General features: G+C 37.6%; 2 protein-coding genes and 1 long non-coding RNA gene across 5 annotated transcripts; 2 read left to right on the top strand and 1 right to left on the bottom strand.

Annotated features, from left to right (window-relative positions):
- Positions 1 to 18,244: 18,244 nt before the first annotated feature.
- On the bottom strand, positions 18,245 to 21,601 carry LOC133802317 (uncharacterized). The gene is made up of 3 exons (XR_009877241.1): positions 21,265 to 21,601; positions 21,104 to 21,182; positions 18,245 to 18,498 (listed from the first exon to the last, which is right to left on the bottom strand). It is a non-coding gene; the product is annotated as an uncharacterized LOC133802317 (long non-coding RNA).
- Positions 21,602 to 40,547: 18,946 nt separating this feature from the next.
- On the top strand, positions 40,548 to 51,407 carry LOC133802316 (probable LRR receptor-like serine/threonine-protein kinase At1g56140). Of its 3 annotated transcripts, XM_062240612.1 has the most exons (25): positions 40,548 to 40,744; positions 43,073 to 43,094; positions 43,213 to 43,399; positions 44,211 to 44,282; positions 44,412 to 44,483; positions 44,999 to 45,070; positions 45,662 to 45,733; positions 45,972 to 46,043; positions 46,156 to 46,227; positions 46,319 to 46,390; positions 46,488 to 46,559; positions 46,658 to 46,729; positions 46,811 to 46,879; positions 47,018 to 47,083; positions 47,445 to 47,507; positions 47,629 to 47,673; positions 47,757 to 47,818; positions 48,144 to 48,526; positions 48,638 to 48,833; positions 48,908 to 49,060; positions 49,155 to 49,274; positions 49,404 to 49,613; positions 50,011 to 50,242; positions 50,537 to 50,687; positions 50,910 to 51,407. In XM_062240612.1, the coding sequence occupies exons 1-25, from the start codon at positions 40,640 to 40,642 to the stop codon at positions 51,204 to 51,206; spliced, it is 3,009 nt and encodes a 1,002-aa protein (XP_062096596.1). In that variant the 5' UTR covers positions 40,548 to 40,639; the 3' UTR covers positions 51,207 to 51,407. The 3 variants fall into 3 exon arrangements, with proteins under 3 accessions (XP_062096596.1, XP_062096597.1, XP_062096598.1); XM_062240613.1 differs by lacking the exon at positions 43,073 to 43,094; XM_062240614.1 differs by lacking the exons at positions 40,548 to 40,744; positions 43,073 to 43,094; positions 43,213 to 43,399 and having other exon boundaries at positions 44,416 to 44,483.
- Positions 51,408 to 55,147: 3,740 nt separating this feature from the next.
- On the top strand, positions 55,148 to 57,873 carry LOC133799658 (uncharacterized). The gene is made up of 2 exons (XM_062237657.1): positions 55,148 to 56,028; positions 56,544 to 57,873. The coding sequence occupies exons 1-2, from the start codon at positions 55,148 to 55,150 to the stop codon at positions 57,850 to 57,852; spliced, it is 2,190 nt and encodes a 729-aa protein (XP_062093641.1). The 3' UTR covers positions 57,853 to 57,873.
- The last annotated feature ends 6,904 nt before the right edge of the window (positions 57,874 to 64,777 follow it).

Raw genomic sequence — 64,777 nt, 5'->3', positions numbered from 1 at the left:
CCCAGCCCAAGCTTAGCTTTAACTTCCATGAGGGAGAGTGAGAGTGAGAGAGAAAACGTGAGGGGATGGGAGAGAGAAAGAGTTGAATCTTTTTCCTTCTTTCTTTCCTAGATTATTCTCCACTCTTCTCTGTTTTGTCCTAACAAAAGGCTGAGCATATCGTTTATTAACAAAAAGACCATTTTACCCCTCCCAACAAAACTAACCTTTAACTTAATATAGGGGTATAATAGTCATTTGTTCCCAATTTCCACTAATTCCTCGAGTGTTTCTAATATTTACCACTTAAACCCCGTCATCCAATTAATCACCAAATAATTTACCCAATGTCTAATAACCCCCGATATATTTTCTAAATTCCTTAAAATACCCCTAGGCTCCCTCGAGTAGGGTATTAATTCCCATCGTGACTATTTCGCCAATCCGCTCACTAGGACCGTCTCGAGCCATATGCTGCAAATATATCCACATAATAATGTGGTCTCAACAATTTATCACATATAATTACCCTGAACGGGCCAAAATTACAAATATGCCCTTCTACGCTAAACAGGGCTCACATGCATATTTAACACTCTTAAACATGCATTTAATAACATCCATATAATCATATAATTAGGCATGCCACATAATCATGCATTTTATCATTAATTCACATAAAATACCAATTATGTCATCCCGACACACTAATCAAGGCCCTTAAGTCTTATTAGCAATTTTGGATCGTTACAACTATCCCCTCCTTATAACAATTTGGTCCTCAAAATTTATTCGAACACACCAAGTAATAAATCTCATACCTCGGACCATAATTTTAGAGCCCAACTCTTTATCTTTTATCTTTCAATAACACTCTTGCTATAGTGAAAAATCTTGCTTCATAAGGTCATCTTATGACTATGATTTCATTAACCCTTCCTTGCACAATAACTCTACTGAAACCCCAGGGTTTGCTTATCTCATCAACGATCATTTTTCTGTCTTGTCATTGATACCTATAATACTCATAAGCCATCACCCATACCAGGGTAAGGATAATTTGTAGGCCCTCGACTTAAACCTTTGTACGATCTCAAAACTCTTATTAAATCGGGAGCTGAAACTCCCCTTTGTACGATCTCATACTCTTTCTTGTCTGCAATACTTGGAGAAATATAAATCTCTCATCCTGGAGCTTCGTATTCCAAAGTTTACAACTTGTGAACTCTTATATCCTTTCAAATAGGTAGATACTTCTGCCTTAAGAATTCCAACAACTTCATTGGTTTTCCCCCTGAACCAATACTAAACCATAGTACCTACTGCCTTTCATTTCTTCACTTAGAACCAGTACCACTCTTGCTTTCTATCTCACCATATCTTATGCCGTGTCACCTTAGCTGTAATCCAGTATCCACCACTGTGACTATTTCATCAAGGGACTATACTTTCCTTAATATCCCAATCACTTGCACATTCAATGCATAATTCTTTAGATCAACCATTAATTCTTCAGATTACCATTCTATCTGTAGACAGCTACTAATTTTTAGGTTCCAACCTTATTCCCACCGTTCTCTAACTTCTTTCTAGAACTTGGAAAAATTAAAGGGTCTCAACCTGGCATTATCAATTACCATGCCATGTCACCTGTTCACACGAACCAATATATGTCCACGAACCCGGCATTATCAGTCTATAACTGGGCGCATCTCAGCCTTTGATGTACTGCTTACAGTTTCATGTCTTAACAAAAATAAGGTCCTTTGTGTTACCCGTCCATATCCATCCACTACATGCAGTTCCCTATATCATAGAGTGCTAACCAATCCTCATTATGTCTTTTGAAAATCTGATACAAAATTGTCCATTCAGTCTAACTTTAAGTTTTTCTGTCATTCTAATCTCTGGTGTAGCTGCCTTCGAAAATACCTATGTAGCAGATGACATGTTCACAGGTCTCATTGTACATCTTATCCCTCAGGTGTTCTTTAGTAACTTCTTTGTGGCTTCTGCTTGAACTTCTTCATACTTGATCCCTTCTCTTCCTGTAGCATGACCTTGAATACCCTTGAAGAAACGAAGTTGATACCTTCTGGAACCTTACCTATGACATTGCTGCTTCAGTCTTAGTATCATCAGTGTAGTAGTTGTTCGCATTTTGCTTCTAATTGGGAATTAGATCAACACATCTCTAACGAACCTGAATGTGCCTCATCCCTATTGTTCATGTACTCTCTGGTTGTTGAACTTACCTGTGTTGCTGAAGCTTAAGTCAGTTAAGAACCTTTACTAATAATCCATCACACCCCACTGGGTACAAGTAATAATTTCTGAAATGTCTCTTTCCTTGATCCTCAGTGATAGACCCAAAATGGGTATGTTTTAAATATTTATAACTCGCAAGCGCACGAATCATATCTGAAGTATAATGTTCATGTAAGCACAAGGTCGAACCCATAGGAGTTGTCTAAAATAAAAAAGAAAACTATTTTAAATCAAAATTAATAAATTCTAACCTAGCTCCAAATATTGATGAGAATTTGTGACAAGAAAATAAAATAAGAGACAATAAAAAAGAAGTTAAAGAAAATATATAAAAATAAATTAATAGTAGAAATCACGATGGTAAAAGAATATTATTAATGTATTAGAATCCACAAAATATAAGTTCAATAATATTTATAAGTACATTGATTCCCAAGTTTCATTAATAGTAGAAGTTAATCAACTATCACTTATTCAAATTAGATATTCTATTTAAGCACAAATTATCATGGGATTGTAGGATTTATCTTCACTTTTAAAATTATAATTTCAAAATATTTAATGTAAATCAATAAAATGAAATAACTAATAAATTAATGAATATTATTTATAAGGCAAAACATAATATTTTTGTTCTAAGCATTTGATGTGCACAATTTAATGACACACATTAATAAAAGAATATTATGATTTTGCACTAATGAAGAACAAAGTGTAAATATGTTCTAACAATAAAAAATACAAGATATTTAAGATGAAAGAAAATATTTGAAGAAGAAAATCCATAAACTTTATTGCACAAAATGAGAAATAAACATACAACACAAATACTATCTAGTTACATATTGTTTCATCATCACCTTAATAATATTAAAAAGATTAGAAACTCATAACTAGCATATAAATTACAAACCAAAAGTTACAAACATAAATAGGAAAATTTGAAGGAGGAACCCCCAAATTTTTCCTCTAAAAACTCATAGAAAAAAAATATGAAGAGAATGGAGTGGTCTTGAAAATGTAGAAATTTTGTAGTGTAAAACCTCCCCCTAAAATAAGCACCCTCTTATTAACAGCAAAAAAAAAGTGTTTAAAATAATCAATTTCAATTAATTAAATTGATTAAATTAAATTTGAACTGAAGAATAATATGACATATATGGGTAAATTTTAGCTGTAATGATGATTTTGTGGTGAAAAATGTGAGAAAGTGGGGTAAAAAAAATGACATTTTTGAACAAAGGGACAAGAGGACATTGTTGGGCTCAAGAAAATTGGAGACATGCATGGGTTTTGGTGGCAATTTGGCAGCTGGGCCGAGTGGGCCAAAGGGGCTGCATGAGGGAGGCGTGGGCCTGGTGCTGAAGGCTGGAGTGGCTGGCTGAAGGAGAGCTTTGGCTAGGCCTTGTGGCAGGCAGGCCCGAAGGTGGCTGATGGGCTTAAACTTTCTCAAAAATGCCAATTTGCTTCACTTCTTTCCCAACTTTACTTCTTTTCCTTTCCTAACTTTTCAAAGCCCCAAAAAAATACAACATATTCCCTACAAAATAAAAATAAATTAAATCACAATCAAATATTTTCAATTATAAATAAATCATATTAATTATTTGAAAATACTTAATTAAAACTTAATTTAATTTAACATTAAAGATCAACAAAAGTGCATTTTTTTTACTTCTAACTAAACTCAATAATTCAAATAATTAAACTAAAACAAAATAACTATAAAAACACACAAAAAAAAATCAAAATAAACCCAATAAATTTAAAATTACTTAAAAACTTAACAAATCAATTAAAAACTCAAGAACTAAGCAACAATTAACATATAAAATATGGTAAAATAACTCTGTTTTATAGAGTTATCACTCAACTGGTAATAACCAGATCGAAGATCAATTCCTGGAGGCATTGTCCTGTCTTGTAACCGAGTATTTGAACTCTTCATCCTTAACAGGTGATGACACGAATCCCACGATACGATGCTCCGTCGAATCCATCCCTAAGTAAAAAACTTCTTCAACTGAACCAGTAATTCTTTCTGCCAAACCAATACCATTCTTCATAATGTCCCTGATATTGAATCTATCCATAATCCAATCCTGAAGTGTACCCAACCACTCCTTACATACCCATCTGAATCCCTACTGACCAACTCAGTTTCCATTCAGTTCAACTAATATACTTCAAGTGATGTCCCATACAATCCATGGTTATCTTTTAACAAATTAGCTCCCACTCCGACTCATAACAAGGCTCTCATATGACAAGCTCAATTACTTTCACTATGAACTTCTTTATTAGTTGTGTTCCAACTCTTCTCTTAGAAGTTTCTAGTTCATCCCCAACAAGCACCAATATCTCAAGCCCATCGTACCCTAACCTTGAGGCATATACTCCATATCTGAATCTCTTCTGGGAGATACGCAACAACAAACTCTTCCAACTCGTTGTATAACCAAGAATGAGGATTATCAAGACAACTGGTCACCTCCGAGGAGCTAGCCTCGGGCTTCGAATGTAACAAGACATTCCAGTCTCCCATTCTCTAATCCTGGGCAATCCGCCCTAACATATCAAATCATTGCATGTAGAAATCGTGCCGTTACCTGGCGTCTCCTGCTTCTGATGCATGATAAATAACTTCACCAGATCTCATCACTGTCCTGACGTCTATCTTGTAGACTAGACCCTATCCTGTCAAAACCAGGAGCCATAGAACTGTCTAGGGTTCTTCTGTTCCGATTACCAAGAATCTGTTCTTACTAAATTCCATAAATGTGAATACTATCATTTGCATCTCTTGCCCTACGACATTCACGCTCCATACCTCATTCCGTATATCTTAAATAACATGGCCCTCCCTACTGCCCAAGTACAGATGAAGATCTCATCACTGGAGCGGCCATGATGCTCTGGACCATCCCAAAGTTTAATCCTTAAATGAGTCATCATTTTCAGCTACATCCGCTTGTATCAACTTCCCAAGCGGATTGACCAACCCACCAACTTATTAACATATTTTGTTGTTGTCTTACCATTCTAAATCCAGTTCATAAACTCATTAGTCTCCGTAGCTTCAACTATTTCATAGTAATCTCTTTTATCAAATCACTATCTGAGTTCCTCCTAACCCATCATGCCAACATTTCGGGTCTGAGTACCACTTCCGGGCATCCTTCTGCCACAACTACTTAGCGCAACCATTCCGTCACGACCTATTATCTTTGTGTAATAAAGAATGGGATTAGTTATGCCCATCCACTAATCAATTCATAGGCAAATCCAAACCTTTCTCAAAACTAGAGGATAATGCTTCTAAAGCCTTCCGTACAGTAATTATTTTCTGTCTATATCTTCAAGTTAAACCAACACTAGTAATCCTTCTGTCAAGATATACAAAGCAGCTCTTTCCCCAGAAAAGCTCGCTGTTTCACCCATCTAGTCTCCTCTATCATACCTCACAGCTTACTCACATACCAGCGAACGTCTGCTACAAATTTCAGGGGCAGAAGGAGGATTCCAACCCTGGCTATCATCTGCATCCCTCACAATAACAATATCGTTCTCGGCCTTCACCGTTCCCGACTCTTGCCGATCATTTACATATTTGCATACATAGCATAATTAATCAAACACTTAAACATGTTTTAACATAATCAATGGGCTATGCCCTACATATAATCATATAGGGTCGTGCCCTGCAACACAACTATGGGGTCTCGCCCTGCTCTATGGGTACAACGGTTTTCTTACCTGTGTCCTGAGCTTCTTGAGCACCGAAATCTCGAGCACGGTCCTCTAACCCGAGCCTCGCTGAAAACCTAGTCACAACACATACATAGCACTCTCATTACTAACCAGTTTATAATAATCTCCCGGAACCAATCCCATGCTCTCGGGACCTCCCGTTTCCCCCCACAAGGTAGCAGAAGCATCCCTCGAGCCCCCTGAGCCAAGACCCCAAAAAAACATTTTCCCCTGCCCAGAAATTGGCCTAGTGCCACAGTACAACCCTGTAGGGGCCGCGACGCCCAGAATGATGCCCTCCACTTGATTCAGCATTGCGTCGCGACGCGGAAGAACAGGGTCGCGACGCTCATACGCAAACCCAGAAAACTGGGTTTTTCCCCCAACATTTTCCCGAGCCAAAACTCTTCCAAATCAATCCCAAGATACTCCCAAGTCCCAAATCAACTTAAAACCCCAAATAGACAGTATAGTAACCCAGAAACAACAACAACTAGCTTAGATACACATTCAAATCCATAATTCACCAAAATGGTTTAAAACTTCATAAAACTTAAACCATAACAAAGCATAACCTCAAAAATGCATGAAACTCTCACCTCAAAATGGAGATTCGACCTTGAGCTGCTTTCCCTATCCAAACCCAAGCTCAATTCCACTAATCCCATTCTGAACTTCACTCCAATAATCCACAAGACAACACACAACTCAACTCTCAAACCATAACATTCTTAGCTGAATTCTACAAAGTAATTACTCAGATTTCCTTACCTCAATATGCAGAACAATCCTCTAGCTTTTCCTTGGCTTGATTCCCCTCTTGATCCCACAAAACTCCAAAGATTTCCCCTCCTTCCTTCCTGGTTTCTAATTCTCTCTAGAGCTCCCAAAGCACAACTCTTGCATAAGCCAAAATGTGAGAACGTTCTAAACTTTTCCCTCAGCCAAGGCTTATCTACCACCTAAGCCAAATGACCCAATTCCCCTCCTTTCTAACTTAGATTCTAGCTAATCCTCAAGGGCATCCTAGACTTTTCCTTAATCTCTTGCAAGAATACCACTTTCCACTTAAAACAACTATCCTCAAGAGTTACTTATAGTTACCCAAGTTACCAAAGTGCCACTAACCATTTCTCAATAATTCTCATACTCAAGTTATAATATTCCCAAAATACCCCTAGGCTCCTCCCGAGCCAGGTATTTAACCCCGTTGTGACTATTAGCAAAACAACTCCCTAGGACCGTCTCGAAACGTGCATCACAATTATATCACCACTCACACGTGGTATCAATCACAACATATACAAGTATTACATTTATGCCCTCAATGGGCTAAAATTACAAATATGCCCCTAACAACCAAATGGGGCCCACATGCATATTTAATTCACCTAAACATGCGTTTCTAATCACATATTCATTAAATTCACATATTAATTCAATATAACAATTATTGCCCTCCAGGCACGCTAATCAAGGCCCCAAGCCTTATTAGAAAATTTGGGTCGCTACAACTGATAAGTCTATCTCTATGTAGATGACTGATAAGTCTATCTCTGAGGTCCCATACCCTCCTAGCCATGTGACGTGTAGGTCATCTTAGCCTTTTGGCTCTGGCTCTAAATAACTAGCCTTTAGACTAGACAAGCGCTTTTAGTTTTTATCGAACTTAAGGTCGGTCAAGCATTTCATGCTTATGATGATAATGCTTATGTCGATTAGATCTAATATTTCCAGCTTGCGTTAAACATGCTAATACTGTTCTTGACTCATAAGCCAATACCATACGACCAGTGCTCAGTACTACTGATGGACCCAAAACGGTATGTTTTAAATATTTATAAATCGCAAGCGCACGAATCGTATATATAGAATAGTGATCGTGTAAGCAAGGATGTCGAACCCAAAGGAGTTGTCTAAAATCGAAAAGAAAACTATTTTAAACCAAAATTAATAAATTCTAACCTAGCTCCAAATATTGAAGAGATTTTTGAATAATGAAAATAAAATAAAAGACAATATATATTACTAAATTAATAATTGTAAACAAGATGGTAAAATAAGATTGTTAAGGATTAGAATCCACAAAATATAAGTTCAATAATATTTATAAGTATATTGATTCCCAAGTTTTAGTGATAGTTAAAATAATTCAAGCTATCATTTTCCAAATAGATTTATAATTTTAAGCACAAATTACTTCTAAAAAGATAGGATTTTTCTTCACTTTTCAAAATTATAATTTCAAAGCATTTAGTGTAAATCAATCTAATGAAATAACAAATAAATCAATGAACATTATTTATAAGGAAAAATATAATATTTTTGTTCTAAGCATGGATGCGTACAATTTAATGACACATCTTACACAAAGAATATTATGTTTTAGCACTAATGAATAACAAAGTGTAAATATATGCTAACAATCCAAAATACATGATATTTAAGATGAAAAAAGATATTTAAATAATAAAATTCCATAAACTTTGTTGCACAAAATGGGAAATCAACATAAAAAATAAACACTATCTAGTTACATATTATTTCATCATCACCTTAATAATCTTAAAAAGATTAGAAACTCATAACTAGAATAACAAATACAAACTAAAAATTACAAACAAAAATAGGAAAATTTGGAGGATGAACCCCCAAATTTTTCCTCTAAAAATACATAGAAAATAACCAAAAAGAAGAAAAAGATGAAGATAATTGAGAGGTTTTGAAATGTAGAAAATTTGTGTAGTGGTAACCTCCTTCTAAAAAATGGACCCCAAACTCCCTTATTTATAGCCAAAAAATGGGAATTAAAATAATCAATTTAAAATAATTAAATTGATTAAATTAATTTAATTAATTATAATATGGCAAATAGAGGTAAATTATAGGGTGTAATAATAATGTTTTGGAGTAAAATATGTAGAAAATGTGGTAAAAATGTGGTATTTTTAGACAAAGAGACAAAGTTGAAATTGTTGGGCTCCATGAGAGAAAAGGCTGCTGGGCGTGGGTATGGTTGATGTTGAAGCTGGCAGGTGGCATTTGGAGAAATGGCAGGGGAGTGGGCGTTGGCCTTGGGTGCGTTGGCTGAGTGAGGGGTGAAGGGAACGGATGGGCAGGAGGAGGCACGGGCCTGGAGTTTGGGAAGGAGGCAGGTGGGCCCACTGTTGGGCAGGAGGCAGCTTCTGGGCCGAACTTCTGGCGAGCCCACTGAGGCTGAAATGCCATAATTCAGCAATTTCTTTCAAAATTACACATTTCTCTTCTTTGCTCTTATTAATTTTCAAGCACCAACAATAGACCAATTTCCTACAAAATAAATATAAATAAATCATAATACAATATTTTCAACCATAAAATAAATCAATTTAATTCTTTGAAAATATTAATTATAATTTAATTTATATTTAACATTTAAGTTTAATAATACAACAATTTTTTACCACTAACTTAACAATAATAATTCAAATAATTAACTACAACATTTTACAACAACATAACTATAAAAACACACAAAAATATAGAAAATCAAAATAAACCCAATAAATTCAAAATTACTTAAAAACTTAATAAATTACTTAAAAACTCAAGAATTAAGCAACAATTAGCACATAAAAAGTGGTAAAATAACTCTATTTTGTAGAGTTATCAACTACTGCCGAACTTGACTAATAAGTCACAGCTTCACAATTAATACTAACACCATTGTCGATTCTGACTAATAAGTTAGTACCATTCACAAATAAGAAAATTGCCAAGCATTTGATATGCATTCCAGATATACAAATAGAGAACTCAACATGCTACATCAAAAACCATGCATGTCACATACTGGGTGCAGTTTTCTTACCTCTGGTTCGAGCGAGAAATAATAAATAAACGACCCTTCAGAATGATTGATCCTTTGATCCCTCAGCGGTCACCTAGTCATAACCAAATATGGAACTCCATCAATAAAATCAACAATAAAAGGTTCTTGACCTAAACCTCACTTCCAGGACCTCGAATCGTACTCAAATGGTTAGTAGATTCAATCCCGAGCCTTAGGAATTGAAACCTCGAGCCAAAAACCCTCAAGAGTGCCCAAAATAGGACCCTAGAAAAAAAAGCGTAGCGCTGCCCCCCTAGCGCCTAGGCGCTACAACCAGAAATGCTTAGCCCTGGACAGCGCTGTAGCGCCCTCCCTTGGGCGCTGTAGCGCTAGAACCAGGCTAAAACAACCCTGGTTTTTCCTCCTTCGAGTTCTCCAATTCCAAGCTTCAAAACTTGATTCCAAACCTCTAGGAAACTCACAAATGAACCCAAATACCCAACATACATGTCCTAGGCATCAAAACCTAATCAATCTTTGTCAAAAACTCCATTGAATTCTCACTATCCAAATCATAAATCCCAACTGAAGATCAAGTGAAAAATAGAGCAAGAAACCAGAGATTTCATGGATAAAACCTTACCTCAAACTCAAGATGGAGCCCTCTTCAGTGGTAGAACACAACCGTAGACCCTCAAGGCTTGGTTCCCTAGCTTGAATCTTCAATTGGGGCTTCAAAAATTCAAAGGAAAAAGAAGAAGGAAATGATCAGGAGAAGGAAGAAAGAATGCTCTATTTTTGGTTTCTGTTTTCTACAGCCTTCTATGGTTGATATAATCCCTTGATCAAATGACCATATTGCCCCTAGGTTAAGTAAAGTCCTTTAAAATCTAGCAAGGGCAAAATCATCATTTCCCGTCTATCTCGTTAATCATAATTAACGTCCTCTAATTTTCGTTATTCCCAATATTCTCATATGCTAATAAATCATATCTCATTACCCTTTAATTCTCGGTAATGTACTAATCCTTAAATTGCCTCGAGACTCACCCCGAGCCCCGAAATTAACATCGTTATGACCAAACTGCTAACTTGCATTCAGAGATCATCTCATGGTGAATGACTCGCTCGAACAAATCCACATTATAATGTGGTCTTATTCATAATTCACCAACATGCAAGAAAATATACAAATTTGCCCTCAATAGGCCAAATTACCAAAATGTCCTTATAATGAAAAGTGGACCCATATGCATGAATTTAAACATCATATAATAATATAATTCACATAATCATGCATATAATAATTTAATAACATAATAAATCAATTATGGCCCTCTCAGCCTCCTAATCAAGGTCCTAAACCTTATTAGGAAATTTGGGTCATTACATTACCCTTGCCTTTACTTGCACCACATAGCACCCGTGAGCCGAGGCCCAGTAAGAAAACCATAACATCATAGCATAATAAATATCAATAACCAAAAAATTCATAAAGCATAACCAGATATTCAGCAGTTCATAACATTCACATAATCAGTGATAACTATTGACCAATCAACAATCTATTATCCAGGTATTCAGCATATCATATTCATCAAATTAACAACAATAGAGATATCATACAATAACTAGGGTTGATGCCCATAAGGTGCACCCTCTGTTTAACCCACTGTCTTCGGCTCACTTAGGCCGAGCCTAGTGTTCAACCCACTGACTCTGGCTCGCTTAGGCCAAGCTCAGTGATTATTTAATTAACCTCAGCTACTAGTGGCCGAGTCGCGTCCTATGCGCCAATATTAATTCCAGCACTCTTAGGCCATTTATCTCATGCTCACATGGCATAATACCATCATACACACATTGCATACAAGTATAGGGAACTCTTAGTCCCAACATAGCCACATGACTGGGTGCAGTTTTCTTACCTTTGATTCCGAGCGGAGAAGGTGAACTGGTTCCGAGCACGATCCCTAGCCTCGAGCCTTGACGACAAACCTAGTCACAAGAGTCATTGATATCTATCAACTTCCAATTAGAAATAAAATACCTAGGGAACAATACTAGCCTCCGGGACCTCAATTTCTACTAAACCGGGTAGTAGAAATTGTCCTGAGCCCCTAGGTTCGAACCCCCGAGCCATAACAATACTTAGAACACCTCTAAGCTCAAAACTCCCAGACGGGTCGTGACTTGGCTCAGCAAGTCGCGACTTGCCCCAAGTTAGAGAACAACCTCCCAAGCCAAGGGGGGGGGGGGGGGGTCGCAACTTGACCAAGCAAGTTACAGTGCGCTCCCAAGTCAAAGAGCTCCCACTAACAGAAGGGCCACATGCGCCGCGGCGCCCCCAGGCTGGGTCATGGCGTGCCTTGCGAACCCAGAGAGAACCTGGGTTTTCACCTCCTTCCCCCAGCCAAGAACATTCAACTTAGCCCAGAATTTTCCCCCATTTATCCCTTCAATTCAACACCAATCAAGTCACGAATTAAGACCTATATTCACCTATTTCTTTTATCTAATACTCTCAATAACTAACACATAAACTATACCTCAATTCAGACATAATAATCAAGCAAAACCCACTGAAATTCCTACCCAATACCCAGTCCAATACTACACCTTTGCTTACCTCCACCTTCATACTTAAACTCAGCTACAAAACACAGAAATTAAAGCCAGATTCTTACCTCAATTTCCCAGCTCAATTCCTTCAAGTCCCAACTTAATTCTTCCTCAAATTCCTCCAAGTTCCCCAGCCCAAGCTTAGCTTTAACTTCCATGAGGGAGAGTGAGTGTGAGAGAGAAAACGTGAGGGGATGGGAGAGAGAAAGAGCTGAATCTTTTTCCTTCTTTCTTTCCTAGATTATTCTCCACTCTTCTCTGTTTTTTCCTAACAAAAGGCTGAGCATATCATTTATTAACAAAAAGACCACTTTACTTCTCCCAACAAAACTAACCTTTAACTTAATATAGGGGCATAATAGTAATTTGTTCCCAATTTCTACTAATTCCTCGAGTGTTTCTAATATTTACCACTTAAATCCTGTCATCCAATTAATCACCCAATGTAATAACCCCCGATATATTTTCTAAATTCCCGAAAATACCCCAGGCTCCCCCAAGCCGGGTATTAATTCACGTCGTGACTATTTCGCCAATCCACTCACCAGGACCGTCTCGAGCCATATGCTGCAAATATATCCACATAACAATGTGGTCTTAACAATTTATCACATATAATTACATTTATGCCCTCAACGGGCCAAAATTACAAATATGCCCTTCCAAGCTAAACATGGCTCACATGCATATTTAACACTCCTAAACATGCATTTAATCACATACATATAATCATATAATCAAGCATGCCACATAATCATGCATTTTATCATTAATCCACATAAATACCAATTATGCCATCCCGATACACTAATCAAGGCCTTAAGCGTTATTAGCAATTTTGGGTTGTTACACCTTCTACCTATATGGACCTAGGGGTGGTGCCGCCTCTCATGAGAATTGGGAGTATTCTCAAGAACGTCCATGAATGGAAAGTGCACATGGCCATTAACAGTGCAAAGCGAGACATAGAGGTCTCAAGTGAACATCGCAAAGGTGTGTGTGTTATCACCGATTTGTCGTCATGAAAAGATGGTTCAATGCCTAGTGCAACCTAATTTTCGACAAATTTTGTGATAATTACACTATAGTAAAGTTCAAGTTGAAAAACACTTTGCTTTATGCACTAATGCAATGACTCCTGTAAGAGAGAGTTCTTATTTAATCAAGTGGGGGATATGTTATATTTCAAAATATAATGATTGATTAAATAAGTGTTACAATAGATAACTATTTAATCTTGTGGGGGAATGTTATATTATTTTATAATATAATGTAAAATTATATTATATTATAATATAATGTTTTAGATTAAATAAATGTGACAAAGAGTGTCACATATTGTAACATATAATAGAGAGTAACAATATTTAGATATATGAGATATATCCAAATAATGTAACATATTTGGTGTTACAAATTTGTAACTTCCAAATATTACCCTTTATTGTGTAAATTGTTGTTACACAATATTTAGATGAATTTCATAAAGCCATATGTGATATGACTGTTAGAGATATGATTTTAACCACAATAATGTGTTTTGGGAGTTACAAAATCATTTGGGAGGGTTTGAAACCGTTTGGAAAAACAACACATTTTTTGTGCTGAATTTGGTCAGTGGCCGCGGCCTGTGGGTCAGAGACCAGTGGCCGCGGCCACAGGCCAAAACTGACCAAATTTTCAGTTTTTTCAATCTTTGTTGAACGGCTCAAAAAACCCAAATAACTCCCAAATCCCTTTTTAATTCCATATTAATCCAATTAAACATTGGTAACAGCCATGGGGGTTGGTGGAATTTGAAATTCAAAGGGTGTCTCTAAACTCTATAAATAGGAGCCTATAGCTCACTTGTAAGACAACAATTTTTCTATCCATTAGAGCACTTGGCTAGAAACACCTTGAGGCTTGATAATTCCAGAAAGCTTTTCCAATATCTGAGAGAGATCCCTTAGTGCTTGAGTTAGGGGGAAATAAGCTTTTGGACAAAGGTTTTAAACCTTGTTCAAGTTGGTGATCCCCAACCCTCTTCACTTAGGTTGTGTAAGTGAGAGTTTACTTGTGTTTCTGTTATTCTTTTTATTCTATTGTTTTTATTCTTATTCTCTTGTTCTATTTACTTGTATATTTTGTTTAAGAGTTGTAATCTTTTTTTTTGGTCCAAACACTTTATTTTACTTGTAACATTTTGCTTAGAGTTGTATTCTCACCATTCTTTTCTTCTTCATTATCTTCTTCATTTCCTTTGTTTATTAGTATTTTTCAGTTATAGAGTTGTAACTCCTTTTAATCAATCATTATTTATTTGTAATATATTGCATAGAGTTGTAATATTATTATCAATTTCCATTGAGGCAAAATAATTTTTCCTAACATGCATGTGGGTCCACATTTTATTATAAGGGCATTTTGGTAATTTGGCCTGTTGATGGCATATTTGTATATTTGCATGCATGTTGGTGATTATTGATGAGGCCACATTATAATGTGGATTTGTTCGAGCTATTCGGCATGAGACGATCTTTGAGTACTAGTTAGCAGTTTGGTCATAATGGGGTCAATTTCGGGGCTCGAGGTGAGTCTCGTGGTAATTTGGTAATTAGAACATTACTGGAAATTAAAGGGTAATGGGATATGATTTATTAGCATTTGATAATATTGGGAATAACAGGAATTGGAGAGCGTTAATTATAATTAACGAGATAGAGGAGAAATGACGGTTTTACCCTTGGTAGCCTTTAGAGAGATTTAAATGATCTAGGGGCAATATTGTCTTTTTACCTAAGGGACATATGTGAACTAAGATGGATGTAGACTCTTAACCAAAACAGAGTGTCTTCATCTTCTTTTCCCGTACATCATTTATTCTCCTTTTCTCTTTGGATTTTTAAGCTTCATTTGAGGAATCAAGCTAGGGAAGTGAGTCTTGAGGGCTTAAGGTTGTGTTCCACCATTGAAGAGGGTTCTATACTGAGCTTGAGGTAAGTTTCTAGCCATTAAAACTCTGGTTTTATACTCTGTTTTCATTTGGTTTTCAGCTTGATTTCTAGATTGGATAGTTGAGAACTGATGGGAGTTTTTGGCTATGATTGATTGAGTTATGATGCCTAGGACTTGTAGAGTGGATATTTGGGTTCATTTGGGAGTTTGGGATCAAATTTTTAAGGTTGAAAGTGGTGAAATCGAAGGAGGGAAAAACCAGGGCAGTTCTGCCTGGTCCTAGCGCTACAGCGCCCAAAGGAGGTCGCTACAGCGCTAGCCAGGGCAAAACTTCCCCGATTGTAATGCTGAGGCGCTAGGGGGGCAGCGCTGTAGCACTACCCTGTTCTTCATGAATCCTATTTTGAGCACTTTTTGGCTCGGGGTTTCAATTCCTAAGGCTCGGGATCAAATCTACTCACCGTTTGGGTACGATTCAGGGTCTCGGGAGTGAGGTTAGGTCAAGAACCTTTTATTGCTCATTTTCATTGATGGAAGTTATATTTGGTTGTGACTAGGTGACCGCTAAGGAATCAAAGGATCGATCGTTCTCAAGGGTCGTTCTTTTATTAATTCTTGCTCGAACCAGGGGTAAGAAAAATGCACCCCATATGTGACATGCATGGTTATTAATGAGGCATGTTGAGTGTTTAAATGTGGACATTGATTGCATATTAAATGCTTAGCAATTTTGCTTATCTGTGAATGGCACTGACTCATTAGTCAGAATCGATAATAGTGTCAGTATTAACTGTGAAGCTGTGACTCATTAGTCAAGTTCGACAGTAGTACTGAGCACTGGTCGTATGGTATTGAATTATGAGTCAAGAACGGTATTAGCATGTTTAATGCAAGCCGAAAATATTAGATCTAATCGAAATAAGCATTGAATGACTCATCATGAGCATTAGTGCCCGACCGACCTCAAGTTCGATGAAAATGAAAATGCTTGTCTAGTCTAATGGCTAGTTACTTAAAGTCAGGGCCAGAAGGCCCAGGTGACTGCATGTCACATGGCTAAGGGTGCGGAGCCCAAGTTAGTGGCTCACTTAGCAGCCACTCATCTGATTCAAGTTTGTGACTCCATAGTCACTCATCTGGTTTAAGATCGTGACTTACTCATCAATCACACATTTGATTAGGGCTTGTTGACGCGGTTCTTCGCCAACAGGTAATTAAGAGAAGAAGAGAAAGGGATTAGTGCTAAAATGTCAAACCGAAACAGGTATATGACCTTAGAAAAGGAAAGAGGTGACTCAAGACACGTTTTTTAAGTGGTTCAAAGGTTAAAATCCTTCTACTCCACTAGTCAATATTATTGGTGTATACTGGGTATTTGATTACAGAGTATTTCTTACAAGAGATCATCCAACCCTTATTAATTCCTAGGGTCTCCATATTTATAGGAGAAGGCAACTGGGAGTTGGTAAGAAGGTCATCCCGTGACCTTCTTACCTATCATATCAACTCTGTGACATTCATGATTAATTCTTAAACCTGACACATAAGTATGGTCAAATCAATAGGTAAGGAGATAATGGGCCGCACGGCCCAACCCAGTCGTGGGTGTCCGAGAGGTCAAGGGGATATCAGACACGTGATGTCTGATATGTGCACGTTTACCTTGCGTGCGTTGACTTTACAAAAGGGTCATAGCTTCCATATCCAGCCCGTACTGGGAGCTGGAGACTCGACTCGACCTTCGGCCTACAGAGCCTGGGCTCAGTCCTTTAGCAGCTCGAGGTGAACACCTTGGGTTAGCTCAAGATAAGGAGGTACGATCTTACGAAGGAAGCTCCGGTCTGGGGATGTCCACAAGATAATCATGATTAGGTCGCAGCTCAGCCCGCTAATCAGCCCGTGGGAAAATCAGGGCGTACATCTGCCCCCCAAGCCCCTGCTCGTGGTATATGATGACGACCAAGGCCACAGTATGGACTTTTAGGATTCTCCATGAACTCTTCACATTCCACATCTCACGCAGGCGCCTGATACATGGAACATCATGGTTGGTGACGGTACGTCTTACGAGAACCGCATTTAATGGCCTAGCCTATGCCCAGCCGTCGTTCCGTATTTCGAGTGGAGGGCCTCGGATCCCACATCAGGGCCATCCAACGGCCCTCTACACGTGACCTTTCACGTATATAAAAGGGGTGGCCACCCTACGCATGGGCCACCCATTCATTTGAAATTTCTCAGAACTTATTTCCTTCTTCTCTCTTCATCTCAGAAGAAAAAGAAACCCTCTTCTCCACGACCGCCATTCTCAGTTGTTCAAGAAGCTCAGGCGTAAGAACTCCTTCAAAGCTTTGGAAACAAACATTCCGACAAAGCCCCCACCCAGGCGATACCTTCATCCACCTCCCAGCCAAACACCGTAAGTCTCCTGACCATGTGTGTTTTGAAAATATTTTTCACTGTAGCTTAGGTAAATGTTTTACTATAGCCACATGCAAGGGTTCACTGGTTTTTGAGGGTATGAAGGGCGAAAGACTTTTAGGTTAGGGTAGTTTTGCTGTAGGAAAACGTTTGGGAGTACGGTTTATAGGATGTATTTTCTGGGGAAAATTTCTGGGTAGGAATTTTGGTATTTTAGTTCAAAGATATCCAGGATTTAGGTGCAAAATCGGGTAGCTTAGGGGACACGCATCACAGGCGGTTTTGCCTTCCTTGCCAAATGAAACTTTCCCTCCAAGGCAAATTCTACCCTGGCCCTCCTGACACACGAATTCCGAGTAATCTGGGATCTGTTGGGAGCACAGACGCGTGTTCATAGAACCGCGTGGTCTCACTCTCCACGGGCTGGGCTTGTAACGACCCGGATTTTCAAGACTCGATAATGCGGAAATATAAATGTTTTCATTTAACAAAATGTCTCAAAAACCCATAGAAAAAAAACTTTTTAAAAAGTCGTATGGCCATACTTAACATTTAGTTACAAACATGTTTTATAAAGATTAGAGTGAGCCTAGTTTAGGAAAATTACACAACATTTCCAAAAATAAAAAGGCTTCCCAAAAGGTCGGTCCACATGTACATTTGCAAGGAAGACTCCAGCGCTCACTGCTCTGCCTTGCCCTTGCCCTTACCTACAACATGAAACAACTAGGTAAGCGAAAACGCTTAGTAAGATCAACTTTCAAACAAAGCATGTAGAGAATTAGGGTTCCGGACCCATCCGGACCTTACACAATAAATTTCAAGAAGGCTAAAGCGTCCTGGCAAACTTATGGTCATGCCTGATAACCAAGGATAAATTAATTCACATCTAGATAAAAAATCCTGCACTCAGAAAATCCCAGAACAAGCAGATATATTATATCGCAACTAATTCTTACCAACAATTATATCCCTGCACTCAGAAAATCCCAGAGCAAGCAGATATATTATATCACAACTATAATTCGAGACCAACGCTCGACAATTTCCAACAATTCAGACGTAACGCGCCCTCCAACATAATTGCTAATCTGTAAAAGAGAACCGAGTCTCCACACTAAGATCTAGCCAATAAATATTCTCATCAAGGGTAACTATCGTGTTACCTAGGGCATCACTACTTATCCAAGAGTGTAATCCAATTTACACGGTTTTACGGAGACATCTATGTTAATCAGTGGTGCTGGTGAGCAGTTGCCTCTAGGGTGTTCAGCCTCACTCAATCTTGGCAACCCCTAGTATCTCTAGGCCCTCTCACTGAATGGCCAATATTCACGGCTGCTATCCGGGAATAACTTATCAGAGCACTTGCTCGGATTCTAACCGTCCAATGATTAAGTAAGCATGAGGGCCCCTAGGTCCCATTTATCTTGGCGCCCCTAGGTTTAACCAGCTTATCCTCATCTCATGGCCACTCGTCGCGGTAATGAACCGGACATAAATAAAATCAAGCAGTGTGACGGGGATCAACCGTCTAGGATATGACGGACTTCTACCGTTCATATTTTCTAATCAGCACTCACTAGACTAACGTCTCTAAGCAACTTTCTATGACAGCCTATATATGTGCATGTATCCCTATACTAACATACAAGACAATAATCATTTCACGTTGCAGCCATACAATATAAGTTGACTTACTTGGAGTCCTTAGCGCTCAGCAAGTTTTCACCCTCCAACGTTCAGTCCAGTTACGCTTAGCCAATACTGTAGTTATCCATACAGTATACTCGGATTAATTATGGCACTAATAATTCATTATTATTATTTTGGGCAGTTTGGTCATTTTAATAAAAGTCATTTGTAAGGATTTACAATCCTTATTTGGTTTTAAACCTATTAAGGAAAGTTATACAAAATATTCGAGACTAAACCCTAAGTCTCGGGGAGACCTATCCTAAGGTCTCGATACCTAGGCTCGGGTATCACAATGGTATTTCCCCACAACCCGCTAAAAATCTTATTCTTTCAAGGTATCGCTATTAACCCTCACTTTCGACTAGTCGGTTAAAATATGTAAGATTTTAGCCGGTATTATATCCAGAAAATACAAATAAATTCCTTAATTATTTTTAAAGAAAATAAACTCTTTAAATTTTCCTTTTATTTTTCTTAAGGTTTTAATATCTAAAAACCGTTTTAAGAAAATTGCCTAATTTGTCTTAATTAGGAAAACCATTATAAATTTCTCATCTTGACTAATTAATTTTCCAAAAGCAATTAATCAATTTTTACTTACTAGAAAAATAATTCATTTAATTATTTTCTCAAAATATAGGGTTTTAAACCCTCTTTTAATTTATTAACTATTAATAAATTAAATCTCTTATTTTTAGAAAGAATAAAAACTCTTTAATAAAAATAATTCATTTAAACTCAAAGGGTTAATTTTAGTGAAAATATGATTTCAAGACTTACCATTTTATATCTTGAAATAAACAAAATTTTACTTTTTACCGTATGTTCCAAAATCTCATTTTTACACTAAGTGTGAAAAACCTATTTTTCACATTTTTAACTACATACTTCGTTAGTTCATAACTTGAAATTTACTTACCCAATTGTTACCAAAATTTCCCAATTCCATTTTTGTTATGCCATTTAGGTCTTTGAAAAATCTTAGGTCAAAATGAGCATTTTTGATTGGTGAAATCATTTTCCAACAATGAGGTAAAAATGACCTTATTTTCAAGTCCTTATTTTTTCCAAACTTTGACAGTTAATAACTTTCAAACCGTTCAATATTTTCTTACCAAATTTTACAGTGGAATAATAGGTTATGCCAGTAATATGTCCACAAAATTTTAGAAAAAACTGGGTTCATTTTCCCTATACAGTGGCTGTCCAAACTTGGTTCCGAAAATAAGAATACGAAAAAACAGTTTTTTACCTAAACTTTGAAATAGCATAACTTACTCATTTCTAAACATTTTTTTGTGTTTCAAAAGCTCAATTTTATGTACTCAATCTCAAAAACATCACAGTACAATTTAATTTTACAAAAACAATATACAGTGGCTGCTTGACCCCTTGGAAGTCACAGCTCAAAACATGTTTTGTTTTAGGGTATCCTACAAAACCCTTGGGGGTTTTGGTTCCCATTTTCAAAAATCAATACACATGCATCATAAAAATTATTAAACAACTACCATAACCTTATTACATCATCAACAAGAAACTCTAAGCATTAGATATACAAAATAATGCTTAAAACTAAAAACCCTACAACAAAATCATCAAAAGTAAACTTTTTACCTCTTTGGTGTTCTTGCTTAAGGTTTGGACCTTCCTATAAGCTTTGACTCCTTCAAAACCTTTCAAAAACCCTAACAAACTTCCCCCAACAGCATAGTCAATTAGCTATTTGAAACTCTATGCTTAAAACTTTACAAAAGCCTAGATTAGTGAAAGTTTACCTTAGGGAAAATACTTCCTAGACCAAGACTTAGCCTCAAAGTTTCCTTGGTGTTCTTGGGCTTGAAAAATGGAGAGAACACTTTGAGAGGTCTTCAAAAAAGATGATAGTGAATGAGAGATGGAGAGTGATCGGTTCTTAGTGTGGGAATTGCTCACAATACTCTTCAAAATATCACAAGGTACTTGAGTGCTTTTCTACCCACTTGCCCACTTGACCTCTTAATTAAATGGCATTTAAATTTTATAAAATTTGGGTTCACACCCCTCTAAAACACCACATGGCCGGCCACTCTTTGCTACATATATGATCATTTCATTTTTTTCAAATTTTTTTTTTATTAAGGTTATTAATGTTTCATAAGAAGAAAAGTCCAAATTGGCTTTTGACACATTTTTCACTCTTATAAAGTTTTAATCACCAAACTTAACATTAATTAATTAAATTAAATGTCTCTCACATTTAATTTAATTAATCACATAATAAAATTTAACCTAAGGTCCATTCATGGAATAAAATTCCCCATTTCGGTAAAATTAGGCATTTAACACAAAATGCCCTAAAATTTCCATTTTCTTTTAGGTTTATTATTTTTGACCAAACTTTAACTTTTATGAATGTATTTTATGCCCAAAATATAATTTCCATGATTTTTCATTTTATTTTTCGAGATTTTTACCCGATCAGGGTTTTTGTGTCGGTCCAGGACCGAAAGTCTTATCTTGACTTTTAAAATCACAAAATTCATATTTTGGCTAGCAATAACTCATGGAATACTTACAAACAAAATATAATATTATTTAAAATAATATTCTTAACCCGGGGGAAAAATCCCGACCCGAGTCGTTTAAAGGTACCCGAAATGCAGGACGTTACAGGGCTTACCTCAGCTCGTGCAAAGAACACTCCTTTTGATTCTTCCTTATGCTTAGGTTGCCTTTTCTAAATTCTTTTCTTTTGTTCGCTAGGCGACCAGATGGCACCAAAGAGGAATGCCCCACAGAAGACCGTCGACAGCTCGGCCTCTCAACAAGATAAAGGAAAAGCGGTGATGCCTGACTCCCCGATCCCCCGCTTTGGGCCAGCAGTGGAGAAGGAGCTCGAGGTGGCTCCTGATGAATTTTTTGAGGCGGAGAGGATCATCTCCAAGATCACCGACCAGACGAAGATCAATAAGATATTCATCTCCCACAACATCGGGTTGGGGAGAGCATCAGTGGTGGCCCGACCTCCTGCCGAGGGCGAGCGGAGCTGCGCGCTGCTCGAAGATTCGTTCGCGGCCTGGAGCGGCGAGCATTTCAAGGTGGGGGCCTTCCTCCCACTGGATCAGTACTTTGCTGACTTCCTCAATTACGTGGGGTTGGATCCATTTCAGCTCCCCCCCAACTCCTACCGCTTGCTGGCGGGGTTAAAATACTTGTTACAGAAGCATGAGTGGGAGGTCCCCACTCCTGCGGACATTTTATATTTTTTCTGCCTAAAAGCCAGCCCGGATCAGTGGGGGCGAGGCGACGGGTTTTATTACTTAACTCGGTTTCCCAACACGGCTGCGGTCATCGAGCTGCCCAGCCACCCCAATGACTTCAAGGATCAGTTCTTTATGTCAACGGGGTTCCGGAGCTGCGAACACCACTACTTCAATCGCCCTCGTAAGTTTTCTCCGACTTTATCTCGTACGTTAAGTATCATACAGTTCCTCATGTATCCCTTTCTGACTTAGATTAATCCTGCAGCCATCTTCGCGAGGACAGAGAAATCTGTGACCCTCGGGGCCCAATACGAGACACTGGCGGGCTTGCCCCCCAGTGAGAAAGATTATCGCATGCTCGTGACAGATGAGACGATGGTTGCCTGCAAGCTGGTTTTCTCAAATCAGACCTTGAACCTAAAAAGGCCTCGGGGGCCTCTCCCAGCTCGCGACACCAGACCCATCACCGTGGAGGAGGTCGCGGAGGATGAAGATGAGGAGGACGAGTACAGTGAAGTTCCACTCGTGAGGAATAGGAAGTGGGCTTTGGAGGTCGTCCCGGGGACGGGCGAGGAGAGGACCCAGTCCGGAGCAGCCGCGGGTCCTTTTGGCCAAGGTAACCCTTACATGTTTAAGAGTCTAGATAGGGCCACAGCAGACCCTCGGCTGGCTAGGTTCAATCCTAGGCAGCTCGTCCATCGTCACCGAAGTGATCCGGACCTGAACACAACCCTGCTCCATTGTGTTGATCGGCTTGTGCTGGACCACCAAGATGCCGGCCTAGGGGTACCGTAGTAGTAGATAACACCCTAGCCTTTAGGTCGCTCTTATTCGAGGAGTATGGGACCAACCTTCGTACATGGCCATCACTCCGGAGGGGGGTCGTAGCTCCGGGGCTTAGGCAATATGTAGAGGAATCTAGCCCTGAGTCACACTCGGACCCAGAACTTGCGCCAGCTTGGGAAGTAATCGTCTTAGATTCTTCTTCTAGCTCGGGGGGTAGGACTCCCTTTAGTATACATATACTTGACTTTCTCTACCCCTTTGTTTTTGTTTTTGTATGGTTTCTAACTCGTACTAACCATGTTTTTGTTTCGACAGAAGAGATGTCTCAGCCCGAGGAAAGCCTGCGAGGTGCGGTCTTCGGGGGGAACCCCTCAGCTGGGCCAAGAATGAAAAGGCTCCGGACGTCCAAGCACGCCGCTGGGACCCCCACCAAGTCTTCTGCAAAGGAGAAAGAGCAAGCCCCAGCTGCCCAGGTCGCGGGAGCGATTCTTCCCGCTGCAGGGGGAAGCGACATGCCTCCACCCCCTCCGCGAGCTCCGGCTGCCACCCGGGACGCAGGAACGGAGCTCGGGACTTCGGCGATTGTACCCTCTAACGTACGCATCCCAGTCAATCCCCAGGACCTAGGGAAGATCCCCGAGGCCTTCCGAGGAACGGTGTATGAGTCGGCGAACTACGCCGTCAGCCACATATACAAGTTCACCGAGAAGGAGCTCCGGGCCATCGAGACAATGAGCCCGGTGGGCGTGCTGGAGTCTTCACTGGGCATGGCCATGACGGTAAGTTAACTAAATTTTTTGTGGTTTTTATCATTACACTTTGCTCTGCTTTTCTAAGGCAATTGCCTTTTTACCTTTGCAGAGCGCCATTGCCCTTCACCGGAGCATCGCCAGGACCAAAACTCAGCTCGAAGACATGAGGAGCGAGCACCAGACTACTCTGCAGGTGGCTAAGGATGCCTTGGCGGCCTCGCAGGTTGAGTTGGAAAAAACCCGCCTGAAGGTCCAAGAGCTCAAGACCTCCCTCGCCACCTCGCGGACAGACCTAGATGCCGCGAAGACTGAGATCCAGGCCGCCCAGGCTGCCCTAGAGGCCGAGCGGACAACTTCGGAACAGTCCATGGAGGATCTGTTCTATCATTGCTGGGTCTACAATCTGGACGCTGACTTCTCCTTCATGTCAGCGAGCCTCTGGGAGCGCCTGCTGGTGAAGTTCCAAGCTCGCCTTGATAAAGAGGCGCCCTCTGAGACTGGGGAAGGCTCGGGCGCAGTTGAGCATGGCGAGACGGCGACCTCCAAGGGGCCATCTGGCGGAGCTTAGGGCGTTTCTTCTCTTGTGCCCCTCACTATTTTTAATACTGTATTTTATTTTTTTATGTAACCCTTGCATGAGGTGCTCCCACCTCGAGACAATTTGATTCAATGCTTTCAATTGATCCTTTTTCTTGCCTTTACGCGTTTTGGTTACAATTTCTTGAAAAACTTAGTTCACGCTAATCTTTATCCATATCTCGAGCTCTTTAGGAAGAACAACGATCAATAGATTTAAATCAACTTCTAAGTTTTATGACCCGGTTAGGACCAGGAACTTAATTTGAAAACTTAGTTCGTGTTAACTTTTATTCGTATCTCGAGTTCTTTAGGAAGAACAACGATCAATAGATTTAAATCAACTTCTAAGTTTTATGACCCGGTTAGGACCAGGAACTTAATTTGAAAACTTAGTTCGTGTTAACTTTTATCCATATCTCGAGCTCTTTAGGAAGAACAACGATCAATAGATTTAAATCAACTTCTAAGTTTCATGACCCGGTTAGGACCAGGAACTTAATTTGAAAACTTAGTTCGTGTTAACTTTTATCCATATCTCGAGCTCTTTTGGAAGAACAACGATCAATAGATTTAAATCAACTTCTAAGTTTCATGACCTGGTTAGGACCAGGAACTTAATTTGAAAACTTAGTTCGTGTTAACTTTTATCCATATCTCGAGCTCTTTAGGAAGAACAACGATCAATAGATTTAAATCAACTTCTAAGTTTCATGACCCGGTTAGGACCAAGAACTTAATTTGAAAACTTAGTTCGTGTTAACTTTTATCCATATCTCGAGCTCTTTAGGAAGAACAACGATCAATAGATTTAAATCAACTTCTAAGTTTTATGACCCGGTTAGGACCGGGAACTTAATTTGAAAACTTAGTTCGTGTTAACTTTTATCCATATCTCGAGCTCTTTAGGAAGAACAACGATCAATAGATTTAAATCAACTTCTAAGTTTCATGACCCGGTTAGGACCAGGAACTTAATTTGAAAACTTAGTTCGTGTTAACTTTTATCCATATCTCGAGCTCTTTAGGAAGAACAACGATCAATAGATTTAAATCAACTTCTAAGTTTCATGACCCGGTTAGGACCAGGAACTTAATTTGAAAACTTAGTTCGTGTTAACTTTTATCCATATCTCGAGCTCTTTAGGAAGAACAACGATCAATAGATTTAAATCAACTTCTAAGTTTTATGACCCGGTTATATCCAGGATACGACTTAGTTAGCGTTAATTCTTATCAATATCTCGTGTTTTTTTAAGAAAAACAACGGTCAATCGATATGAATCAACTTCTAAGTCATTAAGGAGACCTGGTTATATCCAGGTACCATATGCCCCCCCCCCCCCAAGTAACTGGGAAAGGGTCTTTCGTGGTTACTTTAGATCACACTTGAAAACATGTACAAAAAAAAAAAAAAACTGATTCTCATTGCTTATTACATGAAAAATGCCCTTCCAGGCCTTACAAGTGAATCATTGATAATATTTCTTTAGATGGATGGCGTTCCAAGTCCGCGGGACTGCCCCTCCATCAAGTCAAGCTAACTTATAAGTTCCCTCCTTAATGACCTCGATGACTTGATATGGTCCTTCCTAGTTTGGTCCCAAGACTCCATCTTTGGGGTCCTTACTGGCTAAGAAGACTCTCCTTAGGACCAGGTCGCCAACGCTGAAGGCGCGCTTTTTGACTTTGGAGTTGAAATAGCGAGTGATTTTTTGCTGATAGTGGGCGAGCTGGAGTTGCGAATCTTCTCGCCTCTCATCAACTAGATCAAGGGAACTGCACAGTAGCTCATGGTTGTGGTTCTAGTCGTAAGACTGGACCCTATGCGAAAGCACCCTAACTTCCACGGGGAGGACTGCCTCACTCCCGAAGGTCAAGGAGAAAGGAGTATGACCCGTAGGAGTCCGATGCGAGGTCCGGTTCGCCCATAGGACCTGGGGGAGCTGTTCTGGCCAGACCCCCTTCGCTTCATCTAATCTCTTCTTGAGGCTCGCCTTTAGAGTCTTGTTGACAGCTTCGACCTGGCCATTCGCCTGAGGATAGGCCACGGAGGAGAAACTTTTCACAATTCCGTGCCTTTCACAAAACTCGGTGAACAGGTCGCTGTCGAACTAAGTGCCGTTATCGGAAACGATCTTCTTGGGCAGGCCGAATCGACAGATGATGCTTTTAACCATGAAGTCAAGCACCTTTTTGGACGTTATCGTTGCCAAAGGTTCTTCCTCAGCCCACTTAGTAAAGTAGTCGATGGCAACCACAGCGTAACGGACCCCGCCCTTTCCGGTGGGGAGGGCGCCAACCAAGTCTATCCCCCAAACGGCCATGGGGACGAGATCATCTTTAGCTCGCCTGGAGGAGCTCGGGCAATTGTGGCGAACCGTTGGCATTTGTCGCACTTTTTCACGTATGAGACAGAGTCTTTGGATAGAGTTGGCCAGTAATATCCTTGCCTCAGGACCTTTAAGGCTAAGCTCTGCCCCCCAGTGTGGTCTCCGCAAAATCCTTCGTGCACTTCCTGCAGGATGGCCTTTGCTTCATTTGGAAGAACACACCGGAGGAGAGGTAGGGAGTGCCCACGTCGGTACAACACCCCATCGACTATCGTATACCTAGGAGCTTGATACAGGACTCGCCGTGCATCGTTACATCCTTCAGGCAGCTTGCCCTCGACGAGATATTCAAGGATGGGTGTTATCCAGGTCGGCCTGGTATCGATCATCTCGACCTCCGTCCTGACTTCCTCTATACTTGGTTTTTCCAAGAATTCTATTGGTACCAACCCCAAGGTCTCCGTCTCTCCAGAGGTGGCGAGCTTGGCAAGAGCATCTGCATTAGCGTTCTGCTCCCGAGGTATCTGTTCGATCAAGCCTCGCTCAAATGCGGACAGCTTAACTTTTACCTTTGTCAGATAGGCGGCCATCTTGGGTCCTCGTGCTTGATATTCGCCCAGAACCTAGTTTACCACGAGCTGGGAGTCACTGAAGCACTGGACGGAGCTCACCTTCAACTCCTGGGCTATCCTCAGCCCGGCCAACAAAGCTTTGTATTCGGCCTCGTTGTTGGAGGCCTTGAACCCGAACCTCAGCGCCGAGTGGAATCTATGTCCCTCGGGGGATATCAAAATGATTCCAGCCCCGGAGCCACTCTCGTTGGATGAACCATCCACAACGATTGGGGCGAGGTGACCCAGGGTGAGTCCTCTGCTGGATCCTCCTGGAATCCCGTGCATTCCGCCACAAAATCAGCCAGGGTCTGACTTTTTATAGCAGTTCACGGAGTGTAGAAAATCTCGAACTGACTGAGTTCGACTGCCCATTTCAACAAACGTCCTGAAGCTTCAGGTTTTTGCAAAACCTGCCTTAGAGGCTGATCGGTCATGACGTGTATTGAGTGGGACTGGAAGTACGGCCTGAGCTTTCGCGAGGCCGTGATAAGGCAGAACGCCAATTTCTCCATCAGTGGGTATCGGGATTCCGCCCCGAGAAGTCTCTTACTGATGTAGTAAACTGGCTTCTGAACTCGGTCTTCTTCCCGGACTAACACAGCACTAGCTGCATCCTTAGTGACAGCTAGGTAGAGAAAGAGAGGCTCTCCTGCCTTTGGTTTGGATAGTACAGGCGACTCTGCTAGGTGTACCTTCAGGTCGAGGAATGCGCTTTTGCACTCTTCTGTCCATTCGAACTTCTTGTTTCCTCGGAGCAGGTTATAGAATGGCAAACACTTATCGGTGGACTTAGAGATAAACCGATTGAGGGCTGCCACCCTTCCTGTCAGGCCTTGGACATCTTTCCGCGACCTGGGCAAAGGAAGCTCGAGCAGTGATCTGATCTTGTCAGGGTTCACCTCGATTCCTCGGGTATTGACTATGAACCCCAGGAATTTCCCTGATGCGACTCCAAAAGTGCATTTCTGTGGATTGAGCCTCATGCCATATTCCCGTAGTATCTTAAAACATTCTTCCAGGTCGGAAACATGGTTATCGGCAGTCTTCGACTTGACTAGCATGTCATCAACGTACACTTCCATTTTTTTTCCGATCTGGTCTGCGAACATTCTATTTACTAACCTTTGGTAGGTAGCTCCGGCGTTCTTCAGCCCGAACGGCATGATCTTGTAACAATAGACGTTAGTTGGGGTCATGAAGCTGGTGTGTTCCTGGTCCGCCGGATTCATCACGATCTGATTGTAGCCCGAGTACGCGTCCATAAAGGACATGAGCTCGTGCCCCACCGTGGCATCCACCAACTGGTCAATCCTTGGCAATGGAAAACAATCCTTGGGGCAGGCTTTATTCAGGTCGGAGAAATCGATGCAGGTCCGCCATTTCCCGTTAGGCTTTGGAACTAGCACGGGGTTGGCGACCCAGATTGGAAACTTGGCTTCACGGATAAAGCCACATTTTTTGAGCCGGGCTACTTCTTCTTCTAGGGCTTCAGCCCGGGTTGTTCCTAAACGTCTTTGCTTCTGAGACTTGGCAGGAATGCTTTTATCCGGATGAAGTGTGTGCATGATGACACTCGGGCTAATTCCCACCATGTCCTCGTGCGACCATGCGAATACGTCCAAGTTATCCTGCAGAAACTTAGTCAGCTCCGCCTTCCTCTTGCTACAGAGGTTTTTCCCGAGCTTGACCTTCCGACAAGGGTTCTGCGGATCGATACTCACCTCCTCGAGCTCCTCAATAGTCTGGAGCTCGGATCTGTCTTCACCTATTCGGGGGTCAATATCCTCACTTAAGACGACATTTTCCCCCTCGGCGCTTTGAGGTTTTTCAATCTCAGGATCAGCTAAGGGTTCCCGAGATTCCTCTTCATCTTGAATGGCCATTGCCAGCTGCCCGGGTTTAGATTTTCCCTTCATGGAAATGTTGTAGCATTCCCTGGCAGCGAGCTGATCGCCATGGATAGTGCAGATTCCCGTCGAAGTAGGGAATTTCATCGCGAGGTGGCGAATGGAAGTGACAGCCTCGAAAGCTATGAGCGTAGGTCGTCCCAAAATGGCGTTGTAGGCAGCGGAGCAGTCAATGACCACGAATTCGAGGAGTTTGGAGACTGTCCGAGATCCTTCTCCTAGGGTGATCACCAGCTCGATCGTCCCTATCGCTGCTGATCCTTCTCCCGAAAAACCATACAACATCATGGAGGTAGCCTTTAGCTCAGCGACAGTCTAGCCCATCTTCTCTAAGGTGGATCGGAATAGGAGGTTCACCGAGCTCCCGTTGTCTATCAGCACCCTCCTCACACTTCGATTGGCGAGCTGGACCGCTACGACCAGAGGATCATTGTGAGGGAACTGGACATGGCTTGCATCTTCCTCCGTAAAAATGATTGGTTGCCTCTCCAATCGTTGCTGCTTTGGCAGGCACTGCTTCGAGACGAATTCTACTCCGTTATGAGCTTTTAGTTCGTTCACGTATCTCTTCTGGGTGCCTCTGCTCGTACTGGCCATGTGCGGACCTCCAGAGATGGTGGATATCTCTCCTCCGACCACGGGAGGAGGGACATCCTAATCTATCCGAGGCCCTGGCTGACTGGCCGGGACTTCTGGAGCAGGTCGACTCGCTGGAACCCTGTTCCGTGCGTATTGAGCCAAGGGGTCGGCTCGAATGAGAGTCTCGATCTCATCCTTTAGATGTCTACAATCGTCGGTATTGTGGCCAACATCGTTATGAAAACGACAAAATTTGGAAGTGTCTCTCTTCCCCTTGTGGTGCTTTAATGGCTCCGGCCTCTTCCAGGGGACTCGAGTAGAGTTGGCTAGGAAGATATTCTCCCTAGACTGAGTGAGCTCGGTATAAGTCGCGAAGACGGGCTTAAACTTGTCTATGGACTTATTCTTCTTTTGACCGTGTTGGCTGCCTTCACCATTCCCCTTTCTTTTGCCTCCGTCGAGCTGGTTATTTTGTGTGACGTTCTGGGTCGCTTCCACGACCTCCGTCCCCACTCCAGCGGGCTGCTCAGGGACCTGGCTGGTTCCTGCAGCAGAAGTTTCGGCTTCTTCCAAGTTGATCCATTCCTGGGCTCTGTTAAGGAATTCGTTAACTGAGCTGTCTCCCTTCCTTTGTATATCCTTCCAGAGGTCTCCTCCGACGAGGATTCCAGTTCTCATGGCCATGAGCTTGGAGCTATCATCCGCGTCTCTAGCTCGAGCAGCAACGTTCGCGAATCTGCTCAGGTAGGCCTTCAGAGTCTCACTGGGCTGCTGCCTCATGTTAGCCAGGGAGTCGGCCTGAACACGGGCGCCCTGGGAGGCTCGGAATGCCCTTTTGAAGTCAGCTGAGAAGGTTTTCCAAGAACTGATTGACTGTCTTTTGCCTTGCTTGAACCACTGCCTGGTTGGTCCGGTCAGTGTGGAAGGGAAGATTAAACACCTCAGCTCGGGGCCAATGTTATGGGCCATCATAAGGGTGTTGAACATCCCTAGATGGTCCGATGGGTCTCCGTCTCCATTGAAATTTGACAAGTGCGGCATACGGAAACCAGGAGGGTACGCCGTTGCCGCTATGCTGGGGGCGAAGAGCTCCATCTCGTCTCCAGAATCATATTCATCTTTCTCCTTCTCCGATAGGAGCTTCCTCATTAGCTCCTCCATCTGAGCCAGACATTCGAGGGTTTGGTCCTATTGTCCTTGGTTATTCCGGGGCTGTTCAACATCTCCGGATCCATTGTACATATTTGGTGGGTTATTGCCCCTCCTATCTTGAGATAGGTTATTTGGGGCATTCCCTCCGTTAAGTACTTCGGACAGGGGCCCCCCTGAGCGAGCATGGCTGTCTCCCCCCACCTGCTCCCCTCTATGAGAGTTGAGGCGATCTCGCAGGTCACCTCCCTAGGTGGTTTGATGACTCTGCGCCGAACTCAAGCGCTGACGCAGGTCTCCCCCCGAGAGATCACTCCGGCGACTTCCGGTCCAGTGGCTCCTGCTAGATAGGCTGGGAGTTCGCCTTTGACGGTGAGGATCTGGGCTTTCACTCGGTGCTCTGCTACGCCGGGAAGGTCCAGCTGATGGCGGATCTCTCCTGCTACTTCCGTAGGTAGGAATGTCTCGAACGGGCCGAGGAGGAGATGGATATCTGATTGGAGACGGAGGATGCCTGACTGGAGAGGCGATCTTGGTTCCGTCTGGATGGATCAAGTTCGGTGGCGGCCTTTCGGCCCTGCCAACCTCCTGGTTCTGCGGCTGGCGGCCTGGACGAGGCATAGGACGGTTGTTGGGGACGGGCTGATGTCGCGAGCCCTCCCCGGATCTCCTTCGAGAATTTCCTTGAGCTCCTCTGGGCGTTCTAGAGGATGGTTGGGAGCTAGGAGTCGACGTCCTGACCGAATGGCTGTATTGCTGTTGTTCGGCCCTAGGCATTTCCTCGAAGTTTGCCTCTTGATGGTGTGATGAAGGGGTGGAGTTGGCTGCTGGAAGTCTGTCCGAACGGCTATGCCTGGACCGGTTACCCCGGCAAGACTTAGGAGCCTCACCTTGCCTCTCTCCGACGTTAGCGTTGGTTGTGAGAGGGGGTAGTCGGGCCAACATATCCTTGATTTGTTGGCTAGCTGTTGCTAAATGGCTCCTTAGCTGAGCGTTCTCCATCTCCACCGCAGTATAATAACATGGGTTCGGATTAGGCGGCCGAGGCGCCGAACTACCAGTATCATCTTGGCCCGCCGGCTGTTTTCCTGGCCGCTGCTGGACTTCAGGAACTTGTTCACCAGGGATGGTAGTATGATGAGCCTCCTGCCCATCATGTTGTTCTGTCTTGTTACCGTGCCTGGACAGAGTAGTCACCATAGTTGAATGTTTGCAACAGCACTAATCGAACTTGCTCTCAATGAAAGCACCAAACTGTTGACGCGATTCTTCGCCAACAGGTAATTAAGAGAAGAAGAGAAAGGGATTAGTGCTAAAATGTCGAACCGAAACAGGTATATGACCTTAGAAAAGGAAAGAGGTGACTCAAGACACGTTTTATAAGTGGTTCAAAGGTTAAAATCCTTCTACTCCACTAGTCAATATTATTGGTGTATACTGGGTATTTGATTACAGAGTATTTCTTACAAGAGATCATCCAACCCTTATTAATTCCCAGGGTCTCCATATTTATAGGAGAAGGCAACTGGGAGTTGGTAAGAAGGTCATCCCGTGACCTTCTTACCTATCATATCAACTCTGTGACATTCATGATTAATTCCTAAACCTGACACATAAGTGTGGTCAAATCAATAGGTAAGGAGATAATGGGCCGCACGGCCCAACCCAGTCGTGGGTGTCTGAATACGCACGTTCCTGCTGCGTGTCCAAGAAGTCAGGGGGATATCAGACACGTGATGTCTGATATGTGCACGTTTACCTTGCGTGCGTTGACTTTACAAAAGGGTCATAGCTTCCATATCCAGCCCGTACCGCGAGCTGGAGACTCGACTCGACCTTCGGCCTACAGAGCCTGGGCTCAGTCCTTTAACAGCTCGAGGTGAACACATTGGGTTAGCTCGAGCCAAGGAGGTACGATCTTACGAAGGAAGCTCCGGTCTGGGGATGTCCACGAGATAATCATGATTAGGTCGCAACTCAGCCCGCTAATCAGCCCGTGGGAAAATAAGGGCGTACAGGGCTATATGCCCCAGCATGATTAACAAAATCTCAATACCATCTGATTAGGGCTACACGCCCCAGCATGATTATCAGAATCTCGATATTATCTGATTAGGGCTACACGCCCCAGCATGGTTACTAGAATCTTAAAGTGATATTCACTCATCTGTTTTGGGCTACAAGCCCAGTATGATTATCATGATCATCATTTGATATTGTATACATGCAGTAATGAGTTTTCTTGCTGAGCCTTGGCTCACGGGTGCTATGTGGTGCAGGTAAAGGGATAGAAAAACTCACTTAGCCTTGAGTGGAGAGCTTAGGTGGTGATGTGTACATATGCGGCCGCTTGACCACCATGGACAAGGTGTTTCTCAGAGGAACTAGGGGTTAACCCTATATTTGCCGCTTAGGTCGGCGAGTTGTAACTTTTACACTGTAATGACTATTTTGGATTGTAAATAACTTGTAAACGTTTTTTATGGGCCCATGTACAGTTTTATGTTTTAAATAAAATATATCCTTTCCTTTTGATCAAGATTTTCACCTTAGCCTATTAATAACACCTAGATGCACGTTTATAACCGAATGAATCGATTAGCGAGTTAAGCACGTTTCAAAGCTCACAGTAACAGTCTTGGAGTAATCAGGGTGTTACATTTTTTACCCTTGCCCTTGTTCTTCCCAATTCTTTTGCCCTTGTTAGGAGGATTTGCCACCACATTGACTTTTGAAGTCTCTCCATTAGACTCCTCCTCGTTCTTATCTCTAGAGCGAGATTCCTCCTCAATCCTCCAGTGCTTGAGGATTTCCACACATGAAATCTCTTCATTATTATGGAGGATCTTCTTCCTATAGCCCCTCCAAGATGGAGGCAACTTTGCTATAATGGCACCTACTAGGAATTATTCCAGAAATACAATATTGAGTGTAGACAATTTATTCACAATAATTTATAACTCATGTATTTGGGGGAGAAGTGGTTTCATATCATAAAACTTAATTTCCATATTTTGAGTAATAAGGAATTTCTTTGGTCCTTATTCTTCTGCTTTGTACTTCTTTTCCAAGACTTCCCAAATCTCCTTGGTAGTGTTGGTATTGGTGTAGAGTTCATACAAATGATCTGATAGCATTGAGAATGTGACCCCTACAAATCAATTCATCTTCTCTGTGCTTCTTCCTTTCTTTACTAACTTCTTGAGTGTCGTCTTCCATGGCCGCTTCCAATGGGTTTAGGTCTTTATCCAAGACATAGAAGACATTTAGAGTGGTTAGCAAGAATCTAATATTGTCTTGCCAACAAATAAAGTTAGTCCCATCAAACCTGTCCAATCTTACAAAGCCTTGAGTCATGAACTTCTAAGTCGAAAAAGAGTTAGATTCTTCCATGATGTTTTATCTCAAATAATAGAGAATTAGAATGTTGGGGGAGAGTAAGATTACACCACTACAAATCTAGAATCTACACAACATAATGGTTGACACAAATCAAAGAAAGATTGAGAAAGATGATGCAAACTGCAGTTGTAGAACAATTTTCTTCAACCTTGATGAACCTTTAAAACCCTTGGAGAACCACCACTTTGAGTTTTTCCTTCTTCAATGCAAAAAACTCAAAACCAAGGTTTATGCACTATTCTTATCGCTGTCTTAATTCTCTATTTCCTAGCAACCATTGATGCTTGACGCCTTTTCTAAGATGAAATGGGATTTGGGATTGAACATGCCTTAAAATCACAAAGTCAAGCACTTTCTTTTATGAGTTTCTTGGAGAAAACTAGAGATTCTTAAAATCTAGAGATAGAGAGAGAGAGAGGTTAGAGAGAGATTTGAGAGAGTGAACAAGTCTTCCAAAACTCTATGAGGACCCTATTATATTGTGGGTACTGTCATTAGGTCTAACTAATAGGATTAAAGCTAAAGAACTCGTCATTTGGAGCTTAATACACATGTCAGTACGGACACGTCAGACGACGCGTCACCTACTAGTAGGCGACTTGTTGCCTGCTCGGGCTTTTGAGCCCCTTTGCATCTAGGCGATGCAACGCCTCCAAGGAGGTGACACATCGCCACCTCCTCTGACTTGTGACCCCTCCAATGGGCCTAAAATTGCTCCAAATGCTACCAAATTTTTTGGGGATCCTTAGATACCTCCATGCATCACTTTGGACCCAAAAACATAATTTTTAAGTGCCTAAAATTGAAACTCAAATTTCACATCTACACTATGTGAAATTCACTAAGTTTTTTATACCTAGTTTGTATAACAATACTTATCTTTTGTATTTAACCAATCATAACATTAAATACCCAATTTTCTTTTTTGGTAGCAAAACTACCCAAACAATTAAAACAGTGCACCGTTACTACCCACCTATAACAGTGTTAAGTTTTCACTAGGTTAATGGTGGCTAAACTACCCAAACTTCATGGTTTGTTACACTTAAATACCCAAACTTTTTTTATAGTAAAACTACTCAAACAATTAAAAATTAATATTAAGTGATTTTAAATTATGAAAATATATAAAAAAATATAAAAAAACCTACATTTTTCTAAAATTAAAAATAGTTTTATTTACTAAAAATATATTTTTTAATTAAAATAAATATATAAAAAAATCAATGGCTAAACAAATTTAAAATAGAAAAAAATGATTAAAAATGTTAACTGTTCACACAGTTTTTCATCAACTTAAAAACATTAGAGCATGAATTCAATGATAGGGATAATGGAAAATAAATAACACAATATTTTATAGTGGTCCGACCCAAAAGAGATGACTTACATCCACTTAGTCGCTTTTATTGATATTTAAGTTTGAAGAACCATAGTTTTCGGCGAACTTACGTTCTCGGTTGTTCTATAGTCCTCATTTGCTTTTATTACATAATGATTAGTTTGTACAATAATAGAGTTTCTTAGTCTTTAGGTACTATGAGTTGCTTCCCTTAATTCTGACCACATCCTCTCTAATTTATAGTGAGAGGTTTATGAATATATTTGAATTGTGAGCCTAAGCTATCTTGGCCTGTGAATAATATATACAACATCATAATTACATAAATACAGTTGTATTTCAATAAACGGTGACTTTGTGATTCATTACTAATATTGTTAGCGCAGGTAGCTTGTCATGAACGAACATGCATGAACTTAACAAATGTTCACGATCATGCATCTCTATTAACATCCCTCAGGCAATTATGTAGACCAATATCATTAGGTGACCAAACTCTTTCTGTTAGCATTTGGATGCCTTCCATGTGAGAACAAGAATGCTATAAGTTCTGTTCATCTCTTCTTTAAAGGAAATAACTAGTAGTTTAGAGATCCTTAATATAACTATTCTTTGACACGTCATCATGCCAAAAAATATGTATATTATTTATATATTAAAGAAATTATCAACCATTTTTTAAAATATTATTTTGTAGACTGGTTTTATAAGAAATTATAGTAATATATATGTGATTAAGTCATTTCTTTTCTTTTATTTTTTCTTATAGTTTTTTTTTTCGTTACAATTATTTTCATTTTGTTTCTTTCTTAGTAATTTTTTCTATGTTAATTTTAGTTTTTAAAAAGTAATGAATATTTTTTAATCATTTTTTCTAGTTAAATTTTTTTTTGCCATAAATTTTTTGATTAAAAATATTTTTTAATTTTAGAATTAATTTATACAATTTTATTTATTTTTTATAATTTAAAATTAATTTATATTTAATTTTTAACTATTTGGTAGTTTTTTTTGAATAAAATTTTGGTATTTAAGTGTAACAAACATAAAGTTTGTATAGTTTAGCTATAATTTACTTAGCAAAAACTTATCATCATTAGGGGTGGTAGGAATGACGTTCTGTTTGGACTGTTTTGGTAGTATTGTCGCAAAAAAAAAAAGATATTTAAATATAACAAGGGTTTATATTTTTTTGGACCCTCTGTTATGTCTCATTACTTGTTTGGACCCTGTGTTTTGATAAATTATTTTTTGGACCCTATATTTTGTAAAATAGTTAAAATAGAACCCAAAACTTAATTTTGATGAAGAAAAAATTAAATATAACAACACAATTTTTAAGCAGAATGATTTTATTTTTGTTCTGAATTGTTAGTTTATTAAATTATTTGTGATTTTACTTGAGAAAATATTGACCAAAATCGGGTTTAGGGTTCTATTTTAACAATTTTACAAAATATTGAATCCAAAAAGTAATTTATCAAAATACAAAGTCCAAACAGATAATGAGACAAAATACATGGTCCAAAAAAATATAATCTCATGTAACAAACCACAAAATTTGATCATATTCTAAAGAATAAACTGAATATTGATTAGTAGTGTTGTAAATGAATATGGAAGGGCTATTGCGACATGCCTATCCCTATACCTAACTGGCTTCTTTCCTTGTACCCTCTTCAGCCGCCACTATTTTATCCCGCCCCTACCTTCACAGCCCCACCTCCTCTCCTCTTTCTCTTCATTATCTACAAAAGAGGGTCTTCCATGATATTGCTTCGAAATTATAGGATAATTAATAATTGAATAATATTTTATAGAAAAAAAATAAACAAAGATAACATACAAATAAAAATAATTACAAGTAGCTAGCCACTTAAAATATTTGTACACTAAATTGCAAACCCACCCATTGCAAGTGTCATCATCTATTCTCATATTAATGATATGTTATTGTGCGAAAATGAGAATATTTTTATATTTTATTTGAGTGTACATCTTTCTATTTATTTTTATAATCAAATGCAATATCAAATGATAGTGATGTATACTCAACATTTTTCTATAAAATTTTAAAATGTCATTTTCCACTAAAAAGTAATATATACATTTATATATACTAGGTATAAGCATCTTGCCATGCCTGGTTTTTTTGTTTTAAAATCATAAATATTGACTTTAATTTTAATAAAAATTGGTTAATTATTTTTTTCTTAATATATATAATAAAATAAATTATAGTTTTATAATATATATAAATATTTATATCAATAATCTTTATATATATGACATCTAAACACAACATTGACATATATATATTTACATGGCTACATGACATATATATAAATATAAATTACAATAATATTTAAAAATAAATTAATAATAAAAATAAAATAAGAATAGAAAAAGTCATAGTGTAGATAATAGTATACATGCATCATCTATTTTTAGTTTCTAAGGTATCTCACAATGTACTTTGGTGAATTTGATGAAGAAAAATAATTCTAATCACACAAATTTATAAGATAAAAAAATGATATGTATGCCTTTATTTTTTCTAAGTAAATATGATTTAATTATTTAAATTATCATAAAATATCTTAAAAATATCATATTTTAATTAATTAATTAATTAATTTTTGTTTAAGTTTATGTTTGTTCTAGTTTTTGAATTTGGCAGTGACAACAAGAGATTATATATTTTATGTTTAATATAATATAAATATTATACGTGGATTTTAAATTTAAGTTTGTCGCTAATTAATAGTAGATTATATTATATTATATGTTTAAAATGATATTATTCTAATACGTGAAGTTTAAGTTTGATTAAATTTTATTTAAGTTATAAAACATATAGTTTTATTATTTTTAAATAATTAATTATCATTGTAAAATATCTCAAAAATATTTTATTTTAATTTGTTTAATGATTTATTTATTTAATTTTATTTAAGTTTAAGTCTTGTTTACAATATACAGTAAAATATAAGAATATTCCGTTAAAATTAACGAAAAAATTTAAACAAACTGTTAAAACTAAAAATTTCTGTTATCTAAACACTTTTTATATAGAAGATATATATATATATATATTTATATATATGAGTATTTCTACACTGCAACTCATAAAAAGAGGTGTACCGATGCACCTCTTTTTGTTTGCACCCCGTAAATAGTTTTTGACAATTTTTTTATGACCGTGTATATTTTAGTTATTTAGAGCATATTGCAAAATTTCATAAAATTCTGAATAATTTACAGTACCAAAAACATGGTTTAAACAGATTGTTGCACCCTTGATTATTCTTTTTATGCGTGTGGAAAACATTATGTTTGAACATTGTTTTCGATACTCTAAATTATTCAAAATTTTCTAAAAATTTACAAGATGCTCTAAATAACTATAATACACTCGATCATAAGAAAAATCGCGCCAAAAATTGTTCACAGGGTGCAAACAAAAAGAAGTGTACCAGTGCACCTCTTTACCAAAGAAATTCAATATATATATATATATATATATATATATAAATATACATAATTTGAGTGGCATTACTCGTTTTGCCTAAGAGCACTTTTACTTAGGCGTGAATATTTGACTCGAAAAATCTGCAAACTCGTCCGACCTGCCACCCGAAAACTTGATCTTTTGGAAAACCCATCGACTTCGGGTGAAATCCAGTCTGAACCCAACATGGTTTGGGTCGGGTTTTAAAATTAAGGACACACGGGTTTGGGTTACACCCGAACCCGAACATAATTAAAAAAAAATTAATACTTTTTTCAAAAAAAATTACTAAGGCCCAATTTGTAAAAAAATAACATTACCAAACTAACAACAAAGTTAATAAAAAACATGTGAAAAAAAAAAAAATAAATAAAGTGTAAAAAAAATGGTTTTTTGAATTTTTTTTTACCATGATCCATTTTCGACCCAAAGCTTATTTTTAGACCAATCCCACCCGAAACTCGACCAAACCTGACCCGACCAAACCCGAAATCCGAAATCATCCAAAAACCTAAAAATTTCAGATCGAATTTGGTACCATTTTTCTCTACCTGAAACCTATAAAACCCGAACCCGATGCGCCCATTACCCGACAACTTTTACTCATTTTGTATAACCTTTTATTTATAGGATTGCATTGAAGTAGTTGTTGACGTTCTTAGGTATGGCTTCAATTATATGAATATTCAAAAGTATTCATCCTTTAAATATATTATAAAATTATGTGAACTACAGAAAAAGACAAGCATTTGTCATTATGAATAGACAACACTGGAATATATATAAAAGTAAAATTTACAAATCTTCATTTTGGTTGTGAAGTTAGAACTATCTGAAGTTCAAACTATATCTATATATATTTATAGATCTCCCTCCTCTTTCATATATATATATATAAATATAAAAGCATACACATATACGGTGTAAAGGTATAGCTGAAGATGAGGAGTACTAACTATGGTTGGTTTCAGTGTTGGAGTAGTTTCGCCTTTATCATCTTCTTGTTGTTACTATCACCTCAGAACTCCACAGCTCAAAACGCCACCACTGACCCTTCGGAAGGTGCGTTTCATTGATCAATTTTTATTCGTCTTTCTCAAAATCAGCATATTCAAATCTGGGTTTGTTCTCTGTTTTAAGCACTTAATTCTCTGAAATTTCTAGCAAATTTTAAGCCTAAAACCCATGTTAATTTATGTCATAAATTGGGCATTATTTTTAAGAAATTAGATCACTAAGAGTATATCTTGGAGAACCCACCAAGCACCAAGCACCAAGCACCAAGCACCAAGCACCAATTTGTTTTGGTTCAGTTCATCTGAAATTAGATTCTGGAATTTTGGAAGTTAAATCTTTTTCTTCCCCAAATTAAATAATTTAATGCAATGTATTATAATTTTTTTTCCTTTTAAATCAATTGTGTTGTTTTGAATGCATATGGTAAGAATTATAGCTCGATAGTAGGGTATTGTTTTTTTTTCCTTTTTTTTAATGCTAGATTATGGGCATTGCTTGAACGTATGTACGATTTCAATAAATGAAAGTGAAAGATGAACGCATACTATTTAATGTTTCAACGGTGTTATTTTTCTTTTATTTTTGGTGGCATCTATTATCATCATTGTATCGGTCATCGAGCCATAGTGGATAGATATACATATAAATATAATGATTTATATAAAAAAAATTACTATCCCTCGTAACCGTTAATGGTGGTGGTCCATACATTAAGACCTATGTAGGGCCCTCCTCACCAGATTTTCGAGACCATAACTCGTTTGGAAAACAAATATAAAATTGATTGTGTTATGGCTAATTTCATTGTCACAAGATATCTTGGAAATTATATTAAAATTTCAGTAGCCACCACACATGGGCTGCGTAACTTATATTTTTATTTTACTTTATTTATTTATTTTTTAAAAAAAAAGAGAGAATGATAGTGTGAAAATGGGGAATTTTCAAACAGAAAAGTGAGACTTAAGAGATCGCATAAAAGTTCAATGATAGATTTATATTTATTTAATGCAAATCGTATATTTATAAATGTGGATTTTATACCTACGGTTGCGTGTCAATTGTCAAAAAAACTCATTGTATATAACCAACTATGTTTATTGATATTTTTCTGTTTGACACTTGGCCTAAAAAAGCATTAAAGGGAAGAGTCAATTGTCAATTGATCTTTAATATGTATGGGTTCGAACGTTGAAGTTAAAGAGTTTTATTATAGTATCCCAAATTGTTTGGACAAATTTAGTCAGAATTAGCTGTCACTAAGCTCAATTGCATATCAGTTGGATTGAATGCATGTGGGACTCTCTCCTTTATATAGTCTTATTTGTAAATTATGGCTTAACTAGCTGCAAAATTGATTATTTCTTGTTACAAAATGAATATGTAGTATGTTCGTAAATTTAGTCCCATTAGTAATCACATCAAATCTCATCCTTAAGCCAAATGCAACCAAATGGGAAAACGGCTTTTGATGTGAAATTCACATCAATTCTCTACCAACCGAACGACAATCTTTGCTGCAAGACAATCTTTGTAGCAAACAATATTTTTTTTTTCTTTTCTAATTTTTATATTAATATTATATACATATATTATATGTGGTATAAATTTAGTTAGTTTATATTATAATTTAATTGTTAACCAAATATGCAATTAATATGGTTTTAATAAAAATTTAAATATATCAGAATTATATATGTGTATAATTTTTTTTAATTTTAATAAAGATATATAATATATATTGTAAAGTGATTAATAATAATATTTTTATTAAAATAATTGGTTGGATATAATAATTATTTTGATTTAGTAAAATAATATAATAATGAAGAGAATATCATATTTCATTAATAAAATAATATAATAATAAAAAAATATATAGTTTTTAGTGTAACTTTTAATGTTATGGTTGGAATGAAAAAAAAAAAATGGTGCTAAAATTCTACCATTTTGATGTTAGTTCAACACCAAAATGCATTTCATGGTTGAAGTTGCCCTTATATTCCTTAAAGAAAAGAATTATTTACTTTAGAGCAATTCCCACAAGGTGCTCTCTTTTTCTCAAGCTAAATTTTAACTAAAATGACTAAAAAAATGTTTTAGGGAGTTATTTTTGTCAATGATACTCCAATCATGCTCTTTATTCTAGCCAACAGATTATTTTAATAAATTTATTACAAATCTAATTTTCTATTTATTATTATGTAATTCATATGAAAAGATAAAACTCACTAAAAATCTATTAAATTTTTCTGGAGAGCTCTCTGCATTTAGCTAGCTCCTTTGGCACTCTCTTTATTTGGTTTTACTTTTCCTTTCACATGGTCTAGTTGTAATACTATCATTTTCTTATTAACATTTGTTTTTTAGTAGGGGGCACAGGTTTGTTCTTTAGGTAAAGGCACCAACTAACCAGAGTATTGTTATAAAATCTGCTGTTTTTCCTTTCTTTTTATTTGAATGTATATAAATATATTAATCATAAACCATGGTCTTTTCTAATATTAATACAGTGATAGCCCTAAACACAATATTCCAAAAATGGAATGTAAAAGCAAACCCCATGTGGAACATCAGTGGGGAGCCATGCACTGGATCTGCTATCAATAACACAATAGATGTTGAGCAGGAAGGCAACAACCCCAGCATCAAATGCAACTGTACCTACAACAATAACAGCACTTGCCACATTACCCACCTGTATGTAACATTAATATATCCATTTTTTCTTATGCATTATTGGATTTATACCATTTTGGTTCATGGATTTTCGCTTAATTCCATAATGACTCTCTGTTTTAAAAAAAATTCTTTTGGTCTCAAATGGCAAAAAATAGTCCCTGAATTCAAATTCGGTCAAAATATTTGTTCCTACAAGCTTTATTTACGGGGTCAACGACTTGGAAAATATGTGGACCTCCGACGAGCATCAATCTTTATGGGTTATATTTGAAAATATTTTGACCAAATTTGGATTCAGGGACTATTTTTAACTATTTTACAAAATACATGATCCAAAAATGTATTTTTTTTATAACAGAGTGTCCATCGTGAAATTATGCTAAAATACAAAGACCCAAAATTGTATTGACCCTTTATCATTTCTACATATGTAATTTGCATTTTTTACACAAACTCAACTTCCAATTATGATGACGAAACTTCATGAAAACATGATCATGTGGCACTATCTGTATTAAGAGTCCTATAAAAGCCAATCTCAATTCATAGTGATTTATTGTTCTAGGTACTATTTTATGTTATCAAATATAATTGAAATATCGTAAAGATTATGTTCAATTTTTTCATAGGAAAAATAAACAGCATACAATGTCACCCTTTTTATATGCATATACACATAGCTTCAATTTAACGTATATGCCTAGAGAGTAATACATGGCCATACTTAATGTACCTGTATGTAATTAACTAATGTTTTATTAAGAAAGCCAGAAAAAAGAAAATACATTGAAATTATTGTACATTCTTACTAATTGTAGTGTTTCTCCAGGAGAGTGCAATCTTTGGACGCGCATGGAGTGATTCCTGAGGAAATCACAGCTTTGCCATATCTATTATATTTGTATGATTCAAATTTCAAGCACACTACCATGTTATTAGTAGTAGTAGTTGAAGTTGGTCCATGCTAACGTATATATACCTAAAAAATAGCTTCATGAGTTGTTACTAATAATGTCATATATGTTTGTAGCAAGATTGACTTGAATTACTTCAGCGGAACTTTGCCAGCATTTCTGGGGAATTTATCTGCACTACAAATATTGTAAGTTCATATTGAAAAAAAATGGCTTTAATTTATGTTTCACTTTTAATATTGGTTGTCATACAATCTAAATCTTATTTCAAATTTCGATTGGAACATGCTGATATGATAATTTAAGCCAAGACAAATTGGAGGGTTTCCATTTCCATTTTCTTATTTTGTCTTTGTGCTGCTAGTTGAACCATTTGGTGTAAGTTCCTCTTAACATAATGAAAAAAAAGTCCCTAATTTTAGATAAGCTGCTTAAATGGTTTTTTTGGTTTTATGAACTTATCCTTTGAGCACTTCTCCCATTTTAATATATCATACCCTCTTTATACATACAATTTAAAAAATATACACACATTGTTGTCTTTATACAACTTAACAATTATACGATTTTTCACCAAAGAGGGCTAGACACATAGTTTGCTTCTAGTAATATGCTAAAGAGCTTCCTCCTCCTAACGATTATAAGGTTTAGGGAGATGACTAATATCAAATTACCGACTTATTTGCTTCTGGTTTATTTTCAGGTCTGTCTCCCACAATGCATTCAATGGGCCAATTCCAAAGGAGCTTGGCAACCTTAAGGATTTATTTATGATGTAAGAATCAAACTATTCTGGTCTACATTTAACTTCAAGTCTCTGTTGGAAATTATCAGTTGAATACTGTTTTGAGTTTAAAAATGTTGTTATATAATGGATGAAACATAGGAGACTCATTAGAGGGGATAACTTAGTCTATGGTGTAATCTGTGTTTATGACATAAAAGAAGTTAATGTTCTGAAACTTGCATTTGGATTTTAGTGATACCAAAATTATTTGAACTAAGTTCTATAACTATCTGGAGGTTTATGTTCAATTGGAAAACATTTACTATAAAAAAGTTCATGGTCCAGTGATACCGTTTCGGTAAAGTGTAGGAGAAAGATATGTACTTGTTTAAAAACAAGATGAACTTGAGTGAGGCCAAAGCTTTAAGTATACTATGTCTGACATATTTGATTTATTGAATCTATGTTATATATGATGTGGGGCCAAAATGGGTGACATATTACTTCCACTATAATTTTTTTTATTAGAGGTAAAATATTGAGTGACAACTAGCTATTAAGTTGATTGCACAAGACCCTATTTCAGCATAATTTTTTTGTTTTTGAGATCTTTATATGCTTTCTCAATGTGAACTGCAGTGCCTTGGGATCAAACAATTTCTCTGGAACCCTGCCCCCAGAACTTGGTAACTTGTCCAACCTTCAGCTAGTGTAAGTCTCTTTCAGTTTACGGGTCTTTTACTAACTTATTGTAGCTTTTATCAAGAATCAAACTGTCTTATACATATCTCACTAGTTTCTACTAATGCTTGTTCTTGTTTAGCAATATTTTTATGTTATAAAGCAGACATTATAATGTATTCTAAATTAATGATCACATTTAATAATTGTAAGTCAAGACTGAAAGCATATCATATGAAAATGACGGACCAGCTCTGATTTTCTGCAGTTACATAGACAGTTGTGGACTCAGTGGTGAAATTCCCTCTACATTTGCTAAGCTTCGAAACATGAGAGTCTTGTAAGGATGAGATCTTGCAAATTATGTTTTGAGTAATTTTAATCTCTTTTTTTCTTCTCATATATTACTCTTTCTGGCCTAAACTTACCTTATGTCTGCTGTTGAATGTCAGGTATGCGACAGATAGTCCTTTCTCAGGGAAGATACCAGACTTCATTGGCGGCTGGAAAAATCTAACTGAGTTGTAAGTATCAAAAGTTCGCAAACTAATAATGTTGCATCAATTATCACCAGCATTATTCTGATGTGTGTAAGTGGCTCAAATGATCGCGTAGGAGATTGGTAGGGAACTCTTTTGAAGGTCCAATACCAGCCAGTTTTTCTCAGTTGACCTCATTGCAGTCTCTGTGAGTAATATATATTATATATAATGTAAACTACATTTCTCTCTGCCTCCAATGAGAAAAATAAGTAGCTTAAGTTATGTTCGTGTGTGTAATGTAGGCGGATCAGTGATATATACAACGGCATATCTTCTCTTGATTTTTTAAAGAATTTGACGAACTTGAATGAGTTGTAAGATAGCAAACTCCTCAATTCAGTTATATATGCTGACCCTAAATTTAGTATGTAAATGTAATTGCTTTGGATAACTTTTTCTCTCTTTTTAACAGAATTCTGAGAAATGCTTTAATCAGTGGTAAAATTCCATCTTATATTGAAGGATTTCAGAGCCTGAAAACACTGTATGTTACCAAAGCAAACTGATTAACAGAAATAGCTTTCACAATCATAATTTCTGACTATTATTCATTGATCTTTTGTAGGGATCTGAGTTTCAACAACTTAACAGGCGAGATCCCAAGTTCATTGTTTACCATGAGTCTAACATCCTTGTAATAAAGCAGCAGTGATTATCTAAGTTTTCAAGTTTATTTCCTTAAGCATGATTATAAAATTTCAGATCTAAGACCTTCAACCCAACCTGACTTTTATGTACTCTTTTCATTTGTGGTGCTTCTCTCAATGGACAGATTTTTAGGAAACAACAGTCTGTCTGGAATCCTTCCAATCCAACTGAATGCCAATCTTCAGAATATGTAAGCTCTTGTAATATATGATTGTGTTGTATTGAATATGCATGCAAATATCTCAAGAAAGTACAGTCATTCATACAAAATTTAGAGGACTTCCCATGTGACAGAAACAGTTCAAGAACAGCCTGCTGGTTGAATCTTGGAAAATATTCTAAACATAGCCACTTGAGCTGCCATTTAGTACTAAGTTCCTCATTGACTGATGGGCTCTAATTAATTTCTGAACACAATGCACTAAAATACTAAAATGCTGCCTTCTTCTTTTTTTCCTTTTCTCAAATTTGACTTGCTTTTGCTTTTTTGTGTGTATATCTCTACTTACTTCCTCTGATGTATTCAAATATATGTACAATAATCTTTGCAGAGATGCATCTTATAACCACCTATCAGGTAGTTTGCCACCATGGGTAATCACCGTGTCCCAATTGTATGTCTCTTTCTTTTCATTCTTCAACTTTGTAGCTCATGTAGTGCTGCTTTATCAAGTGTGTGGGTGCTTGTGAGCATATTATATTCCTATAGAATGTGATTAGAGTAAATTTCTGCAGGAACTTAGTGGCCAACAATTTTGTATTCGACAGCTCAAATAAATCGTGAGTATGATATTAACTGTATTTCTTCAGTTTCATGAACTTAGACTCTTCTTTCTACTGATTTTTTTGTTTGTTTGTTTTAGAGTACTTGCTGGATTGGAATGCCTTCAGAGAGACTTTCCATGTAATAGAAATGCTCCACCTTGTAAGTGACTTTCATTTGGCTTATTGTTCATTAATAGGTCACTGATATAGACACTGCCCTTCAATATGCTATATCCTTGTCCATTAGATTTTCTTTTTCGCTTTGGAAATTAACCATCATGAGCCATACATAACAGTCCAATCTCGTGTGTGTTGTTGTGTTGTATGTATCCCTGTGTTATTTCTGTGCCATGGAATGAAAGATTGCATGTTGAATGATTCGAGGTTGAATTAAAAAACATATTGTGCTGTTAACTCACCCAAAGATATCAGAAAACCATTTTGATGTATGAATCATTAGAGATTTAACCTATTGAATTATACAGATACAACCTTCTCACTTAAATGTGGGGGACCAGAGGTGAGAGGAAATACAGGCATAGTCTATGAAGCTGAAAGTTTATTTCTTGGGCCAGCAAAATTCTATGTTATAGATGAGAGGTGGGCAGTTAGCAAGGTAGGCTTGTTTGCTGACAGAAGAGGTAAACTAGACATTGAAGGTAACCTGGCACAAGTCACTGGCTCCACTGAGAACCCGGAGCTTTTCCATACTGCAAGAATGTCCCCAGGATCACTAAGATACTATGGTCTTGGTCTTGAGAATGGTCCTTACACTGTAACTTTGCATTTTGCTGAAATTGGTTTTCCAAATCGAAACTCTCAAAAGTGGGCAGGACTAGCAAGGCGCATGTTTGATATTTATATTCAGGTAATACATAGTACAGTGAAGAAGACATGTCTTATTGCCATGTCAAAATCAAACTCCCAAACAATATGCAGTCAATACTTTAATTATGGAGTCTCATCATTTTCATTTCAGGGAAGTCTTAGACATAAGGACTTCGACATAGCAAAGGAAGCAGGTGGGGTAGAGAAAGCATTAGTGAAGAAATTCAAAGTTACTGTGTCAGAAAACTATCTTGAAATCCATTTGTTTTGGGCTGGAAAGGGAACTTGCTGCATACCTAAACAAGGTTATTATGGTCCATTGATAGCGGCTATTCACGCTGCTTCAGGTACTTAACATCAGATGGTTTAATATGCTTTCTTTACTTATATTTTCTGTTGACAAATTCCAACTGTTGATCAGATCTCACACCTGGGATGAGAAAATCTATTCAAAGAGGCAAGAATAAGACAGTGTTGATCCTTGGAACTACAATCCCTTCCGTGATTCTTTTCCTTTTATTGTTTTTTGGAGTAGTTTACATGAGGAGAAAATCAAAGAATGGTGATGACACAGGTAAAATTCAACTGAGTAGGAACAATATCTGATAGTCAAGTCATGTTAGTAGCCATATCAGATTTTGATGTCGTATTCTTGTTTCAATCTACAGCTGTTCTTGGTTCAGGCCACCATCTCAATACTTTTAGCTACGCTGAACTAAGAACTGCCACAGATGACTTCAATTGTTCAAATAAGCTTGGTGAAGGAGGGTTTGGCCACGTTCACAAGGAAAATCATAGATTGTTTTAGTTCAAATATATATATATATATAAATATATATATATATATATATTTGTATATCTATTATCTATAGATTTTAGTTTCCAAGCTTTGAAATATTCTGTGAACACTTTACAGGGAACGCTTTCAGATGGGAGGGAAGTTGCTGTTAAACAACTTTCTATAGAATCTTACCATGGAAAGAGTCAATTTCTCGCAGAAATTGCAACCATATCTGTTGTACAACATCGCAATCTCGTGAAACTTCTTGGATGCTGTATTGAAGGAGAAAAACGATTACTGGTTTATGAGTATCTCAAAAACAGAAGCCTTGATCTAGCATTATTTGGTAAGAAGCTAATGGGTATTGGTAATGCTGAATGATCCGCAGTTTGGACTAGCAGTGTTTCATTTGACTTCTTCTGCAACAATTTTCTTTGCTGAACTCATAAGAAAAACTAGAACATTTTTTCATTTGTTTGACATCTTGAGATTGCAAATTTTCTCTGACTTGGTTTTCTTGTAGACAATCGCAATTTACAGCCTGAATAAGTAGTATTTGAAATTGAATAAATGGATTTTCTAAAGCAGCCTGAGCCTTATAGGAAGAAACTTTCCTTTATGTGTTTTCCTCAATTTTCTACTTGAATGCATTGACTTGTTTCTGTGCTGCACGTTTTTTTTAAAGTGAAACGGAGAGTGTTTTGAAGTAAATTTAACGAAAAATTGTCTACATACTATTGCAGAAAAGAATGCGTTACACCTTGACTGGCCTACCCGCTTCAATATATGCTTGGGAACAGCAAGAGGACTTGCTTACCTTCATGAAGAATCCAGGCCAAGAATTGTACATCGAGATGTCAAAGCTAGTAATATTTTGCTCGATGCAACACTCCGTCCTAAAATATCTGATTTTGGATTGGCAAAGCTCTATGATGACAACAAAACACATGTTAGCACTAGAGTTGCAGGAACAATGTAAGATCTTTTAACACCATACCATTTCGGGTCTTTTTATTTTTACTTGTCCTTCCATTGAACCCTGCATTCTTTAGAGACAGAAACTCTAGTGAATTTCTTGGTAAGTTCCTAAAAGGAATAAAATCCCAGAGAGCAAACTATGTGACTGACCATTGGACATAATCCTCATGACTTGACACAAGACTGTTATAATATAAAGTCAGTTATAGGGATAGAATTGCATGTTCATTGAACTAGTAATTAATTTACAATAGATGGCATCTAACTTAATATTATTCGATGATCTTGTAGAGGATATTTAGCACCAGAATACGCTTTGCGCGGGCACCTGACAGAAAAGGCTGATGTTTTTGCTTTTGGTGTTCTTGCTTTGGAGATCTTTAGTGGGAGACCAAACTTCTGCAATGGCCTGGAAAATGAGAAGATTTTTCTCCTTGATTGGGTAGAGAAATTTTCCTTGTACCAGTTTTTTCTACTCTTTACAAATTGGCATTACATCGTAAAAACATTAGATTATCAGTTTCTCAAAACTTATCATGGTATCATTTTAGATTTCCAGTTTCTCCAACAAGACTTCTAGGAGGTTGATCTTCATAGCAAATTACTTTGTTATACTTTACAATTTATGTGGTCAAAGTTACAAGTGTTAATTAATATTTTACAGGCATGGACCTTATACGAAATGAACCAATCTTTGGAGCTGGTGGATCCAACATTAACCGAATTCGATGAAAATGAAGCCACCAGATTGATAAGAGTGGCTCTCTTGTGCACTCAAGCATCCTTGTGGTTGCGGCCGCCAATGTCACGCATCATTGGAATGCTTCTTGGAGATATGGAAATTGAGCGCGCTACATCAAAACCAAGTTATCTTACAGATTTTGATTTGAAAGATACTAGTACTAGTGTCTTTTCTAGCGAGGCCGATACTTCACTTGATTATTCATCCAAGTCTATGTGAGAACCAGCATGGTTTTGCTCCATCTAAATTGGGTATGTTCGTTCGTGACTTTTCCATGGGGTGATTATTTTTTTTGTATTCCACATGGTTTCTTGGATATGTATAGATTTGTCTTTTTAGTCTTTGATAGTTTTTCTGGTAGGATTATTATGCCTTGTAAATTTGACCAATTATAAAAACGGTTATTTGGTTTTGGGTGTACCAAGGTATTTTTCATCTACTTTGCCTTCAAGTCCTTGCCTATTCATCTACAACCATTATGGTCAAATTATGTCACACCAATTACAAGTTTACAAATGTGTGTCTATTCATTCTAAAAACAAAATTGCAAAGGGAAACTACACTAACTAACCCTATTTACTAGTCTAATACTAACTCTTAACACTTTTTTAATGTTTCTCACGTTTTTATCCTTATTTCCATGTGAAATGAGTAAGTTACCCTTATTAACATTGGGCTTCTTCCTCCCTTTTCCCATTTCTTTTTCAGCTACCATCCACCATCTCATTCGCCATTTCTTCTCACCATTTATTACTCCTCACTATTTATTCTTTGAAATATTCATTTATAGGTTATGTGTGTCTTATTTAATAGTTCATATGGAAGGCTGAAAATTTTGTGAAAAAAGTTGATTTTTATGGTGAGATGACCAAGTTCCAATTGATTTCTATAATTTAGATTATTGGGTTCACACACAATTTACACATGGTTCACACATCATTTACACATTATTCACCATAAATTCAGAACATGGTTCACACACCATTCACACCAAATTCACACATGGTTCACACATCATTCACACATTGTTCACCATAATTTCGGAACATGGTTCACACATCGTTTACACACTATTCACACAATATTCACACTGAAATCACACATGGTTCACACATCATTTACACATTGTTCACCAAAAATTCAGAGTATCGTTCACACACTATTCACACCAAATTCACACGAAATCACACATGGTTCATACATCATTCACACATCATTCACCATAAATTTGGAACATCGTTCACACACTATTCACACAAAATTCACACACTGTTCACACCGAAATCACACAAGGTTCACACCAACTTCACTTCATACATGGTTCACACTCAATTCATACCACAATCACACATGGTTCACACCAATTTTACACATGGTTCACACTAAGTTCACTCATTATTCACACCAAATTAAACACATAATTCAAATAGTTAGAGCAAAGTTAGAAATTTAACCAAAGTCCGAACCTTACCTTCTTCTAACATGTTTCCAACCACAGCCATCAAATCTCAAAGCATCAATGTGGTTGTGGTTGGAAACATGTTAGAAGAAGATAAAGTTCGGACTTTGGTTAAATTTCTAACTTTGTTCTAACTATTTGAGTCATGTTTTAATTTAGTGTGAATAATGAGTGAATTTAGTGTGAACCATGTGTGAAATTGGTGTGAACCATGTGTGATTGTGGTGTGAATTTAGTGTGAATCATGTATGAAGTGAAGTTGGTGTGAATCAATTGTGATTTCGTTGTGAACAGTGTGCGAATTTGGTGTGAATAGTGTGTGAACGATGTTCCGAATTTATGGTGAATGATGTATGAACCATGTGTGATTTGGTGTGAATATTGTAAGAGTAGTGTATGCTTATAAATGATTAGTGTAAAACCACGTATAAATGTGTGAAACGTATAACAAAAATAATGATAAGAGAAAGACAAACCAAGAAAGGAAATGGAACATAAGAAAATGACAAAAAAGAAGAATAAATTATAATAGATTGTTTATCTCTGTGTTAAAATCCTCATTGTTAGTGTTAGATTATTTTGTATCAAAGACCAAAATTTACTATTCATAGAAAAATAATTGCCCGAAAAAGAACATATTTTGGGTCATTGTAAGTCCATCTAAGGTGTATAGATAATAATTTAGAGTTAGAAAAACAATATATATCCAATATAAAATATGCATCAAATTCTCAAGAAAAAAAAATATCCATCAAATTATATTCATGTTAAAATTTGAAAGAAAAAAAAACTTAAAAGAAAAAGCCTCATTTTTATGTTTATCTACGGTCTCGAATTTTCTCGGGCCAACCCTAGATGTATATTGCATTCAATGATATTGTTTTTGTTTTTTATTTATTAATTACATTGTTTATATATTACTATCTTAAAATGTGGGAGAGATATTGAACCTATAACCTTATGAAATTAACTAAGCTAAGTGTAGAACCACTCGTGATTTTTTGTTAAGTATAGTTGTAGTCTGTACTAAAATTGGCATACAATATTACTACTAGTGCCTCAATATTTTTCAACTGTGGTAGTTAGGACTGTACATTGGTTGGTTTGGCCGCGTCATAACATATTTTAAGTAACCCAATGTAGATGTTGGGTTGCAAATATCTACCTGTAACCCACCTAAATAAGAAAAAAAAAATTAACCCACCCAATGATTTTGGCGGTTTGGTTGGGTTAACATGTTTAAACCATTCTTTAATATTTTTTTTTTGTTTTCAAATAATCAAATTCAATAAATTAAAAGTATAATATACATTTTTCCAGATTAAAAATATTATATTCTAAATTCATTGTTAAAAAATATAGGGTTTCATTCCTTTTATTTATTTTAAAATAATTTATGTAATATTATATACGATATATATGTGTATAAAAAAAATCTTAATTGATTTATCTTTTATTTGGGTGGGTTGAAATATTTTCTAAGCCGTTCAATTATTAGATTGAGTGGTTTGAATTTTCGTTAGACTATCTGAATTGCATTATTTACTAGTTTATTCTGTTTAGTTTCGATGTGTTATTCGGGTTTTACGGTTTGCGAAAATTATTCAACAAGCCTTGTGGCAGTAGCATCTCAAAGTTTGGAAAAATTAATACATGGAACCTATATAGTACTGTAGGATATTAACAATATGGTATTGTTAGTATTGACTAATGAACACGACCAAACCAACCCCACGTGACTAACTAGTACACCCCGGGTGGGGCCCATCTTAATTCATTTCAATGTTTAAAATCAAGTAAAAATCCAAATAATGATATAATTAAGAGAGTATTGACAAAATTAAGTAAAAGAATGGAGAAATAGACAGATTTATGATAGTTAGGACTGGGTCAAGAGTCAAAAGTCAATACATGGATGGAGGACGAGGAGGAGGAGGATCGCGGCAACAAACTTCTATTTAAAGTCTCTTAGAGCAATTACAATGCTCGTTGCCAAAGATATGACTTATTGACTTTTTCTGACAGACAACCAAATATAAAGATGGCTTACCATTGGAGACAAAAGTAGCTTATTAATTTTTTTTTTAATTATACATATATATATTATATATAAGAAAATGTATCCGTTGGTAATATATTAAACGGTAATATCGAAAATGTATCCGTTGGTAATATATTATATATAGGAAAATATATCCGTTGGTAAAAAATAGTGATATATTAAAAAAATTTATTCTATAAATACTCATTTATTTCATTCAATTTTTACACCATTATATATATTTTCTTCCAAATTATCAATATCACAAAATTTCTTTTCTTATCAATGGATTCCCAAAATTCTCAAAATTTTCCAAATTCTCCAAACACCAACTCCCAAAATCTAAATTTTCAAAATTCATCATTTTCTCCACATACCAATCCCCAAAATCCAAATTTTCAATATTCTCATTTCAATCAAAATTTTCAAAATACTCCCTCTACTAATCCTCAAAATCCAAAATTTCAATATTATCAATTTAACCAAAGTTTTCCAAATTCTCAAAATTATCCCATGTCCTCTTATCCTTACCAAAATTTTGGCTCTATTGAGACACCCCAACAAGCTCCATTCTTCACACCAACAAATTCACTACCATATGCATTTCATATGCCTTCCCTACACCAACCCGAAATTGTTTTAAGAAATTATAGGCCAAGTATGGAAAAGTCTAGTATTGATTTGAATCGTGAAACATCATCGACATCTATCTCTGAAACCCAACCTGAACATAGTGTTGAAGGGTTGGAAAATGTAGTTCTACACAATGAAGATGAATCAAGGCATAAATGTAAAGTCAAATGGAGCAAGGAAGCCACTATACTTCTGATAAGTGGATGGCTTAATACATGTAAGGATGCCATTGTGGGGAATGACCAGACTTCTACACATTTCTGGGCTCGAATCGCAGATTACTTCAACACCAACCAAAAAGGTGAGCAAGCAAGGACTGGAAGGCAATGCAAAGACCATTGGAACAAGATGAATCAAAAGGTGGCGCAATTCAATGGATTTTATAAACGAGTTCAATTAGCACATCACAGTGGTTGGTCTGATGAGCAAATTCTTGAGAATGTACATCAATTGTACAAATCTGAAAATAACAACTCAAATTTTCTGCTTGTGGACTGTTGGAGATTGCTAAAGGATGAGCCGAAATGGAATACAATGTACCAACCAAAAGGTGGTAAGAGAACAAAGGTGTCAGATACAGGGGCATTTACTTCTTCATCCAATGCAGACATCAGTGATGATGAAGTACGTGAAGTGCGCCCTACTGGCCAAAAGGCAGCAACGAGAAAAGGGAAGGAAAAAAAAGACACACATGCTAGATTTATAGAGATTAGTGAACGGAAAGCATCTGCATTGGAGAAATTGGTGGCGATAAAGGAGAAAGAGGCGACGATAAAGGAGAAAGAGGCAGAAGATAATAGGATGACAAAATTCATGGATTATCTCATCATGGACACGTCGCATATGACTCATGAACAAAAGAAAGATCATGAAAACTTGTGTACTTATATTAAGAATAATATCCTGAAGTTGTAATTGCTATGTATTTTTATCAACCGCATTATTATGTATTTTATTTTATTTAAATAAATTATCCTTTATGTTAACGGCTATATTTTAACAGCTATATTTCAACGGCTATATTTTAACGGCTATATGTTAACGACTATATTTCAACGACTACATTTCAACGGCTATATGTTAACGGCTACATTTCAACGACTATATTTTAACGGCTACATTTCAACGACTATATTTCAACGGCTATATTTCAACGACTATATTTTAACGACTACATTTCAACGGCTATATTTTAACGGCTATATTTCAACGGCTATATTTTAATGGCTACATTTTAACGGCTACATTTCAACGGCTATATTTTAACAGCTACATTTTAACGGCTATATTTTAACGACTATATTTAAACGGCTACCATGTCTATAAATACCAAATTTCAATATTCCTTTTACTCAACTCTCCATTCAATCATTCATTTTACTATTTCATTCATCTTTCATTCCAAAATATCATATACTCTAAGTTCAACAATGGATTCGCCAAATTCTCCGAATCCATACGACAATATGAGTCTAGAGGATATCATAATTGCAGAGTGTACTGACGATCATGATGATCAATATTTCAAAGCGCTCATGGATGGGGGTAGCTCAACAAGACAAGGAAGAAAGAGAGCCCACATTGATAGAGGTCATGCAGAAGGACACCAACGTTTGTTCGATGACTACTTTTCTGATGAACCGGTGTATAAAGAATATCAATTTCGAATAAGATTTAGAATGCGTAGACATGTATTCCTACGCATAGTGCAAGCTCTAGAAAATCATTCAGAGTATTTCCATACGAGGTTTGATGCAGTCGGTAGAAGGGGGCTTTCGCCATTACAAAAGTGCACCGCTGCTATGCGAATGTTGGCATATGGAGCGCCTGCCGATTATGTTGATGAGTATGTTCGAATTGGTGAAACTACCGCTATTGAATGTCTAGTCAATTTCGTTCGAGGAGTGAATGATATTTTTGGGACCGAATATTTAAGACGGCCCAATGCTGGGGACATTCGTCGCTTACTTCAAATAGGGGAGGTGCGTGGTTTTCCAGGCATGTTGGGAAGCATTGATTGTATGCACTGGGAATGGAAAAATTGCCCAGTTGCATGGAAAGGAAAATTCACGCGAGGTGATCACGGCAGGCCAACAATCATGCTCGAAGCAATTGCATCACAAGATCTCTGGATATGGCATGCATTTTTTGGTGTTCCGGGATCCAATAATGATTTGAACGTGTTAAATCAATCCCCATTATTCACTGAAATCTTACAAGGGCAAGCTCCAAGAGTTGAGTTTACAATAAATGGCACACAATACAACAATGGGTACTATCTAGTAGATGGTATCTATCCAGAGTGGGGTGCATTTGTTAAAACTATCCCACTACCTCAAGGAGAGAAAAGAAAATTATTTGCTCAATGCCAAGAAGCGGTACGTACAGATGTTGAGCGAGCATTTGGAGTACTTCAATCTCGTTTTGCTATTGTACGAGGACCAGCACGTTTTTGGCAAAGAGATGTTCTCAAAGATATTATGTATGCATGCATCATATTGCACAATATTATTGTCGAGGATGAAAGAGATGCATATGAGAGTTTGGTTGATTTTAATTATGATGATGGCCCTACAGACACCCCAACAGTTGAAGTATTGCATGGACCTATTTCAGACTTCCCGACAATGCTGCAAAGAAATGCTGAAATTCGTGATAGAAATATTCATCGCAATCTTCAAGCAGACTTGGTGGAACACATATGGTCAAAATTTGGAAATCATTTTAATTAGTTTTTTTTTAATTATGTTAGATTGATTAATTACGATTATGTCATTTTATAAGTTTTTTTTTTTAAATTTAGTCTAATTTAAATATCATGTACTATTTATTTATATTAATATATGAATTTAAAAAATTTAGTATGATAATATTTATAATTATAAAATGATATATTAAATAATAATATGTGGGGACCATGGTTGACAATTTTTAGGGTAGCTTGCATTGGAGTATTTTTAAGAAATATGTTGCCAAAAGTGATGTGGATGAGAAAGAAAATAAAAATTATATTCTTTTTAATTGATTTAGACATTTTAGACAATGCTGGAGTAGTTTGCATTGGAGATGCTCTTAATTATCTTATACACGTGGCCTGAAGGGACGGACCCTACAAAATTCATTCATACTCCCACGTTGACCGAGAGTTCTAGTGAGATGAGGGAGAGGAGAGTAGTCAACGACCCTTTCTTCTCTTGCTCCCTTCCTTTTCTTCTAAGTATTATTATAAGACACCTTATGGTCCCCTTTGTAATATTCTTCTTTTCTAGGCTGGCTTGATATATCATTTGTGACATTGTTTAGTGTTTAAAATCTTAAATACAAATCTAATCACTTTTAGTGTGATTATTAATTTTTGAATTATGCTGAAAATTTCAGGATGATTATACAATTGATATAGTCCTCGTATTCTAAAAGTAATAATTAGAGTAGTCTTAATGCGGGATGCTTCACTCGTTACTCAAAGACTAGCAACAACACCTTTGTTGCTCAATGCATTGAAGGCACATGAGCCCCACAAGATTTTGGAGTATGTACTGTCGTAACTTTTAATAAAATTTTATGCAAAGATCTAATTTTGTGTGGTTGCTTTATTTTTTAAAGTGCTATCGCGGTTAAAATATTCAAATATTTTTCATTGTTATACTTTAATACTCAAATATTTTTTTATGGTATAATATCTATATCAAAATTTTAGTGTAATAGTTAGTACTCATTGTTAAATGTTCGTTAAGTATTTATGTGTCACTTTACTATTGGTCTAATTAAGGTGGCATGTGTCACGTATGTACGTGTCACCTTTCTATTAGTCCAATTAAGATGTCATGTGAAAACTTAATGCGTAGTTAACATTGAGTATTGACATTGCACCAAAATATGATATTTATGTATTACTGCCATAAAAAAAATTGAATATTAAAGTATAACAATTGAAAAGAATTAAGTATTTTTCGCTAGGGGTGTTCGTGGTGCGATTGGTGTGGTTTTTCTCTAATTTTTTGGACCAAACCGCATATGCGGTTTGAACAATTTTCTAAACCGCAACCCGCACCGCATAGACCTCAAACCGCATAAACTGCACCACAAAAATACGGTGTGGTGCGGTGCGGTTTTGGCGGTTTATACCTATCGCCAAATAATTTAACAATTAAATATTATAATTAAGAAAGATTCATAATAAATCTCATAACCATAAAGTGTTTAACAAAAGAATTAAATGTACAACAAGCTAATAAACTTCAAGCAAGACAATAAAAATATAACAAACTAATAACAAATAAAAAATGTAATATAAAAGTAAATATTATTTTAATTAAAGAGGAATATCTTTAGATTGAAGTAGAATATGTGTTAGAATCCTATGAAACATTATATTTCTTTCTAGATATTGTGTATATTATATTATACTATATAAATATTTATGCATTAACTTTAAATGTAGTAAAATTGAAAAAAAATAATATAAAAAAGTTAATATATATAATGATGCGGTGCGGTGTGGTTTGAACCGCATTTATAAAATTTAAAACCGCAAACCACATCACACTGTGCGGTTTGGCAAAAATACAAACCGCAACCGCATCGTGAAGGGTTCTAAACCGCGAATTGCGGTGCGGTGTGGTGCGGTGTGGACGGTTTGTGCGGTGTGGGTAGTTTTATGAACACCCCTATTTTTCGCCTCCAATAACCATTTTTTAAATGACTTTTTTTTTTCTAGAAATACCAATACATATCATTCCTTTTAATAAATCATTTAAATATTACTCACAATTTCTCTTCTTATCTTGATTCCAAATTTTTTCCAAATTCTCCATATACAAACCTCAAAAATATGAAATTTTAATATTCCCAAATTTCTCAAAATTTCAATATTCTCATGTTGACCAAATTTTTAAAATTCTCAACATCATCTGTATTCCTCATTCCTATCTTCAAATTTTGGCTCTTTCGAGACACCCAACATGCTCTTTTGAGAATGAAAAAATTGCCCAGCTGCATGTAAAGGCCAATTCACCCGAGCTGATCATGACATGCCAATGATCATGCTCGAAGCAGTTGCATCACAAGATCTTTGGATTCGACATGCATTTTTTGGTGTTCCAAGATCCAATAATTATCTCAACGTGTTGAATCAATCCTCATTATTGAGATAATATAAAAAGCAATATTGAAGGAAATAAATGTGTTGTATTCCTTGAATTACCAAATGAAAAACAGGGTACATTTATAGGATCTTGGCTTAGCAATTCCAAGAGCATAACAGAATTTGTTACAACTGTATACAACCTCAATTGTAAAGATAAAAAATCATATTGTAACTAATTATGTAATTAGAGCAAAGACCATGATTAATCACTGTTTAACATCCCCCAGCAAACTGACAGGGTGAGGGAGGACTGTGAGTTTGAAGCGTAACTCCTGGAAACGAGCAGTGACAAGAGGTTTAGTGAGACAATCTACGATCTGGTTTGCAGTAGGAGCATAAGCCAACGTCAAAGCATGCTGAGCAACTTTCTCATGCACAAAGTGTTCATTTATTTCAACGTGTTTAGTTCGAGAGTGAAGCACGAGATTGGAATCAAGACGCAAGGTACTAATGTTATCACAGTAGAACATAAGCGGAGCAGTTGAAGGAACATGTAACTTAGTGAGGAGAGACTAAATCTAGGACAATTCAGCAGCACCATTTGCCAACGCATGGTATTCAGACTCAGTGCTTGAGCGAGAAACCACCTTTTTCTTAGACGAAGACCAGGAGATAAGATTGTGGCCGAGAAAAACACAATAAGCACTCGTGCTCCGACGGTCATCCGATCAGCATCAGTGTAACAAACAAGAGAAGGAACAGAGTTGCGATGCAAAGAAAGACCATAGTGTCACGTATCTTTGAGATAACACAAAATACGCTTCACGCCCTGGAAATGAACATCAGTAGGGGCGTGCATAAACTGGCAGAGTTTGTTAACAAAGGAAATATCAAGGCAGGTGTGCAATATTGCAAGGAAACAATAATACTTCGATACTTTGTAGCCGAAGAGAGAGGGATGCCATCGTGTAAGGATAAAGAACCAAGAGCCAGCAGTGTAGGAAAAGTCTTGGAATCTGTAATACCATTTTTCTGAAGAATATCACAGATGTACTTTGTCTGACTAAGATGAAGACAGTCAGCAAAAGAATGCACCTCCACGCCTAAGAAATAATGAAGAGGACCAAGATCCTTGACAGCAAATGGAGACTTCAAGAAGGTTAGTAAGCTAGAGAGAAGTGTCGAAGAAGACCCTGTGAGGATGATATCATCTACGTATATGAGAATAACCAGAGTATGACCCCCTTGATGCCAAATAAACATACAAGTATATGCATTTGAAGTAACAAAACCCCAACTAGAAAGAGCAGTACTAAGTTTAGTGAACCAAGCCTGAGGCGACTGTTTTAATCCGTAAAGAGACTTGCGAAGCTTGCAAACATGAGTGGGGAGAGTTTGGTCAATGAAGCCTTGCGGTTGGGACATAAAAACATCTTCCTGAAGATCTCCGTGAAGAAAGGCGTTCTGAATGTCAATCTTATGAAGGGGCCAGTGAAGAGAGACAACCACACTTAGGATGAGGCGAATGGTTGTAGGCTTGATAACGGGACTAAATGTCTCATGATAATCCAAACCTGCTGTCTGATGAAAGCCTTTGGCCACGAGACGGGCCTTGTACTTGTCCACAGTACCATTGGGATGAATCTTGATACGGTAGACCCATTTACAACCAAACACACGAGAACCAGGTGGAAGAGGAACTAGGGTCCAAGTGTTCTGATTGTGTAAATAAGTGAACTCAGTGTGCATAGCAGCTTGCCATTTAGGGTCCTTGGTGGCCTCAGAGAAAGAAGATGGCTTACATGGGGTACCTGCTGTCACACTAAAAAACACACGAGGTTTAACAATACCAGCTTTAGATCTCGTTATCATGGGATGATTATTAACAGTAGTAATGGTAGGCAGATTAAGAGGGCCACAAAGATCAATATTTAAGGGAATAGTGGGCGTGGAGGAAGGAGAGGGAGGAGAAGAAGAAAAAGAAGGGGAGGAAACATGGGAGGGAGTAGCATGAGTAGGTGGGATAGGAGTAGCACGAGAGGAAGGAAACATTGGAGGTGTAGGCTGACAAGAGGGGAAACAACTACCAGGAAATGGTAGAGAGGAAATAAAAGATGGGGAAGGAGAAGATGAAGGAGAACTTGTGAAAGCAGGCTGGGAAAAAGGGAAGCACAGTTCATTGAACACTACATGTCTATTAACATACGAACGAGTCGTGTCAAGTTGCAAGCAAAGATACCCTTTATCGTGGCTGCTATAGCCAAGAAAAACCCACGGACGAGACCGCAATTCCAATTTATGGGAGTTATATGGGCATAGGAATGGAAAACATTGACAACCAAACGATTTTAAGTGAGTGTAAGAGGGAAGTTTATTGTAGAGAATATGATAAGGAGAGGCATGAGAGAAGAGATGGGTGGGAAGCCAATTGATTAGGTAAGTAGTTGTACTAAAAGCACAGGGCCAATAAGATAGAGGTATGGAAGAGTGAGTGAGAAGAGTAAGACCCGTTTTGACAACATGCCGATTTTTATGCTCGACACGACCATTTTGTTGAGGGGTATAAGGACACGAGAGTTGATGATGGATACCAAGCGATGTAAAAAATGTAGAGAGAGACCGAAATTCCCCACCCCAGTTAGAACGAACATGCTTAATAGTGGCCTGAAATTGTGTTTGGGCCATTTTGTGAAATTGAACAAAAGCAGTATAAGCCTCATCTTTTTATTAAAGCAAATAAACCAACAAAATCTAGAATAGTTGTCAATAAAAAAACAAAATACTTAACACTAGTAACAGACGACACTAGGGAAGACCCCCACAAATCAGTATGAACCAAAGCAAAAGGACTAGAAACCCAAGTTACAGAATTAGAAAATGGTAGCCTGTGAGATTTTGCTAATTGACAAGATGAGCAAATATCCATACAAGGAGGCTTAACATTGGAAATATTACAAGACAAAATTAAAAAAGAAACAACATCTTTGGAAGGGTGCCCCAGACGGTAGTGCCACAAATTTGAAGGATTGCTAATGGCAAGATGGAGTTGAGGAGAGGAAGGAGCAGAAGTTGAGGAGGGAGAACAGACGAGATACAATCCCTGGTCAAGTAGACCCTTGAGACGAAGTTGACGGGTTACCTGATGTTTCACTAAGAAAAAAGATGGATAAAACTCAATGAATGCCTGGTTATCATGACAGAGTTTAGAAACACTAATGATATTTTTGTCAAGGCAGGAGAATGATAAACATGTCTTAGTTTAAGAAGAATGTTATAAGTAGGAAGATAGGCATATCCAACATGAGAGATGGAAGAGGCCTTACCATTACCAACTGTTACCTGATCATGCCCATGATAAGGAGATGTAGAGTCAAGCATGTTAAGATCGGGTGTGAAGTGATGTGACACACCGGAGTCCATGTACCAGTGGGTCAGACACTGAAGAAGGTGTGGCAGGCGTGGTGTGAGGTATGAATGAAGGTGGAGGGTTGGGAGAGGTAGTAGTGTTGAATTTTTTGGGAGGAGGCTGGGTCGGTTGAAAATTTCCATGATGATAACAAATATTGGTTGTGTGACCAGGCTTGAGGCAGATCTGGCAACAGGGTCGATATGGGTGTTTGGGAGAAGAGTGAGTGCGAGAGGAGGGCTAGGAAATTTAGGAGGCTCAAGGAAGGGCGAGGGTAATTGGTGGGTCGAGTGTGAGATTTAGTAGGATGGAAATGTGGAGGATGAGAAAATGGTGAATGAGAGGGTTTGGGTTTTTTCTGTTGGTTTGGCAGTTGAGCCATATTGGCTTAAAAGGAGCTTAGGGAATCAGTAGCAAGTTGTCACTCTAAACAAGCATCACAAGTTAAGAAGAGGTTAAACAACTCTTCCACAGAAGGTTTGGGGACCCAAATATGAATGGAGTCGATGAATGATTGTACTCACGACTCAGGCTGTGCAAAAAATAAAGAAGCTAATCTTGGTGAGGGACAGGTTCAACAATAGAGGCCAAAGTGTTGCAGGCAGTTTGAGTTTTTTTTGGATATACACCATGGCTGTGAGGCCATCTTTATTGATGGTTTGGAGCTTGGTGCGAAGCTCAAAGATGTGAGAAAAAGTAGCAGACGAGTAGATCTGCTCAAGCGCTAGCCTGATCTGAGATGCGGTGGTGTACCCGACGAGTTGGCCAATCATAGACTCATGAATAGAGGCATAGATCCAGCTCATGACAAGCCTGTTTGTAATGCCCTGATTACCCCAGAACAGTAACGGTGAACGGTGAACGGTGAACCAGAAATTTGACTCATTGCCTGAGTCCTTTGGTTAAAACGTGTTCTAAGTGTTATTAACAGGTTAAGGTGAAAACCAGTAAAAAGGAAAGGATTTTTTTTATTTGATACATAAAACTGTTCATGGGCCCACAAGAACATTTACAAGTTATTTACAACTCAAAAAGGTCATTATTGTTCCAAAATTTCAAACCCCGCCGACCTAAGCGGCAAAAATAGGGTAAATCCCCTAGTTCCTCTGAGAACTCCTTGGCCGTGGTGGTCAAGCGGCCGCATATGTACACATCACCACCTAAG

Source organism: Humulus lupulus, chromosome 9, assembly GCF_963169125.1.
Source record: "Humulus lupulus chromosome 9, drHumLupu1.1, whole genome shotgun sequence".
Lineage (NCBI taxonomy): Eukaryota > Viridiplantae > Streptophyta > Magnoliopsida > Rosales > Cannabaceae > Humulus > Humulus lupulus.
The sequence above is the reverse complement of the archived record's forward strand: the minus strand, read 5'-3'. Positions and strand labels throughout refer to the sequence as shown.

What these genes read in the sequence shown, in the direction of transcription:
- LOC133802316 (XM_062240612.1), top strand. Translation starts at nt 40,640, where the DNA reads ATGGTTGGTTTCAGTGTTGGAGTAGTTTCGCCTTTATCATCTTCTTGT. An exon ending in GTAATCACCGTGTCCCAATT is followed by an intron (nt 47,508 to 47,628) that starts GTATGTCTCTTT and finishes AAATTTCTGCAG; the next exon opens with GAACTTAGTGGCCAACAATT. An exon ending in CCTTGATCTAGCATTATTTG is followed by an intron (nt 49,614 to 50,010) that starts GTAAGAAGCTAA and finishes ATACTATTGCAG; the next exon opens with AAAAGAATGCGTTACACCTT.
- LOC133799658 (XM_062237657.1), top strand. Translation starts at nt 55,148, where the DNA reads ATGGAAAAGTCTAGTATTGATTTGAATCGTGAAACATCATCGACATCT. An exon ending in ATTAAGAATAATATCCTGAA is followed by an intron (nt 56,029 to 56,543) that starts GTTGTAATTGCT and finishes ATATACTCTAAG; the next exon opens with TTCAACAATGGATTCGCCAA.